Source organism: Sminthopsis crassicaudata, chromosome 2 (assembly GCF_048593235.1).
Source record: "Sminthopsis crassicaudata isolate SCR6 chromosome 2, ASM4859323v1, whole genome shotgun sequence".
Lineage (NCBI taxonomy): Eukaryota > Metazoa > Chordata > Mammalia > Dasyuromorphia > Dasyuridae > Sminthopsis > Sminthopsis crassicaudata.
The window spans coordinates 171449233-171501732 of record NC_133618.1 but is presented as its reverse complement, the minus strand read 5'-3'; the positions used below and the strand labels follow the sequence as shown (position 1 = coordinate 171501732).

Below are 52500 nucleotides of genomic sequence, written 5' to 3'. Positions count from 1 at the left end.
ATAGGATAATTTCAATATATCAGTATAATGAACTATATCAATAACAAAATCAACTAAAATCATATGATTATCTTAATAGATATAGAAAAAGCTTTTGACAAAATGCAATATCCATACCTATTAAAATACTAGATTTCACAAGAAAAAATGGTGAATTATGAGTTGTATCTATTTTATGAGATATCTAAATTATGAGTGATATCTATTTTAAACCATCAGTAAGAATTATTACCCTTTTCAATAAGATCAGAGGTAAAACAAGATATTATTATTCAATTATACTGTTAAAAACTAGCTATAGCAGTAAAAGAAGAAAACAAAATTGAAGAAATTAGAATAGGCAATGAGGACACAAAATTATCAAATAATTTATTTGATATTATCAAACATCTATATCTATCTCTTATTTATAAATGATATGATAGTACATACAGAGAATCCTAGAGAATCAAATTAAAAAGTAGTTGACATAATTAATAACTTCAGCAAAGTTGCAAGCTATAAAATAAAGCAATATCAATCATTAGCATTTTAAAATATTACTAACAAAGTATAGCAGTAAGAGATAGAAAGAGAAATTTCATTTAAAATAATGCTATACCTTGGAGCACACTAGCAAGACAAATCCAGGAACTATAATGTACACAATTACAGAGCACTTTTTCACACAAATAAAGTCAGATCTAAATAACTGGGAAAATATTAATTGTTCATAACTAGCCCAAACTAATATAATAAAAATCACAATTCTACCTAAATTAATTTATTTAATTAATGCCATATCAATCAAATAACCAAATTTTTATAGAACTAGAAAAAATAATAAAATTTATCTGGAAGAATAAAACATGAATAATATGAGGGAAATTAATGAAAAATATGTGAAGGAAAGAGGTTCACTATAAAGCAGTAATCATCAAAACAACCTGGTATTAACTAGGAAATAGAGTGGAAGATCAATAGAATAGATTAGGTACACAATACACAATAGTAAATTACCATAGTTACATAGGGTTTGATAAACTCAAAGATCCAAGCTTTGGGGACAAAATGTCACTATTTGATTTTTAAAAAATTGTTGGAAAAACTAGAAAACAGTTTGGCAGAAACTAGGTTTAGATTAATATCTCACATTGTTTACCAAAACAAGTTAAAATGGATGCATTATTTAGACATAAAGGGGTATATTACGGGCAAATTAGGGGAGCACGACATAGTTTATATCCAGATTATAAACAATTTCTGCATATTAATTATCCCTCAACTGAAGCAAATTTATAAGAGTACAAGTCATTCATCAATTGATAAATAGTCAAAGGATATGAACCAATTTTTAGATGAAGAAATTTTAGATGAACCAATTTAGATGAAGTTATGAAAAAATGCCCTAAACTACTGACTAGAGATATGTAAATTAAAATAATTCTGAGGTACTACTTTATACCTTTCAGATTGGCTAAGATGATAGGAAAAGATAATGATAAATACTGGAAGGGTTTTGGGAAAATCAGGGCACTAATAATTGTTAGTGGAATTGATAAATGATTTGAACATTCTGGAGAGCAATTTGGAACTGTGCCCACAGAACTAGCAGACTGTGCATACCTTTGATCCAGCAGAGACTCTACTGGATCTGTATCCCAAGGGGATCATAAAAGAGGGAAAAAAGACTTGCATGTGCAAAAATGTTTACTGCACCTTTTTTGGTGATGACAAAGAATTGGAAAATGAGTAGATACCCATATATTGGGAAATGGCTGAATAAGTTATGGTATAAGAAAGTAATGGAATATTATTGTTCTATAAAAATGATGAGCATGTTGATTTTATAAAAGTCTGGAAAAAATTACATGAACTGATGCTGAGTGAAGCAAGCAGAACCAGGAAAACATTGTGCACAGGAACAAGATTGATGATCAACTATGACAGATTTGGTTCTTCTCAATGGTTCAGTGATACAAGGCAATAGAGACTGAATGTAGATCAATGCATACTATTTTCATCTTTTTTTTTCTGTTTCTCTGTTTTCATCTGTTTTTTCCTATTGTTCTGATTGTTCTCTCCCAACATGATTCACATAGAAATATGTTAAAAAAAATTAATGTACACATATAATCAAATAATACTTTTATTTTATATGTAACTGGGGAAAATTAAATTTTAAAGGAAAAAAATCCCTCATCACACCTAAACCAGACTATTAGAGTGATTTCTAAGTATTTTTTCCTGATTTCCATGTACTATTTCTAATCCATTCTCTAAATCACTGCTGTCATTCAAAGAGAAAGTGAATGTGAATTCATCCCATAGAGACTGAATGAATAGAAAAATTGATTTCTGTGAGCAGAATTTGACTTATAAACCCACAAATTAACATTATCGATGGTGTATATCTCTTTTTGTTAAACCTTCCCCAATTACATTTTAATCTCGTTTGGCTGAACTGAGAGTTAGCTGCATTTTTGACATCTCTATTCTATACCAATACCTGAAAAGTCTTCCCAGTGTACCACAAAAATCATATTATATCTCTACTCAAAGTCTTCTGTGGCTCCCCATTGCTTAGAAGACAAAATATAAATATCTGATTCTGACACTCAAGATGATCCATGATCTGGTTCCAAATCACACATCTAGTCTTCCATGCACTAAGATTCCTTTCAACTCTTGAGGTTCCATAATCCATCCTGCCACATCATGGATCATTTTGAAGAAATCTTTCCTGAAGTCTCCTCAACCCTAGATTTAAGTATTTCCTTTTTCCTCAAATTTGTCATATTCTATTAACTTTGTACTTCTCATGTTCTCCCTTATAGCTAATCAATGTATACACCTATTTATTTTTCCCATTATGCTATAAGCTTTTTAGCTTTCAGTTTGACAACAGCCCATAAACATGTCTATTTAGCTTTAGCTTAATCTACATTTAGTAAAGACACACTACATTCCTAAATTATTACTTGATTTCTTTTGGGACCCTAGCACATGGATAAGGGCTTATTTTCAAGTAGACCACACTGGCTATTGGCAGAGCAGAAGGGTTCAATTTAAATGTGTTTTATCTATATCAAAGTGTTTTTTAAAAATTAAAAGCTCTTCATAGACCTACAGCACACTACACTCTCTTGTCTCTTGACCTTGGTTCTTGCATACTTCTCCCTACCACAATCTTTATTCCTTTGCCTCTGCAAATACTGACTATCCTTCAAGACCTAGAACAAGTAGCGTGATCTATACCAAATATTGTGCCAATTACATTTATCATTTCATCACAAAACTCACAACTTGCAAATTTTAGAAGAGACTTTATGGTTTACAAACCCTTTTCTTTATGATAAAACCTGAGAAGTAGTAGATAGCATAAATATTATTATACCTATTTTACAGAAAAGGAAACTAGATCTCAGAAAAGTGAAGGGATTTGCCTATGGTATTACAACAAATAGCAATCAGGACTAGAATCCAAATCATCCAAATCTTCCAAATCCATACTCAGGATTTTTTTCCATGGTATAATGGAAAGAGCAATGCATTTAAAATCAGACGAGTGATATGGTTTTGCTATATGATTTTGGGTAATTTCTCTCTGGGTTTCAATTTCCCAATCTATAAAATGTGACTGGACTAGATAATGTCTATGTCTCTTTAAGTTATATTAAATGCTTCCTCTACCTACCAACTGTCTTATACTGTTATATAAACATTCTGTGTGGGTATGGGTGCCACCATGCAGCCCAAATCAGATTCTGAGCTCCCTAACGGCAAGGACCAGATTTAATACTTCTTTTAGTCTTCCTTTTCTTCTTACAATTTAATGTTTAATATAAAGCGCACTAAAACTATATTTAATTGAATGTCATTATCAGCATATGTAAAGTATTGTGCTACAGGCTAGAAATATAAAAGCATAACCACAATTTTTCCTGCCTTCAAGAATATTACAAATTCTACTAATAGAATTCCATAGAATTTTTGCATAATCTTGGTCAAAATTTTTTAACTTAAAATATATGCTGTCAGTAATGTCTACTGAAAATAAATGGGTATTTTAAGAGTCAAACCTACTATATATTTCTGTGCCTTTGAGATCTGTTTTTATAAAGGTTTCTATCAGGCCCCTATTTCAAATTTTATTTTCATTAAAGAAATAGAGTTAACAGTGGTTATATTGCTACTTACCTCAAACTGTTTGGCTGTGAGAATCATGTCCCTCATGAATTTCTTTTCATACAGTTCTGGTCTTGAATTACAATGGATAATCAAATTCTAAATGCCCAGCTTCCAAATTATTAGCCTGTACCTTCTATAGAAAAATACAAGCCTTATTAAGTAAGTGGGTCAAAAAACTGTTAACCTAAAAGTCACATTTACTAGTACTGAATCTTGTAAACAGATGAGAAAATAAAATAATATTCTAAAGGGAACAAAGATATAAGGTTATCTGGAGCAAAAGTATGGAACATATATATATCATCTTTTTATTCTACTCCTGGTAGACATAATCTCATCAACCTGCCCTAAACATTTTATGAAATGGGATAGCAAAACAACAATGATAGTAATATAATAATAAAATTTAAGTTATGACATTCTCTTCAGGATGTAGTATTGGGTGCAATGCACAAATCCTCTGTATTAATAGTTAGCAGAACTTATGATTCCATTTAAAGAGCATGGAAGACTTTTGCAATAGCCCCAGACAACACAGCTCTCTATATCTTTACAATAAAACCCCAAAACCATGAATCCCAGATCTAATTATATGTCTCACAAACTTCCTTCCTCTCTTTACCCTATTACCTCCACATTCAATATCTGAAAAGCAGCACCATAAAAGTGATTGTTTGGACTGTTCCTAAGAGAGTGATGGAATTGGATTTTGAGGTGCACATTGTTCTTATTTCCCTTCCATTTACTACTTCTGAAATTTGCTTTAGAGACTTGGCTGACAGTAGAGTCATTGGATAGCCTGATTGGCAAAGATTGCCAAAAATATGTAGAAGGGAAGTTGTAACTTGCCCCTGGGGCAAATTCAATTGAACTAGTTGTGGTGGAGATGGGAGGAAGGCTTGGAGGAAATGTCAGCCAAAGCATATGATATTTCAGAAGAAAGTTAGGTTTCAGCAAACACCAGAAAGAATCTGAACGGGTACATTTGAAGATTAAAGGATCATAGAATTGCAGATTTTGGGGTGGAAAGAACCTTAGAGTCATCTACTTCATCTAGAGGAGGAAAATGACTCTGAGAGATTAAGTAATTTTTCCAAGGTCATACAATTCCAGAGATTTCAATCTATGCTGCTTCAACTTCAGAGATCTTTTTGTTACTTCAAGAGAGAGAAAGAGTCTCTGGTCACAGGAAAAGGGGAAGGCAGAAATGAGAGAGATAGGGCTATGTTTACCATGGGGGGAGAGTGACCACCCCTTCTTGATATAACCAGTGACAAACCATAGTTCTGCTCTACCAACTATCTTTACCCTGATTCCACTTGCCTTGGCTACTGTTGGCGCTGGACAACTGCACAAGGCAACGTTTTAATCATCCCTAGTAGCTCCTTCCCAAGGTTCCAGGTATGGAATATCCAAAGTTATGCATTAGATTGGACTTTACCAGGTAAGAGCTTTCAAAACCTGAATTGTTCCTCTTACCCACATGAATTCACTACACTGTGTGGTTCAGATAAATAAGCAAGCCCAGCAAAAGACCTTGCCATTGTACCAAATGTGTGAGCTAGTTCTTTCCAAGGCAATACTGGTTTTATTTTTCCTGCACTGTCCACCTCTATAAAACAAGAGGAAAATGGGGTCACATAACTCTCCATCTTTTAATCTAGACTGCTAACTATTTTGGAACCCATATAACTAAAACATGGGAGAGAGGTGGGTACTGAAGATGGGAATAGGCCCCACAGAAGAAATATATGTATATAGAAATACAGGATGTATTGTACATGTATATGTAAAGGTATATAGAAAACATAGAAAGACTAAAAAAAAGGAACAGATGGTGTAATATAGATAAAGTTCCAAACTTATTAGTATTGCGATCTTGAGCAAATCGGGATGGTCCTCAGTTTTCTGTTTAATGTGAACTAAGGGGGGACATTGCCCTCCAAAGCGATCTATAAATATAAGCTACTCTAAGAGATGGGGAAGAAGTGGAGACAGCAAAAATGTAAAACAGTTAACTGTAGTCAAAATAGAAAAACAATAATAAAAGAAGCTGCGCTGCCTCTTGGCGGGCTCTCTGTGCACCTCCACCACTCTCCCTGCCCACTCGCAGCCTCTCTGCCCAGACAGAACTCGCTCTACTCCCACGGCTTGCAGTTCTTTGCCCGCTTCCCCACACCCACACAGTTTTACCCTCCTAAAGGAAAGCTCCAAGCTAGCTCCGCCCTTCTCTCATTCCGTTATCCTTACCTTTCCCCCGACCCCCAACCCAGACCCCAGCTAAAGCCCAGCTTTCCAGGTGAGCCACTTTTAGTGCTTCAAAGCCCCGGGCTTGCGCTGAGCCCGAGCGACTCCTAAGAGGCCACCAGGCCTAGAGTTTAACGTCAAGGTAGATGAGGTGCAGAGTATTTTTTGGGTGCGTGTGTGATCGGCCAAAACCTGCCAGAGCACGGTTCTGTCTCTTTGTTTAAGCTAAATGCCGGGAGTTTTCTCCGCCTACTACTTTGTATGGCAGCATCCCAACTCTTCATCTCAGGGCGCCGAGCCCGGCTCCAAACCGTCTCCGAAGGCCTTGCTGATCCCCTCCTCAGATGGGCCGAGTCCATTCTCGCCGGGTCAGGCTGCCCTCTGGGTCCCTGCCGGCTGGGGGGGAGTTACAGTGGGAAACGAGTGGGAGTTACATTCACAAACAAAGCCGTGTGGTCTGCAGTGGGTGGGCGTCCGGGCCCTTCCGGCCACAATCACGATCCTAGGAAATCCGCTTTACTGGAATCCCTTCAGGTGAATATTTTGGACGTGCCTCTGGAAAACGGGACGGTACCAGACGCGAGCTGCAGGCCATTCACCGGTCGTCCAATCTTCCAAAGGACACTAGAACTGACTACAGAGCCTAACCGCTCTGAGCCGTGAAAGACCCGAAAGTTGGCTAATGGAAGGGATCATCCATCCCGGTCTAGAAGCATCTGTGACAGAGATTGAAAGCAAAGAAGAAAAATACCTCAAAACGTTGCTTTTCATCTAATTGGCTTGTGCGTGACTGGACGGACGAGAGGTGGAGGAGCAAAATTCTATTGTTCCTCTTTATTAGTTATTCATACCCCTTCCCCTATTCCCCCATTCTTAACCTAAAAAAAAAAAAAAGGCCCTAAAGCTCCATCCCTCTCAAGATCACAGTTCAGGGGCAGCTTTGGGCTCCCCCAGGACTCTCTTCCTCTTTTCCCCTCCTCTTTTCCCCTCCTCTTTTCCCCTCCTCCCTTCCGCCTCCCCCGCTGGCTTGGGTTCTCCCGGGCCATTCCCGCATACCTGCAGCTTGTGGGCGGTTCCAGCCCATCAAGCAGGGAAATGAGACGATCCATCAGTGTCAGGACGCTTGCCGAAGAGAACAGGTCCAGGAGGCCTGCCCGGGACCGCCCGTTTGGGTCCAAGTGTGAGGTTCATTCAAAAGAGGCTAGCTAGCGGTACTTATCCATCTGTGAACCTCAAAAAAAAAAATTTAATCTGGGAGAGAACACATGCTCACATTGCAGGGGTAATTAAGTGCCCAGGACAGAGGAGGAAAATGAGAAGGGGGAGGGGGAAAGACATCAACCGAGGACCATAAAAAAAGGGTTTTCTGGCTGTAATCTCAGCTGTTGGGGAGCCTGGAGCCAGGCCTCCAGAATTTGGGCTGCCTTTCCTCCCAGGACTTTGGCGTTTGGATAGACATATTTTTGTTGATTATTGCTTTGTTTACTACTTCTGAGGAGGTTCCTGTTAACCTATTCTAGACTGCAGGGGAAACTCAAATAAGGACTGCTTTCTAGATTTCTTTGGATCTGTTAATGGCATAGTCTCTACAACAATTGAGGATAAACAAGTCTGAAAAGGTCTCTTAATTAAGAAACACAAAGAAAATCAAGATTTTATAACCTCTGGGGGACTTAGGGATGGAGGAGAAGAAAATAACTGGCAATTTGTGGAGAGGGTGATGACTGATTAGTCTCCTTTCTACAACCCTGCCTTTCCCTTCTTTTCCCCACCTACTCCTCCCCCTCTCCCCCAGCCTTTTGTCTATCCTGGATTACAGGCTCATGGTTTTGTGTCTCCAGGATAAGTATGGCGAAGACAGTACCCTGACAGGCTGGAGCTTCAGAGTAGTTTGAACCTTAAGCAGAGTGTGGGAAAAATAAATTATCGGGTCCACTAGCATGAACAAAGCCTCAGAATTGGCTGGAGTTACATTTGTGTGCTCCGCTGATGGGATAGTAATACTAAAGCTAGTTATTCTGTTTCTGGCTAGGATCTCCTATGAGTCTTTTTACTAGGGGATCATCACCTCAGCACCTCATCAGACTGAAGGAAAAATCCCAAATCAAAGCTCAGAAACTTTTTTTTTACACTAAGGTAGCAGTGGGATGAAACTGCAAGAGAAATTGTCTCATCCTGGGTTTCCTCCAGATTTCAGGAGCAGATTTAAAGGTCAAAGAAAACATAGTGAGTAAGAACATTACTTTTTACAGAGCTTTGTAACTTATGAAGAACTTCTGTATTCATCTCATTTAGCCTTCACTATATCTCCACCTGCCCCCACCCTTTTTTTAACTGAGAAGGAAACAGACCTAGATAGAACAAAATATTGTTGTAAGCTAGATGTGGACCCAAATACTCTTGCCTTCTAGACCAATGCTATGTTTCCTAATTCATGCTAGCAGTCCATTTTGTGTCATCCACCTCCTACCCCCACTTCTTTCACCCTCTGAAATACCAGTTCATTCCAATCCTGTGTCTGAGCCACAAAACTTGGATTTTTCAAAGTGGGTTTTATAGGCTCTCAATAGGCCCTTTCCCATGTCTCTTGTATGGTTCTTAAGAACAATGTCTAGCAGATAATCAAGTGGTTAAGGCAAATCCTAAAGTAAGACAAATTTCCGCCTTTGCTTTCTGGAGAGGGCAAAGAAAGGATAGAGGGAAGAAAAAAGAGAGAAGGGAGAAAGTCATGGAAGAGAATAAAAGAAATAGAAATACAAAAAAATACAGATAGGTACACAGAAATAGATTCACAAAGACAGAGAGAAACTAGAAGCCCGCTTCAGCACTATATCAGGGCAATTTCCACAGCCAGATTTTTCTGGTATTTCTTTTCACTTACCCAAGAATTCCTGCAGGAACTTTTTAAGCAAAGTTTTCCCTCTCTTTAGTGAGGGAAAAGAGGCATGTCAAGGGAAGATATTAAAATGAGATTTGTCTATGTCTGGTCTTAGTCCCAAGTCCAGTTCTGGTACTCCTAGCTGGCTTCTCCTTGTCTTTTCCAATTAAAGCTTCTCCCTCCTTATCTTTTCCCATGTCCCATAACACCATTCCATCCCAGGCTGTTCAAGTTTAAATTCCATTCTCTCTTCTGGCTTTGATTTTTATAAATCAGAAAGGAGGTTGTCTTTTGTAAGCCCAAAAATATACTTCATAGTATAAATGGACTCTAGATCTACCAAGAGATTTTACTGATGGAAGTCTCACTTCTTCACCCTATTTCTTACTAAATGCAGTTAAAACCATACTGACACTTTGGGGATTTTTCTTTGATTGTGTCAGTTTGCTACATGAATAATCTATTTATTCATCTGTTTTGTCAAAAAAAAAAAAAAGGAAAAGAAAAAGAAGAAAGAAAAAAGGGACATTTCTAATAATCTCCCTTACATCCTTTTAAAACACAATCCTTCTCCTTCCCCCCACCTCATTACCGTTTCACCATTCTTCCTGGTTTGACAAAAGGAACTTGAAAGGAGGAGGGGAAGGCAAATAAAAGAGGAACTTTGTGGGGTAGAGAAATAATTTCCAATTCATTGCTTAAACATTTAGCTGTAATATCTTGTTTCCTTCTTGAGCTTCAAAAATGAAAATACCTGGAGCCCTCATTGATAAACACATAGGTAATTAATACTTTAATTTTTCAAGCCCTAACTATGACATTAAGAAATAAAAAAAAGTCTTGAGGATCTGGACTTCAATTAATTTAATTGTAACTAGAAGGAAATTTGGACAGTGTAGTCCAATGATACAAGATGTACAGCAAATTGTTGGCAGAAATTATATATACAAAAACTCATTCTCAAAATCCCCAGTTCCACACTGGATCAACTGCTCTTGTTGATTTGTTAATATTTGGTTTATCCTAAAATAGCTTTTTGCTGTCATCTAATTTTGAACATCTGATCAGCTCATGAACATATTTTTATCTTCACCTGGACAAAAGCTCTTGAATCTTAGTAGAGAACTTATATTAGCCTCTTCCCTAAACTTGCTAGAGCAATTGAGGAAATTTTAAGACCAATATGCGTCCCTGTGAACAAAAAAAACCAATTTGCATGCAAAAAATTTCCAAAGGGGAAGAGATATTAATTTGCTTTTTGTTGGTAAGAAATGGTAAGAGAAATAGGATTGGAAGTCCCAGAAGGTTGGACTAGATCATCTTTAAAATCTCTTCCAAACTTGGTGTCTATGAAATTTGCAAAGTATTAATTTTACAGCATTGGGAATCTAGACTTCTGAGTCTCAATTTGAACCAGAAGATGGATGAAAAGACGAATATAAACAAATCTGAAAGCCAAATTCCTTATTCTTTCTTCCAAATGGTTTCAAGATTATTGGGAGTTATAGAAATGATTAGATCCAAGTGGTTCTTTAAGTAAAATTCTTTTAACAAACAGGGGAAATAAGACCAAGTAAAGATTTGTCTATTTCTCTTTGATCAAGAGGCCCTCAGCAAAGTGAAGAATAAAAAAGTCAACCATGTCCTGAACTTATGGGTGATTGGAGCCTTTTAAAAAATGCAATTCTATTTAATCAACTTGCTATAAAACTTGTCATCCCTGTCAAGAAGCCAGAGACTTTTGTATTATTAAATATCAGACTCTTCTTTTACATGTTTTCATATGTAACTTCAGAAGTCAGATTTTTAGAATGATTATTTTATTATAATTAACTGTCCTTGTGGCTTTCCAAGCTGTATAAAAAAAAACATCAAAATAAACATTTATACATTCATGCATTCATTTTCATTAGTTTAGTGCATTCCTGAGAGATACCTTCAGTATGTTTGAGGTTTAAATATTGAAATATTGCCAAATTTTATAGGGAGAGAGAGTTAGAATCCCTTTCCTACATGGAACTTCCACATTCATTATTCTCAATTTTTAAAAAAATCCTTCTATAATCATATACTGTTAGAAAGGAAGACTCCTTCAGCCTAAGGACTTCATTTTCAAAGGGACAAAACTGAGATCTGTGAAGGTTGTGACATGCCAACAGTGATGTTGGTATAGTCTAGAAGGCTAGAACCAAGGTTCTCTTAACTCTCTCATTCAGTGTCACTGCCATGACTCCAAACTTCTTTTAATTACTAGCATATTTATGGGAATTATCCTAACAGAATTAGATTGCTATTGTTCAAAAGAGGAAACATTGGAGGGGGGAGTCAATGAAGTTGTATGTATTCCTTTTTCAAACATTACTAATCTTGTTCTCTTAGGTAGATATAAAAATGTATTTGGTTTCCCATCTTTCACCCTTAAAAAGAGTAAACTACAGTGCAAAACACTAAAAGCTTTTAAAATAATAACCTGGTTGGCAAGATAATTTATGACAGCTATGGCCACATAAGAGATTTTAAGTAAAAAACAAAACACTTTTTTCTCATAAAGTATTAAAGTCATAAAGCAATTTCAAGTAGCTAACAATATGTATAATTTCCTTCTTGTTCTTTCTTTATGGCAGTTAATTTTTCTTTTTTAGAGAGAAGACTTCGCTGAAGGTTTAAAAAAAATCCAATCAAGGTTATGTTGATAGAATCCATTTTTCAGGAATGTTTTTTCTGACATTTCAAGTTTTCACTTATCATTAAGAAAGCTAAGCAGATTGTGTTCTATTACTGAGATTTGTTTTTATATCCTTCATAGTCCCCAAAATGAATTTTGCGACTATTTGATTGATGATACAAACATCATGAAACTAGTTAGAATTGGTAACATTTTACTCACAGAATCGCATATTTCATATTACATTTTTGATTGCTGACTGCATCAAGAATATTATTCCTGCTTCACAGCTTCCAGTTATGCAAAAATATTTGCCACAATAAAATTATCACATGCATCTCACTCAATCTATGGATACCGTATGAAAGCACTTGTACTAAATGAATTCATAAGATGAAATCACTTCAACATTTATCATGAGTTTACTCTCTGCCAACTAGAGCAATCTAATATATAATTTTAATGGTTTCTCTTTTCTTCTTCTTAGGGCCATTCAAGAAAAAAGTACTTCTTTCTTTAAAGTAGGTACCAGAGAAATAAATTTAAAAGCAGGCTGAAGGAAGTGATACCAAAGATATTTGAGATGGATCTACATGATACACAACATATAAATGAAAACTAAGAATTTCAATTATCATATTTTCAAACGCCTAAACATTTGGCATTGTGCAAATAAAGCATCTAGATAGTTGACAGAGAGTTGGCTTTCATCTAGATATTGAGACACAACCTCACATTCTAGGTTTTAAAATACATTAAAAATAACCCTATTATAACCAGCATGGTTATTTAAAATCTGCTTTATGACATAATAAGAAATAAGTATTGTTGCTCAATCCCAGCATAATCTGTAAAGGAAATAACATATCAGCTAGACATTTTAAAAATTGTGACCCTCAAAGTAGGTAGAATTTTTAAATAAAATGAAAATAAAAGTAAGTATCATATCTGAAATCAAACATACCCTGGGTTTGAAACTTTTTTGAAGATTAAAAAATGAATTTTTTCCTGGTTATATTTTGTTCCTATTTTCAGTTTTCTTTATTTCTTGATTCTCTCTGCAAAGTATATTATCTTAATCCCTTGAAAATAATTGAAGTATTGTGTCACAAGAATTTTACAAGAAAGCACAGTACCTTAAGGTATAATTTTCCAGTAATTAGAAGTCTAACTAGCAGGTAGATTTGAGCTTTGTCATTTAGAAGTATCAATATTTTTACACATTATACACTTTCATGTAGAGAAACTCATCTAAAAATTGAAATAATTGATTCTTGTTTGGTACTTTTGAATATCAAATACAAATAGCAATTTTAAAAAAATGAACCAAGTAGGGATTGTAAGATCATAAATTTATATTGGATTTAATTATCTCTTATTGTAGATGAAATTAATATGTCTTAGGCATTAAAGGAAGGATAGACTACTATTAACTTTTTACCTCAATTCAATCCTTAACCATAGTTTGTGTTGTTATTTGCATCTGGGAGATATTTACATATTATGAACATCATTTCATATTCATCACTTCATTCAAATTTTTACTTAAAACCACCTTCTTTGAAAAATATTCACTAATTCTATCACCTGATTACTATATGTTACTTTATATTCCCTCTATTTTCATTGATACTACTCTACCACATGCTACCTAATATATCACATATAATCTGTTAGTCAATAAATATTTATTATTTACTGTTCCAAGCAATGTATTAAGTACTAAGGATATTAAAAATTGTTAAAAATAATCCTTGATATTTAAGTATTCACATTCTAATTGAAGGGACATTGCATAAATACCAAAATATGTACCAAATATATAAAAACAGATACATGAATATGCATACACATACATAAATACATGTATGTATACATACATATATAAATGTGTGTGCACTTATATGTACACAAAGGGGAGATATTTCAGAGGTGAAGGCACTCGCAAATGCTAAACAGGTAGAGGACCAGAAAAAGCCTCCTCTAGAGCATGGGGTTTGAGATGAGTTTTAAAAAATTAGGGAATGTAAGAGGCAGAGATGAGAAAGGAGACTATTTTCAGCATTGTCATATAGTCAGTGTAAAGGGAATTATGAATACCAATATCCATAAGTAGCTATTGTAAGTAGCTCATAAAGTAAGTGAAGAGTAAAGTGTAAGAAGATTGGAAAGGTGTGAATGGTCAATGTGTAGAGCTTTGAAAATCAAAGAGAGAATTTTATATTTGACCTTGAAGGTAATATCATATATGTTTCTTTTTTCTTCAACATCAACAAAAATAAGTTCTTTGGCGGAAGGAGCCTTGTTTTATACTTCTGTATCCTACCCTTCCCTTTCAATCCACTGGCAAAATGACCAGACTGAGTACACAAAAAGAGTTAAGTAAGTTTCTAGAGAAAAAAAAAAACAAAAAAAAAAAACACAAATGCATGAAGAATGATCTTTAGAAAAACATAAAGAAACCTCATTCAAAATAGCACTCTTTTATGTTGTATTTTCCAGTATAATTAAAAAATAACTGCTGAATGTAATGAATTTTTTTTACTATATAGAGTGCAGAAGAATGTGCATTTATTTCTAGCTATTCCCATGAAAATGTTTCTGTTGTTGTCCACATGTATGTATTTACCCCTACCTAAATAAAGATAAGATCACCTTTTAAAATAATTTCACTTAAATATGTATTGACATGCTTATTGAAGGCTACTAAGATGTGCTATCTTTTTAGTCATTATAACAGATGTCAAAAATAATTTTAGGATAATTCCTAACTGGTGTGGATAACTGATATGGTCATCTTATGGAAGTGTTCTAGAGTGTATAGATTCAATAAAAGGATCTTAGACATCAGCAATTCTAACTTCTATATTTTATGAATAAAAAAGCCAAACATCAAAGAGGTTAAATCATTTGCCCTAAGTCACAAAATAAATAACAAGACAGATTTTTTGACTTCTACTACTACAGAAACATTACTATTTGAAGGATAATAAAACAAATGAAGTACAGAAAATATCAATGAGCTGTCGTCAGAAATAAATACAAAGATCTAAATTATTCTATTCTGAAAAACAAAACTAAATTGTATGTAAAGGACTTAGGTATTTAAAAAGTGATTAGTAGAGAAATATATAAAGGGATGTATACATATATATTTGTGTTTTTGAATGGGGTAGTATTATTTTAGATGCTGTTATCCAATTTAAGTTAGTTATAATTAGTAAGATGCTATCTACAGATGAAAAGTTCTGAAAACTGTGCAGAGTAAATATTTTAGGAATACAGTGATGAAGAAAACAGAAATAAACACATTTCAAAATTTTATCTTTTTTTTTTAATGAAGATGCCTTATTTTACCTGGGCAATAATTTCTCACTGATGGTATTTTCCTTTTTAAAAAATAATAGTCAATAATAACTATTGATGCATTATATAATAAAATGAAGGTGATTTCCTGTAAAGAAATTCTCTAGTTATTATTACACTAAATTGATAGATTAATTAATTATTAATTTCTTAATAACATTATGGAAAATAATAGCTTCTGGAGAGTTTTGAATAAAAGACAATTCCTATTAAATTTAAATTTTAAGATTTAGAATTATAAATGCCAAGACGCATTTATTTTGTTTGAAAGTAAATTTTCTTTTGCAACTAAAACATTTATAATAATTCTTTGTTGATCAAGATAAGGAGAAATTTTATATTCCTTAAAGACTTGTATTATTCTGTCTAACTCCTGCTGCACCATAAGAAAAACTGCATATATCTTCATTAAGTTTGCAACATTAACCTTTGTAGAGGAATTGAATCCTGTCTATTATTCTATTCACCTTTGATATTTTTACATGATGATCCCCTTTTAAAAGATATACTAAGAAGAGAGCTGATGAATCAGATAACTTTTTGTTACTCTGTGAATCACTGATAGAATGACTTGGTTCAACATAATATATAAACAGTAGCTATTTAAAATTAAGATGACATAAGAGAATCCTGAGAACTTCTAAGAGACCTTAACTTTCTATTCATACAATGGGGAAGAAGGGTAGAGTTTAACCTCCTTTAACTGAAGTACTGCAGAGCCTGAAAGCTACATGAGGGGCAGAGGGGAATCAATGTAACATTGAACCCATCGTCTCATTCAGAACACATGCACTGAAGAAGCCATTTCCCAAATCCTGAAAATAGTTGCCATAGCATTTTCTTCTCTATTCTTTCTCTCTCCTCCCACTCCCGCCCCAGGATAATTCAGGGCTACAGTTTCCTTCAAGAGCAAGGGGCATTTTAAGATTTCAAGACAATAAAACAGTAATATAATATTTAAACCATGTAAAAATTAGGGGATTTCCTACAGACACTGGAGAAGATTGGATTGCTATTAAGTTATTTGAGATATACTGATCCTCTCATATGCAGTTGCAACATATGTGATAGAAGGGTGAAAAGAATAGGAATAACACTTAACAGCGGAAAATGTACGTTTCCCTGCAACGCAAGTCACCCTAGTTCCACGTCTAGAAAAACAAGACAAGAGCTAGTACCACAACTGGATTCCTTTCAGCACTGGCTACCGTGGACAGCTCTCATCCTCGCTTGCCTCTCCCTCTGCAGTGAGTAGAGTTCCTCTTAAGCTTGCGTCTGCGCTGCACCACAGAACAAGTACTTAGTATTGAGCGCTCTCTCTCTCTCTCTCTCTCTCTCTCTCTCTCTCTCTCTCTCTCTCTCTCTCTCTCTCTCTCTCTCTCTCTCTCTCTCTCTCTCTCTCTTTTCCTCCCTCTTTCCCTCCCCCTCCCTCTCTCTCTGTCTCTCTCTTTTCTCTCCTCTTTCCCCTTCTCTCACTCCTACTGCCCCTTTCTCTCTCTGCTTCTCTCTCTCTCTCTCTCTCTCTCTCTCTCTCTCTCTCTCTCTCTCTCTCTCTCTCTCTCTCTCTCTCTCTCTCTCTCTCTCTCTCTCTCTCTCTCTCTCTCTCCTCTGGAGGAGTTTTTCTGGGATCTCCCCATCGGACAGCAGAACATCTGGATCCAGTCACCAGAAGAAGCATGGACCATAGGAGGAGAACCTCTCCGGGAATCTTGCGTCTTCAAGTCCTGTTCTTGCTTTTCCGTGAGTAAGGCTCTGGCATCCACCGTTCGGGTTGAACTTCTTAAAAAGAATAGCACTAGCACCTTTTAATCCGCCAGCTACCTTTCAGTTCAAATGTACTCGTTTTAATTTGCCTGTGCTTTCATCTCTACCAGGGATTCACACATGGCTTATGGTATTTGCAGACAGAACTGAGGGAGAGGAGTTTAAGACGTGCATGGGTTGGAGCTTTTGAAACAAAGTCATGGTTTAGAAAAGAGGAGTTTTCCCTGTTCCAGGCTTGTAAGGGTTTTAAAGACATGTTAAAGTTGAATCGATCGTGTCTTTTCATAGGGTTGTGATGCTCATTATTGAATTGCATATCCAGTGCACTGCAAAATCGGCAACTTTTGAGACTGTAACCTAACGTACCAGCTGAACACTGACTGCATCTTTACCATTGTGCCTAACTGTGACTCAGAAGCCTTGGATTGTTAAGCACAGAACCGATATTATATTTTTGTTTCACAGATACAGTTGCTCAGATCATGGCAGAACAAGAAGTTGAAAATCTCTCAGGTCTTTCCACTAACCCTGAAAAAGATATATTTGTGGTGCGGGAAAATGGGACAACGTGTCTAATGGCAGAATTTGCAGCAAAATTTATTGTACCTTATGATGTGTGGGCCAGCAATTATGTCGATGTAAGGAACCGTTTCAACCCAGCTTGTTCTCAAGATTAGCTCACAGAGGGATGTGAAGTCCCTTTAATCCAGAGTGCTGACTGAAGCTTGGAATGAATGCAGGCAAAGGGCCCCCGTCTTTCAGGCCCCATGAAGACTTTAGCTATTCCTATGGAATGCTGCATGGTGTTCACTTTGGAAATGCAAACTGATCCTCTCGCATCTTCCCTTTGCTCTACCCGCTTCATTGCACCTTGCTCCCCTAATGTACCCAACTACTGCCCATTCCGCATGGCCCTGGGATTGGGAGAGAGGGTTTGAAAGATAAACTGCGAAAACAGCGCCCGAGTATCTTTCCGAGTTTTGTGTGGATATAATTTCATTTCCATCTCCTCCGAGCCCCCGCATCCACAGCCACTTTCGCCGGTTCTGCGGGGTTGCACCTTTGAATTCATTCTCAGGTCCCATGAAGGCCGCAAGGCTTTGGCGCCGAACCCTTTACATTCCCCTGAATGCGCTTCTCCTGGGCCCAGCTGCTGGGTGTGGGGCTGAGTCCCCGTCAGCTTTTGAGCCTGGTCCCTGTGTTTTTGCCTCTAGCTGATCACGGAACAAGCCGATATTCCACTTTCCCGGGGTGCAGAAATGAAGGGCCGATGTGGGCACAATGAATCCGAGTTGCAAGTTTTCTGGGTGGACAAAGCTTACGCCCTCAAAATGCTCTTCGTGAAGGTAACCCCGGGGCCGGGACGCGCCAGAGGGAGGGTTTTTTATTTCCCATTCACAATGGCCTGTGGGTGGCTCAAGCGACCCCTTTCAAGGGTTCCACGGGGTCAATGAAATATATAGATGCACATCAACTTATTCAATTTCTATAATTTCCATAGTGTGTATTTAGGAGGTGGTAAATGGTGCAAGCGTTAAAATAAAGCTAAGGTCAGAAAACCCTCTGGATCCGCATTCGGTTTCCCCCGATAAAGTGCTATCTACTGGGCTAAATGGTCACTTCGGGCTCCAAGGCCCTTTCCTCCTGACGGTTCTTTTACTCTTCCAGGAAAGCCATAACACCTCTAAGGGCGTGGAAGCTTCCTGGAGGCTGAGCAAAGTTCAATTTGTTTACGATACTTCCGAGAGAACGTACTTTAAAGACGCTGTAAACCGTAAGTAAGGATGAGGGAGTTTGAGGGCTGGGATGGGGCTGGGAAGTTGCATCTTTTGCTTCCCCAGTTCCCCAAACTCCAGAATCGGCCTAGGAGGAAATCTCTCCGTTCACAACCTCTTCTGCTTGGTGAGCGGAGCTCAGGTTATGTTCTTCCTTCTATGGCCCGGCCTCCAGCCCGGTGAGACAGAAGTCTGAAGGAACCGAGCTGCCCCCTGCACCCTCCGATACGCCGGGCGAAGCTGCCCCAGTTCCCAGGAGATTTGTGATCACCAGATGTTCCCACTGCAGGGCAGAGACAAATCATCCACAACCCATCTGGCCACCTTGGCCCAGGGTCCACCCCAGTTTCAGACACTCAGCACTGCAGAAAAAGACCTGAGGCTAGTCTCCCTTTTCCACTTGCCTAAGCAGCTGATGTAGCCAGTTTCCACTAGAGAGGTTCTCTTCCTCTCTCCTTTTGCATCCATTTGAACCCATTCTTCAGGGGGTGATGAGGAGGTTGGGGAAAGATGATTCTTTTCTCTTTTTCTCTCTTCTCTCTCTCCCTGTCTCTCTCTCTTTGTCTATCTCTATTTCTTTTCTCTCTTTTATTTCTTTTGTGTGTTTGTCTCTCTTTTACTCTGATTTTTCTGCCTTGAAACTGCTTTGTAATGGTGATGCAATTTCCGCTCATTCATGTAAAGCCTAGCAAATTTTCCATTTTCACATTTTTTCTGGGAACCTTTTCTTTCTACACCATATTGGCCCTTGGGCCTTAATTACCTAAATGCATTCACAAACTAAGGCCTGTTTTTTTGTTAAATTATCCCCATTCACACCCACCCTTAATTCATCTATCCAGCAGTTTACACTAATAGAAAAAGCTCTAATTTTCTCATAAGATTTCAATGAAAATTCCCCTAAATTTCTAAGTACCTGGCTTTATATTTTAAATATAGTCAGGGAAATCATCTATTTTGTTACATTCTGTTTAACAGTTTTAAATATTGGTAATTTCTTTTTTTTTTCAATTTTATCCCTTGGTCTGGTGGCAGGTAGGGTTTATACTTTATATTTCTGTTACCTTGATACACTGATTTCAATGATCAATTATATATTCCCTACCCACAAAATGTGTTTTCCTTTGGTTCCTTTCCTTTGTGTGAAGTTCCCTTTATTTTTATTATAGAAGGCAGGAAAATGTTGAGGAAAAAAAGAATATAAAAAGGAAAAATATCAGCTTTGCAAGTCGTTGTAGGCCCAGGCATTGCCACTTCTTAGCTTTGTAACCTTGGATCACAATTTAATCTGAGTTTCAGTTTTCAGAACAAAAAGAGGATTGACAATTTTCACAGAATTGTTGTGAAAATCACATGAGAGAATGTGTCTAAATGCTTTGCAAAATGGCATACAATTTATGACCTATTATTATTATTACATTTATCCAGAGTAATTCAAACCATACATTTCTTCAGAAAAAAAAATAGTATGATCCTTCAGGGGAAGACTTGAACAAAAGTATTTGTTCATATTTATATTTTCAAATCATTTTTATCACTAGAGAGAAATTTGGATTTCAAATTATTACCCCCAACTAAAAACACAAATGACTAAATTCAAAAGCTGGATAAATCAGAAGTCCTAATAAAGGCTGGTAATTTTATTTTTTATTGGTTGAGTGGGGAGTCAATTAAAGTTTAAATTAAATATCAAGTACAGAGTTCAAGTTTCAGACTGTTCAGGGATGGCCAGCTATTCTCCCTCCATTATGTTTTTTGATTTATTAGAGATTAGAAATGTAGAAGTGGATTAGTTACATTTAGGATCAGGAAATTATTGTTGTTGTTTCTTACTTTTCATGATTTTTCTTGGCAAAGATACTGGAGTGGTTTGCCATTACCTTCCCCAGTTCATTTTATAGATGAGAAACTGAGGTAAATAAGGTTAAGTAACTTGCCCAGGTGTTATACAGCTAGTAAGTGTCTGAAGTCAAATTTGAACTCATGAAAATGAGTCTTCCTGGAATCAAGCCCAATGTTTTCCACTGTAACATCTGTCTGCCCAGAGTCAGGAAAACTTGAGTTCAAATTCAGTCTTACCACTTGTGTGACTAGTCATTTATTTTCTTACTGTTTCAGTTTCTTCATCTTTAAAATGGGAATGATAATAACATCCTCCAAGGGTTGTTGTGAAGAAAAAAATGAAATTTTAAAAGGGTTATATAAATGCTAATTATGATTATTATAGGATTAATTTTATTGTTGTCTCTGCCACCTCTGTAGCTAAGAAGTACACAGCCAGTTCTCATCGCCTATCTGCCTTAGTCACTCCAGCTGGGAAATCCTATGAGTGCCAAGCTCAACAGACAATCTCTCTTACTTCCACTGATCATCAGAAAACCGTTGCTATGCTCCTCTCATCGGTCCACATCCAGCCTTTTGATATTATCTCTGATTTTGTTTTCAGTGAAGGTAAGGGGAGAAAGTGAATTATTGACTCTCAGTCTTTTACAAAGTGGTTACTTTTTCTTGAAGGATAGTTCAAAGTCCCAGTTGCATCTTCAGTTGTGCTGGGATGATGTGGTTTTTACTAGTGTCACTCTATACATTTTACAGAGAAAAAACAACAAATTGGAATTTATGCTAACTCAATTTTAATCGGTGGGACTTTGCAAAAACCTTGATAGAGAAATAGACAAGAAATATTCATTATAAGATATTCTGTTATCTAAAGCCCTCTTTCAGCATTTCTTTGTGGTGTGGAGTAAATAACCTTCCAAGGCTATGCTGGAGAAGTTATGAGCAGTTCTCAGGAAAGCAGAAAAGTTTCACCTCATCAACCCTATTTGATATGTATTGTCTGAATGATATCCTGGCTAGGTTGAGAGAAGCTCATCAGCAGAGATGATAAAAGATTTTGGCCACAGCAATTTATGAAGACCACTTATTGACGTTTAGGTGCATTTGGTGAGTCAAAAAATGATAATTATAGAACGTTAGTATCTTCATTATACATGTTAGTCATCAATAAAACAGATTTCATTTATGAATTTCTTACTGGACAAATTATTACTATAGAAAGAACATGTGACCAAGGAGGATATTTAATAAAATCTCTTCAATTTATAGATAAAGAAACTGGAGTCCAGAAACCTAGCCATGGTTACATAAGTAATTAGTAGTAGAGGTTGAGATTCCAACCCAGGTCCACTGGTTCTGTCTCCAATGTTTATTTCATTTCACAGATCTACATTTATCTGGTGTCTTTGGGGAATAATTTATTACAGAATCACATAGGATCACAGAATGATAGTGTTACAAGGGGTCTTATCTGATTTAACCCCTCTTTTTCCAGGTGAGAAAATGAAGGATATCAGGGAGACTGTGAATTATGGTGACATAGGTAAAATTATTGGAAGAACTAGGACCCAGGTATCTTAATTCACAGTTTATTCTGTTCTTTGACATCTACTTTTCATTCTGAAAACCATTATTGATCACTTCCAAGTTTGGAACTATATCCTGCTAGAGGAGGTCATCATATAAGTGATGTCTGGATAAATGAGCTGTTACTATATTTCCAGGTTTTGTAAGTTTGTGGAGCATCTATCTTACGTTGAGCCTAAGCACATTATAGTCAAGAGTAAACTACTTACCCAGTTCACTTACATAAAGACCTCTAGCATAATAACTACAGTCATCTCCTTAGTCATAGTTTGATTTTCTGAAATTATATAAACTTCAATTGAGGGAGCAGATAACTGTAGGGAGTTATTTTACTCACTCTAAATTATTCACCAGATCAAAACTATTAATGTCAGAACCAAGTTTGTTATATTACTCTAGTATCTAACCACACAGTCTGTCTTGAGAGATCATCTATTTTTATTTGTTAGAACCAGAGAAGAAACCCAATAGAAAAATTTAAAGAAAAATTTCCATTTCATTTTTCTTTTTCCTCAGACTCTTAGATTTAAACTGATTCCACTTAATTAACTTGTGAATTGAGGAAGTATTGGATTTCAAATTTGTACCTATATTCTATTTTTAGCTCTACTATTAACTTTCTAGGTAATGTTGAGAAAATCATTTAAACTCTGAATATACAAAATAAGAGAATTAAGTTTATCTTAATCTTAAATGTATCTTTCAGCTCCAAATCTGGCATCTTATGACCCAGAAATGGCTAATAAAGTGTTTTTGTATGTACTTTAGCAAAACTGATAGTAGCCCTAAATCAGGGTTATCACTATTCTTCACTCATCTTAAAGCATTAGGTTTGACTAGACGTGAAAACTGCTTAAAATATATCTGATGACATCATAATATAACCATACATACATATACATATATGGTATTCATAATATATATTATTATGCATACACACATAGTGTATAATATCTACAGGTATGAGTTATACTTGAGTGAATTGTTAAGAAATTTCTTGAGATTTACATTTTTACAATTAATTCATAACCTTGATTTTTACTATGTGAACTCTATAACATTGCCAGCTATGATGAAATAGGGTAAATGTCTCCTGAAGATTGCTTGTACACTTAGTGACATTAGAATAATTTTGACTAAGATAGAAATATATAGTATGCATATAGACTTCCTTATTCTAAAATTACAGTTTGACTAAGAAGGGGAAGATGTATGGTTGAGTCCTACTAGTCTTCCCAGCTACATAAATTTGGGTACGTCACAACCTTAGTTTTTTTCATCTTTAGAATGAGGAAAATAATAGCTATCCTACCTTATAGGATTATCATAACTTTCAAATGAACCAATATGTGTGAAAAAACTTTGGAAATCAATAAGCAATAGCAGAATGTATTGTTGTTGTTACTATTATTGTTACAACTACCCATTTTTAATTTTTTAAGTTATATGGGATTTTCTTTATATAACTCATGGAATATTTTTTCTATAGGCTTTTAATTGTTTGGTAGGATATAGTATGATTCAGACTGATATAAATAACATATAATATTGCAGCTGTCAACTACTGAACCTTCTAATTTCTTCCAATTCTTCAGAACATCGTGGATACAAATTTTAGAAAAAATAATTACAGTAGATTCAAAGTAAAGAGATCAAAGAGGTTGGATTCAGAAATCTCTTGGTCACATGGTCTCCAGTTAACATTAACCTTTGGGACACACTTTCATTTCCCCTAACTTAGAAGATGTTTATATTTTACATCATCAACTTTTCCTTTCATCGTTGCCAACAACTGTCCAAAATCTCCAGACAATCTACAGTCCCCTGGAGAAATACCAGCAATGGTGTCTAATCTCATATCTTAAATTATGAAACACCATTAACTTGAAGTAAATCATCCAGCCAAAAACAAACATGAAATGAGGATAAAGCTCAAAGCTGCCTCTTTGATAGAAAAGTGAGTGACCAGATAAAGCCAAAAGGATAAGAGTTTACTCCTGGGCAGAGCAGTAGATAGAGCACCAGCCCTGAAGTCAAGAAGACCTGAGTTCAAATATGGTCTTAGACATTTAACACATCCTGGCTGTGTGACTTTGGGCAAGTCACAACCCAAACAGGGTAGACAGCAACTCAATAAGCTAGAGAGTGCAAACGCTTGACAATTTTTTTTTACCAATTTCCTGACTAAAAATTTGAGTCAATTCAATTCACTTTTATTTAAGAAAAATAGGAGTGGGGGCAGGAAGAGTTTTGCCTCTGGAGTAAGAGAACCTAGGTTTGAAGTCAAGTTATGATAATTATAGCTATGTGATCTTGGTATTTGACCATTATAAGTCTCACAGAATTATAGAATTTAAGAACTGGAAGAAACCACAGCAGTCATCTAGTTTAATCTCTATGTGAAAGGAAGCCTCCCTATTTGGGAAACTCCCCCAAAAGTGCTCTTCCATCCTTTTCTGGATACCACCAAGGAAGAGAAACCTAGCAATCTATTACACTTCTGGACAACTGATCGTCAAGAATTTTTTTGTGACATGACTAAATTTACATCTGTAATTTCTACCCATTTCCCCTGGATTTGATCCCTGAAAATACTTTAAAAAATATTCTCTTTTTGTCCTTTACCCTTTACAAAGATTATTTTTTTCCAGGCTAAAAGGGCCCAGTTTTTTTCAACTAATAGTCATATAACATAGATTCATAAGGGATGTTTTACCTCTTTTAGATACTCTAGCTTATCAAAGTCTTACATAAACTATGGTTTCCAAACCTTAACATAATAATCCAGGTGATGACTAATGAGGGGACAGAGTAAAGTGGGATCATTACTTCCTTTTTCTATGCTTTGCTTAATGTAACCCAAAATCACATTAGCCTTTTTGACTACCATCTAACACTATTGATTTATATTGAACTTGCTGTTCATTATAATCTCCTTTTCCCCACAAACAATTGCCATCTCACTTTGCCTGCCCCATCTTGTATTTATGAAGTTAAATTTTATACATACATATACGGCTTAAATTATTCTGTAGAGAATTTTACTTCCTTGAATTCATCCCAGTGCCCTAGCCAGTTGAGATTTTTCTGGATTCTGTCATCCAGTGGGTTGGGTCAAATTTCTAACCTCTAATCTCTTAATTTGTTGAGCACTGGCATACTATGCTTTTATCCAAGCCTTTGTTCAAAATACAAAGTTGTATAGAGCCAAGACAGATCCCTGGGTGCTCCACTAAAGACCCTCACCAGATTTTTTAATCCATTTGATTACATTACCATCCTTTTTTTCTGAGACAATTGGGGTTAAATGACTTGTCCAGGGTCACACAGCTAGGAAGTATTAAGTGTCTAAGCCCAGCTTCAGAGCTGGTGCTCTATTCACTGCATCACCTCACTGCCCCTATACTACCATCTTATCAGTATTTCTCCATCTTTTCTATAGTAATGTATTTGCATATTCCTATATATAGAAACTTCATAAATATATATAAGGGTATATGTAATGTAATATTACATATGTGATATATATATATAATATAATAATATATAGGAACTTTATTAAAAGCTTTGTGCAAATCTAGGGGAACAGAGATCCTTTCATCTACTAGTTTAGTCATTTGTCAGAAAAGAAAATGAGATGAATCTGGCATGATTTGCACTTAAAGTCACATTGGCTCTCTTTCTCAATATTTGTCAATCATTTATTTAGTAAATAGTTGTGGAATTTATACAGAAATTAAGACAAACTTGCTGGCATACAGTCTGCAGATTTTGCTTTTTTTAAGTTATGAATTTTTTCCTTCTCCATTTTTGTGACGCCTCTCTTCTCTCCTCACTGGTTCAGGAAATACAATCCAGGTTTGTTGGGTTTGTATCTGAGTAAATCTGATGAAGTTATCAGAGTGAAGCATATACTTTTCCATAATATCTTTTTCCATATTTTGGGTACCAACTTCACATCAGTCATTTTTGTTTTGCTATTTCCAGAACAAAAGTTATTTTCATTGTCAAAGAGAAGCAAAATTAAATTTTAGTATCTCTGCCTTTTTTTCTGTTGTCAGTTGTTGTCTCATCCACCCCAATTAAAGGTTGCATTGGTTATTTTGTCTTCTTTTAGTCCCATTCCATCCCCATTTTGTTGCCTTTACCTTCCTGTTCCAGCCTCAGCTCATTGTGAACTTTAGCTCTTCTGACATTATTTTTATGGGACTATATGCTGATTCATGTTCTCCCTCAGTTGCCTGGCCTTGTTATCATTGTGTGAACATTACTATTAAAAATCTATATTGATGGAAGAGATTCCTTTGCATGCACATGGGTCTCTTCAAACAAATGCTTTCTTTTCTCATCAAAATAGTTTTATTTTGAATGTTCAGAATTTCACTTGTATTTCTTGTTTCTTTGGGGATGTCTTCTATAGTAAGCTTTTTAATCTATAGAGTCATATCTTTCCCTTAAACCCTCCCAAACTGTAAATTACATGTCAGAATAGCCTAGGATTTTCTCTCCTCTATCTGAAACTTCAAGGTTTTCATCATTTTTACAGCAGCAACTGGTTCTCTTAGATAGATAGTGAATAGAATCTTGCCTTGGTGGTCCTCTGTATTTTGAAGGATGAAATTAGCACAAAGACAAATAATCAAGTTATTAACTGCTTTGCTTATGCAGAAATAGAACTTTAGAAGCTATCTGTATAATTGAAGTCCCTCATTGTTCCAGTGTTATATCTCTGTGCCAGAATTCTGATCTGCTTTATAAGCTCCTCATATGTTTTCTTTTTCTGTTCAGGTGATCTTAATGCCTTACAATAAGAAGTCATTTCTTATCTTCCTTCTGCTGACCTTCATTCAAATATTCTCCATCATGTTTCTCCCCCTTCCCAGGATTTCCTCATAAACATATTAATATGCTGTGTTAGCCCTCTCCCCACTTTTACCTCTCCCATTTCTTTTTAAATAGGGTATACTTATCTAGAACCATGGTTTTGTCATTATTTTCATCCCAACAAATCTCAATGACACCTACAAGCTAAAATTTGCTTCTTTGTGTTAAAATCTCCAGTTCCTCTTTGTGTTTAAACTCTGAAATTTCGAGTAGGTATTTGGTGACATAATTTTTAACTACTAGCTCCTATTTGGGACTTTATCTCATTTCTGGTTATCTCAGCCATTATTCTCTTCCTTATTTGCTAATTATTTTCTCTGACATGTAAATTGAAGGATATATATAAGCATGCTTCTTCTTCCCCCATTATTTTTAATTTAAAGAATTTTCAACTAGATTTGCAAGACATTCTGCAAATAGATTCCTATCAGCCTTTGTTTGGTGAAGAACTTTTGCCAAGAATTTTTTATGATTGTATTCTAAACCATAGTCTAGAGGTACAAATCCCATTCTCAGGCACCATTTCCTAAATTACCTATTCCCAGATTATTTTTTATTTTATTCATCTCCTGCCTTCATTGAACTACAGTCAGAAAAATACAGTCTGTGCCCTCATGATTTCCAATCTCTGGCCCAAAAATTCATAATCATTAGAAATACTTTTTTTCGATTTATTCCAGTTTTACCCACATGAATCACCAGAAGTTTGATAAGCCTTCAGAAAGGTCTTGCTTTATTTCAAAAGACAAAAGACTATTATTGCTATCAGTTCAACAAATATGTGCCTCAGTACTCCTATCCAAGAATTCACAACCATCACAACTCTTCTCTTTTTCCTTTGGATGAACCTAATAGTTTCACTGTAGCAATTTTTGAAGGACAAGAGCTTTCTCACCAGAATATCTAGCTCTCAAATCTTTTAAAAGAGCCTTAAATCTCTTTTTAATCTCTAATTACACGACATTGTTTTCTTTTCCCTCTTCTATGTAATACTTTTCTATTCTCATCATCTTAACAAGTGTCAAGGTTACAAACAACATACATTTAATACAAATCATTGTACAAGTTTCCCTTACTTTTCATATTTCATGCTTTCCCCTGCTTCTTCATGTTTCAGATTTTCAGTCTTGACTTTTAAAAATATCACTTATAGGCATTAACAATTGGCTAAGACATTGACAGGGAATTATCACCTCTTATAATTTGACAATCTAAACCAATTTACTTCCTTTAGTCTTAAGTAATTCCACAACTACACTTTGGTTGTTATTCAAGTCATGTCTACTCTTTGTAACCTCATTTGGAATTTTCTTGGCAAAGGTATTGGAGTTTTTGACTTTCACTTCTTCAGTTCATTTTACAGATGAAAAAACCAGCATAGTCACCATTAGTATCTGAGACTGGATTTGAATTTAGATCTTCCTGACTCCAGACCTAGCCTCCAGCTCTGTCCACTGTGCCACTTAGTTGCCATACCTACCTGGCCTTCAATTATTCACCAAATTTGCCCCATCTACTAATCTAGTCTATCAATTTTCTTTACTCTCTAATTGTTCCTGTGTCCTTATCTTAGAGACCCCCTTTTTTATTCCTCAATTTGCTTTAAGTTCTACTTTAAATCTTCCTTAAATCCTTTAAGAACTCCCTTAGTTGTCTTAGATTATTCTCAACCCAGAAGTAGAATTCGAAGCAAGATCTGGGCACAGGGATTGTTCTTTGAATTATATTAAATTTATTACAAATTTCTCTTCCCAAAAACTCAACCTCTGTTCTACCTTACCAGACCAAACTATTTCAAGGTACTACAAAATTGACTTATTTGGTTTAAAACATTTTTTCTTCCTACTTCTCATGTAGAATCCCACAGAAGTCAGAAATAGAAGCCTCAGTATCCCTTTCTTTAAATTTATTACCCTACCTCACAAAGTTGTTTCAAGAATCAAATGTAATAATCAGGAATAATAGTTGTCATTTATACGTAGTTCTTAGAGGTTTAAAATCTGCTTCTCAAACAAATTAATTCTCAAAACAGTATTGGAAAGTAAATGCTATTGCCTTCTCAGAGAAATTGAAAGGCTTACCCTGGGTCACTAATATTAGATTAGAGGTAGGAGTTCACCAAAGATCTACTGACCCTAGGTCTGGCACTCTTAACTACATTATTCCATAGAGTCCCATATAAAGATACATTCATAAGAAATTTATTTAACTTAGAATGAAAATATCTCAAAATTACTAGCTTCTTTTAAATAAAACCTTTAAATGATCTTAAACTAAGACCTCAATGTCTAGGACTTTAAAGAAAATAAAATCTTTTAGAAGTCTCATATATAATTTAACCAAATAAAATCGAAATTAAGTGTTTTCTTTTTCAAGAGCCATAAAATATAATTACAAAAGTTGGTGTTAAATAACCTCTTCAGATTTTTATCAGTTACTTTTGTCTTTCTTTGTTCACTCTATTTGATGTGGACATTTTAGTTATGCTATACTAAGATTATATTAATATGACAGAGATAAAGAATGTATGGTAACATAGATATTGTTTTTGTTTTTGTTTTTGTTTTTGTTGTTTTTTACCAGAGACATATAATAAGCAAAAAATGCCCTTTTGATAAAAAATGTTTCACCAAAAGCAGATTTTGGGATTGAGTTAAAGTTGGAATGTCACATCATTTTCCATATATCCCCAAAGTTTTTAAACAGATGAAATCAAGTAGCGGGATGGCACAATGAGTAGAATGCTGGGCCTCAAATCAGGGAAACTTGAGTTCCAATTTGGCATCAGTAACTTCCTAGCTGTGTGACCTTTAATAAGCATTCGCTCTCAGTTTCCACAACTGTAAAATAGAGATAATAAAAGCAATAGAACTTTTCTTAAAAATCAAATGAGATACTACTTACAAATCACTTAGCACAGTGTTTGGCACAAAGTAGCAGCTACTCTATAAGTAATAGCGATTATTGTTTTAAAAGGGACTATTTAAAGAGTCAATTAAATAACAATCACAGAATCCCCAGGTTAGTAAAGAATCAATAGGCCATATGTTGCATTTAATACCTGAACAATAATCCCTTTCCTCAGAATCCCCAAAAAGTAGTCATTCAATCAATAAACATTTAAGTACCTACCAAATGTTAGAAAGTGTTCTCATTATCCTGAGCAAAATCATTTATCATTTAATACTTTTTGAATGCAATTAAGTTAAAAAAATATACTGTTCTTAGTACTTGGCACTGCAGTGGATACAAAAATTAACAAGTTCTTAGTTTTTACCATGAAAAAGCTTGCTAAAGAAGAGAGGATAAGTACACAAATAACTTGTAAGATTTACAATCTGAGAATGTTATGTATATTGAAACATTTAGCAAGTGAGGGAAAAAATGGTGGATTTATGTTGGTTTTGGTTTGGGGTGATTTTGTATATATATTCATGTGTATACATACATATATGTATGTGAATGATTCAGTAATTATTATTACTTTAGGCAATAGCTGGCAGAGTTATATCCTCCCCCATTATCTTTCTGTACTCCTACTTAGCCATTGTAGCATCTAGGTACTTCCCAAAGTGCAGGTTTAGGACTGTTAACCTGAATTGCCATAACCTAGGCATGGCTGAGTTAGCAATGTTGAACTTCCTTATTTCAAAATGTAAATGATCTCAGGTCCCATCTATGCACTCCTTCCAAAGGTTTAAATTGCAAGTTATTCACACCTTCTCATCCTATAAATTCTTTTCCATATCCTTTCATAAACCCATCAAAGAAAACTTGTCCAAAATTGTAGAGGTCTTCCTCTTTATGTTTTTTTTGTTGTTCATTTTTTACATTCTCTGGGTACCAGGAATAACCATTTATTATCCTTTATTTTTTGATGGACTACCAGGTCATTAACTTATACTAAAAATACATTTCTTGGATGAATTATTTGATATCTACATCATCACTGATGATATGCTTTAAACTCTCTGTGCCCACTATATTGTCTTTCAAATGCCCTTTAATTTATGTGCAATTTTAATTCATGGAAAATTATGATGCCCCAGGATTCATAATAATGAAACATTACTAACAAAAAAAGATAGGCTTTTGGGGCAGAGAGCAGCATAAATCCAATTTGACTTCTTTCTATTGAATTCTTGATCAAGATTATCATCCATCCAGAGTGTCTGGTCAAAATATATTAGTGGAGCAATTCACTGGTCCATGTTTTAGTCTGGCAAAAGTTAGTTTTCATTCATTTGGCATTTTCTGGAGGTGGTTATTAGTCTTTTTTTAGAGGTGGATTGTAGCGTTGTAGTCTACTTGACCTTTAGAATATAGTCTTATAGGAATCCTTGTTCTATTTGTATTCATATTCAAATCTGTGGTGACCAACATGCTTAGTTAACATATACCTTCCTTTTTAGATTATCTTGGTGGTTGTATATTTCAAAGAATCATGTATTTTATGAACAAATATTTAGGATAGTCATTGTTGGAAGACAGCCATTAAAGAGGCATTATTCTACAAAGTCAAAGTTGCCTTCTTGTTTAGTTTTTTAAATAACCTCTCCCCCAAAAAACAGAGATATTGCATTTATCAAAACTTTATCATATCTGTAATTGTAAAGATGTGGTTTAAATAGAAAGTCCTCCTTTTTCATATTTTCAATGGGAATTCCCTCAATAAATATGTAGATTTTTCTCATAAAAATATACAAATAAAGACGTAGGACAACAGATCATTAGCTATTGCCTCTTTGATTGCTTTTGGGGAAAGTTAAGAGTTTCGGAGGTCATCAGATTCACCCCCTAATTTTACAGATGAGGAAATTAAGGCTAAGTGATTTGCCAGAGGTCACCCAAGGAGTGCTAAGGGTGGTTTGGAAGCAGGTCCTCTGACATTAGGTTCAGGGAGCTTCCTGTTAATTATAACACACTCTGTCTGATTCCACCACCACCCCACCTTCCGCAGGAGTTCAATATTTTTATCCTGTCCCCTTTTATTTATCCTGAAAACTGATCTCTCAATGCTTTCCAAATGTTTGGGATTCCATCAGGGTTTTCTTCTGGGTGAGCTTGTTTTATTCCAGCTTCTCCCCCCTGGTTATCTTTCTTTTTTCCTCCCTCCCATAGAAACCTGCCCTGAAGGTTAGATATGAGCTACTTAAGGGGAGGGACCCTTCAGATTTAGCAGTTTCCCAAGTGCCTCACATAGAGTTGAGAATTGAATAATATCTGTTGACTCAAAAGCCAAATATAGTGACTCCATTGTCAGTAGTGATGAATGTAGCTTGTAATAGAACTACTCAAGGATTTGTTCAATTTATGCATTTTTTATTGTCTTGTGCTGGGGGCCTAGCTTCATCTGTAAAGGCTTTTGGGATGATCTCATTTGGTTGAGTCTCCGGCCAAGTTTTCTGTTGACTTATTTTTTCCATTAGGATTCCATAAGGTGATACTACTTGATCTTCCACCATTCTCATCTGTAGTTTTTTACAAATGGATTTAAATCATAAAAATAATGATTTCCTCAACTACCAAATTTCTTTTCTTAGTGATGAATTGTCTGCTAATGGAACTGATTCATGCTATAAATGCTATAGTAAAGGATGATAGAATTTGTGTTGATATCTTTTCCTTTGTTTCCCACTTTTAATATCAATATCTTATTTGAACGTGTTAAATTGGAACTAGTCTAATTGCTAATATTTTTGAAATTTTTATTCTGCTATTCTGATATTTTGACTTTTGTGTTAACAGCTTGATTGGCTGATGGTCATATAGCAAAATTTAAAATATTCCTACTTTAGTAACTAGACTTTTCCTGTCTATTGTGATATCTTCAATTACATTTTTACATGTGTGTTACTGTTCAGTGCTTGATATAGCCAATTCCTTTCATCTTTTTGAAGAAGGAATTCATGATTTGTAGGTTATCTGCCTTCTATATGGCTTTGTCATTTTTCATATTTTACTTTTTTCTTATTCAACTTTACTATTTTTTAAATGATATTGAGATATTTATGTCTATTAAATACTTGCTTAGCTATTCTCTTGTCAAAAGGAAATCCATTATACTTTAGAGAGTTTTTATCTGATCTAAGGGAGTTAATGCACATCCTACTAAATATAATAGTTATCTATATGTTGGGGAGACTATTATGTATTAATAATAATTAGCATTTATATGGTTCTTTAAGGTTTGTAAAGTGCTTTACAAGTATTACCTCATTTGATCCTCACAACAGCCCTGGGAGTTAACTGTTATTTTTATCCCCATTGATATGAAATTGAGGCAGACATGGGTGAAATTACTTGTCCAGAGTCACTCAGCCTTGTAAGGATCTAAGGCTAGGTATAATTCATATTTTCCTGACTCTAAGTTTAGAGCTCTATTCACTGTACAACCATAATTTCTCAAGATTCACTTAGAATAGTTATTTTATTTTTTATTTTTGTGCTGTGGGTGGGTGGAATGACAATAGAGAAAGTTAAATTGTTTTTAATTTTTAAGATGAAAAATGAAATTATATTCTTCACAAGCAAAAGTAAATAGATCTTCATCCTGTGAATTGTGGTACTTCTTATAAAATATCCATCATAAGCAGATATTCTTTCCGGAGTGACCACTATTTTCTATAATATGATGGCTTCTTCTATAGGACTGTAGTATTTGCTGCACTAAAAGTATGTGAACAGAGTATTCTGTTGGCAACAGATACCAGTGGCAACATCCCTATGGATTATAAGTTCAGGCCTGAACTACTAAGTACTATTTCCTGGGTTCGTTATAATTAGTACCATTTTGCATTCTACATTTAGAGGCACACACTACTCTAAATGAATGATTTTTGTGGTAAATCTTCATCTATGCTGGGAAAGGAAAAAGTAAGATCGAACATAAAACTTACATCTACAAATTATATATGGAAGGATATTAGTGTTAAATAACTGATGTCACAGGATGGCTGGAGACAGACATAATAAAAAATGTTTTGGACCATATGATCATATAGCAAAATTTAAAATATTCCTACTTTAGTAACTAGACATTTCCTGTCTATTGTGTTATCTTCAATTACAGTTTTACATGTGTGTTACTGTTCAGTGCTTGATATAGCCAATTCCTTTCATCTTTTTGAAGAAGGAATTCATGATTTGTAGGTTATCTGCCTTCTAAGTATTCTATATGGCTTTGTCATTTTTCATATTTTACTTTTTTCTTATTCAACTTTACTATTTTAAAAATGACATGTGATCTTTAAGCTTCCTTCCAGCTCAAAATCCTATAATGAAAATAATTGTCCTTTGTTCCACCAGTCACCTATGAGGGCTAATATTCTAAATTCTACAATTCGTTTGCTAATTTTAGAGTCTCTTCAATAAAGTGTGTACAATGGTAAGGGTGGCTATATCACAATGTATAGTAAATTGGATTCATGGTTTGTCCCCTAGCACCAAAGGACTGGAAGCAGTGTGTAAGCTATGGACCGAGCATCGGCCAGGGGATCAGGAGACTTGGGTTGCCATCTTGGTTTTGACACTTAGCACTTGGTCGGTGACCCCAGTTCTGACACTCTCCCCCAGCCCCTTTGCTGCTTTAGGTTTCCATTTTTTAACTAGCAAAATTATGTTGGATTTGATGACCTGAAGTCCTTTTGTTTCACCTGTGCTTCTTGAAACTGCGCGTGTCGTGTAGGTATTTGACGTTTATTGCTGATATCTTGTTGTCTTTTCCTTTTCAGAGCACAAGTGCCCAGTTGATGAGAGGGAGCAACTGGAAGAAACTTTGCCTCTGATTTTGGGGCTGATTTTGGGCCTGGTCATTGTGATAACGCTCACAATTTACCACATACATCACAAACTGACAGCCAATCAGGTGCAGATTCCAAGGGACAGATCTCAGTACAAGCACATGGGATAGGGGGAGGCAGCTAGCTGGGCTCTGGCCTTTGTCAGGTAGAGAAAGCTCAAGCACCTCCCGTGAATGCCCTCCTCCTTCATCCCCCTAGGACACACCAATAGAACTGCTGCATACCAGCCAACACCAATCGGAAGCTCAGCATATCTCCACGCTTAATCCCAGTGGGTGAAAACTCTTCTCTCAGATTTCAAGGGTGACTACCAGCCCTTTCCCCGTCCCCTCTCCAGGCAGGGAATTTCCTGGGGAAGTCAGTCAATGTTTGCGTTTTCCTGGCATTGCTTTGATTTACCTGGGCTAGCGCAGGGGAGCCAAGGAACAACCTATCAGACTGAGAGGAGAGTTTAGCCTTTCAGATTAAAGGCAGGAAACTTTTTTTTAATCCTTCTTGAAAGGCATGGATAAGGAGAATTGTTATTCTTTTGGACTTTGTTGGATTACCCTGCAAAGTTGTTGATATGCAAAATATATAGCACCCCATGCTACTGCGAGTTAATTTGAAAGCAATACATGCTTTTGGCTGGGCATTCTGCATGTACAATGATTGTCATTGAAGTGTTACATTTGCTACTTGCAACTGATGATTTCACAGCAAAAGGAAATGTTAAATTTACTATGCAGACTATTTCAGGCATTATAAAAATTATAACAGGTATAAATATGGAAACTTCATATAAATTCATGTAAGTTTGTTTTTAAAATATGGATTAAAATACATACTATATAGCACTTGACTTCATTTCTTGTGGAAAAATAAACAAACCTAGCAAACCTTTATGGCATGATGAAATCATCAGAGATAAAAAAGAATTGTTACTGTTTGCTATCCTTCAGAAGAACTGGTGGGATGGAGGGAAGAGGAGCTGCTTTTCATTTTGATGGTGGAGAGGCAAGCAGGTGGAAAGAGTAGGTAAGTGGCTGAGGCTAAGAAAATGATCCTTGCTGATGGATATTAAAACTCTTGACTAATTCCGGTAAAAAATAGTTTCAGTAATTGAATCCATAAGCCCCAAATTTAACATTCGTTACATTATTATATATGAACATACGTAAATGACTCTAGGTCTTGGGCTCAGTATATTAGTTTGGATTAAAATAAATTTTAAGAGAACTGTGATTATGCCTTTGAAGCTAGTCTGAAACCCCCATTGTTTTCTAAACTTTATTTTCCACTTGATTCTGACGATCAAAGAAAACAATCACAGAATCTGAGTTGGAAGACACTGGCCCAACCCCAACTGAACAAGAATTCCTTCTAACATGTTTTATGCATTTTAATCTATCCTTCTAAATCCCTTCTAGAAGCACCCTGCATCACTCTTAGAATTGCTCATTGTTAGGAAATAATTTTCTTACATTAAGTCTGTGTTTTTCTCTTTGTAGTTCTCATCTTGTGATCCTACTTTTGTCTTCTAGGGATGAGTAAAATACAACCAATCCCTCTTCCACATCACTACCCTCTAGTACTTGAATTAAACTATCCTATTTCCCCCCAAATGTTTCTTTTCCAAGTTAAAATGTCTGGTTGCTTTAAGATCCTTAAGGATGTTTCATCATTCTTGTTTTCTTCCTCCTTGAAGACACTGTTGGGGAAGAAATTTAAGCCTATGTTATCCATTAGTCCTTTTGCTTTTAAGAAACATGAAAAATTCCTAAATCTGATTTCTGACTCACATTTTCCAAGAAATGTTCAGCTTTTATTGCAATCTCACATGTAAGCTCTCTGACCCTTCTCTGATACTTTCTTCCAGTATTCTGCTTTGCTTTATTGTGGATACTTTTAATCCTTGTTTTCCCAGAGCCTCATCAGTGAGGTTTAGCTGTTTCCAATCTTTTTGATAGATTAGGGCAGAATCTCCTTTCACCTTTTAGAACCCAGGCACATGAATATTAAGAAAGTAGAAATCTAAATATTTTTGCCTTTTTCTTTTTCCTTCTCCAATTGATCAGGCTATGAGTTTCTACCCTATGCTTTTAGGTCTCATACAAGTATATGAGCAAAAGCAAGAAAGTGAGTAGTTTGAAATAGACTCCTTTCTCCCTCAAATAATCATTGGTAAAATAGGGAAAAAATTATTGGTGAAAATGTCAAGTAAATTAACATCCATAGATGGAAGATCAGACTTTGGATAGCTTTTGAGATTGTTCTTTTAATGGAAGTCACCATAACAAGAATTCATCCCCAAATGTTCATTATATGGTCTAGCCTTAAAGGTGAGAAGTTATACATTAATTATACAGAAACTACAGAAGATATTAAGTCAGAGATAGGTTGCCATCAGCAAGAGTGAAGGCCCTGTCCATGACAACCAAATCGTGTTATTTTGAAGTACTGAAATAAGTACAGCCTCTACAATATTTCAATTTCTCTGATACTTTTGGAAGGAATCTTGTAAGGGGAATATATGAATAAGGGATTGTCTAGTGATTACATGAGCTCATTTCTCAAAGTTATCCAAATGGAGTACTTTCCCTTCCATGATTTATAGAATCTTTAAAGCCTATGTTTATTGTATGTTTTATTATTTATCATCTACTTTGCAAAAATATTTCTTACTCATAACTTGATTACTTTTAGGCCTTTTACTCCAGTTAGTCTTCTGTATTTTGACTTTATGAATTATACAATAAGCTAAAGCATAAAGTTATAGCATGAGGATCTTCAGCTAAATATCATGAAGGATTTTATTGATAAAGGTTAGTTGTATGAGTGGGACACCAAGAGACATGTGTGGGAATCCAGAATTGAACTTTCTCAAGGATCTTCAGAAAGTGTATTTTCTCATCTATCCGAAATGGTTTAGGAATGGGCTCTAACTTTTGTGTTTAAGACAAGGATTTATTCTCCTTCATGAAAAAATTACCCTTATGACAATAATACAAGCAAATTAAATAAAGGATGATAAAGTGAAGTGAGGGGTAGCTGATGTTGGGAACAAATATAAGAACTGTGGCAGAGTTATTCAGTTATGTCTGACTCTTTGTGACCCCATTATAGAGTTTTCTTGGCAAAGATAACTCAAGTGATTTTCCTTCTCCAGGGGATTAGAAAAGTGAGGTGAAGTGGCTTCCTATTATTTCTATTTTACAGATGAGGAAACTGAGGTTAAATGTCACACAGGATCACAGCCAGTAAGTGCAGCTAGATATGGAGTCAAATATTCTAGACTCTAGGCTTGACACTATCTACTGCACCACTTAGCTGCCCCAAAATATAAGAAAAACACTAAATATGGTTAGATGAATCATAATAGCACTGCAAATTTTGGATTTAAAACCCAAGTTCAGGTTCTAGTCTCAATTGTATTTGCTTACTGCTGTAATTTTTTTTGGGGGGGAAGAAACCATGATTTTAGCAGTGTAGGAAGTTCCCAGTGAAAGGTTCCTTCTATAATCTTATTTGACATCTCTGCAATTTAGCCTTTGAAATTTGCCCAGAAAATAGTGAGATTGATTGACTTTCCTAGGATCACCCAGCTTGTTTATTTCAAAAGTGTGATTTCAACTTGTTTTTCTGACTGGCGCCTTTTTACTCACTTCCTATGGAGACCACATCAGAATTCAAAATCTGAAATCTCAAATGCTGGATTTTATGGTTTTTTTTGTTTTTTTTTTGCAGGCACATTAACTAACCTTGGGATAGTCACCAAGTCTGATCCTATTTCCCATTTTCCATTTTCCTTAAGTTCAGTCACTGAAGATCAGGCTGCTTCTTCATAGATGACTTTGAGCATTAAAGGCAGAACATAAAAGATGAGCTTTCTAATAATTAGAATAATGAACTACTTAGTAAAGCAGCAAGCTTCCTGTCACTGGACACATTCAGTCAAAGGAAGCTCTCAGGACTCAGGCAACTTTAGAAGAAATGAGAATTGGGTGCAAGGCTCTGAGGGGTGGTTCTCCTGCCTTTTGGAGTTGAGATTGTTTAGAAGCCTCGTTCAAAGGAATGCAAAGCTCTTTTCCAGAATTGTTTCCTTATTGGTGCTGTCCGCATTATTGTCATTTTCAGAGCTGCAGGGACGCCCTTATCCATCTGACTCTCCTTACATACAAGTAGTATAGCATCATTTATATGGCACTTTAAATGTCTAAACACACTTTGCACGTGTCATTTAACTTGATCCTCACAACTTTAGGAAGAGTTATCCCCATTTTACCGTTGAGAAAATTCAGGCAGGGGAAGATTTAAATGACGTGTTCAGGGCGCCTCAAAGCTGGCAATGGTTTACACATGAGAAAAGTGAAGCAAGAGGAGTTTAAATGACTCGTCCAGGGCTTAATCCACATAGGCATTATCTGAGGTGGGATTTGAACTCAGGTCTTCCTGAATGTCACTTAGTTGCTTAGACTTCCCCTTTGCATTTTCCCCTACTTTAGATTTTTATGACTTAAGACTCTCATGTTGAAAGGAATGACAAGATAATCTAAGAAAGCCTACAATTTCTTTTTTATCCATTTAATTTTATTTCCTTTACCATTTTGCCATCGCTCCTCTGAATAGAAACAACCAGGATCATTTATCCAGTTGTTCCATTCTCCAACTCAGAAAGGAAAAAGAAAATGAACAAACTGCAGATGCTCAATTACCTCTTTAACAGTCATTTTATAACTCACTATGTCCCTAAACATCAGTGCCTGCAGGCACAAAAGTATCCTTATTGCCTGTTCCATTTATTGTATGGAGAACCCCTGCCAGATGACATAAACCAGGTCTGGGAGACAAATTTGTTTTGAATTCTGACCATGTTCCTATGCAGAAGTTTCCCACTAGTAAGTAGTTGCAGCACAAAAGGGACTCAAGAGGTGAGAACTCATTTCCTTTCAGGGAATATCCCCTGCAGTTCTCTGTTGCCACTCTTGATTTTTCCTCCAACTTATTTGAAGTTATTCACATTTATCAAGAATTCCTTAATTCCTGAAGCACCTACTATATGCAAGGTAAGATAAAAAACACAAAAATGAGCTACAAATATCCTGCTGGGGAAGGGGATCCAATGAGCCCATAAGTATAGAACACAAAGTAAATACAAAATAATTCTTGTGGGTGGGCCTGGGGAGAGTTTTAACTAGAACTACCAAAATACGCCTTATATAGGTGTTTAGGCTGGGTCTTGAGGGAAGTTGGATCTTTGAACAAGCTTAGAGGAGGGAAAACATGCTAGGAAAAGGGCCTGAAATGGAATTGATGGAAGGCGAAGGAGAGTGCAAAGGCATGGATGCAGCTCATCATGATCAAGCATTTATTAACATGGTGCTAAATACAAAGACAGACCCTCATGAAGCATTTATTCTAATGGATGAAGGGACATCGGTGGCAAAAAGTCATTTTGGAAGGCATAGAAACCAGTTTCCAAGATGACTGGCAAAAATACTTACTTGATGGGAGAGAAAGGCCAATATAAGTATAAGACCTTGGACAATATCATCTCTCATGATAGATAAGATGGAGGGATATGGAATCTGTGATAAGACAGATATATTCTGTACAGTTTGAAGGACTGGACCAAAATAATATTAATATCTACATGTCAACCTGGAGAAAAATCTGCAGTCAAAATACACGGGATGCAGTCCTTGGTTGACATTTATATCAATGATGATAGAAATGTATACTTATCAAATTTACAGATGACATGAATCTGACAATAATAGATGGTAGGACTGGGATCCAAATGAAATCTCTCTTGGCTAAAATATTGTTCCAAATTCAATAGCCCTTAATAGGTAGAAATGTAAGGGTTTTATTTAATTTTTTAAAAAATCAAATGAAAAAGTACAAGCTGTGCATAGAAAGCTATACGTGCTCAAAATTTTGCATACTCTTGCAGACCCAGGAAAGCCTGTTATAGCACTACTTATCCCACTGGAAAGGAGCTGGGGATCCCATAACAGCTGCTTGCAAGCCCACCCACCTCATGCAGCAGATCTCAGGAGTTCTCTTCAGCTACTTTCCAGGCCCCCTCTAAGTGATATTTTCTTCCCTTAGAACATAAGATCCTCGAGGGTAGACACTGTTTTGTTTACTTTGTATCTCCAGCACTTTGCTCAGAGCCTGGAACATAGTAAGCACTTAAATTATCTATCTATCTGTCCTTCCATCCATCCATCATCTATTTATCTATTTAGTCAGAATTATGATTTAAAAGGACATCAAGAAAAGTTAAAGGAAATTGAAATATTTGTGCTGGATGGGGGAAGCCAGTGTAGACATAGTTGCTAAATATTAAGAAGGACTATCCCATGGAAAGTATTTGACTCTTTTGCTTGGTCCTAGAGTTTAGTATTAGAAGCAAAAGTTATATAGGTATTGAGGCATTTTTGGTTGCACTTAAGGACATTTTCCCAATAATTAAAAGATATTTAAAATTGGTATATGCTGCCTCTTGAGTTCATAAATTTCCCTTAATTACAAGTACAATTCAAGTAGAGGTCCTAGTTCTATATAGAACCATATCAATATATATATAGTCTTGTATAGAAGTACTTGTCCAAAAAGTTAGAAGATTCTTATTGAAGGATGACTTGGACAATATGATATTCTATGAATGAAAAATAATGGAACAATGGGAACAAAATATAAGCTTAACAGTGGTCCAAAGAAAAAAAATTGGGAGGCTCTTAAATATATGTGAAATTCTGAATAATGTCTTCCAGAGTGGTCACTATAAATAGTTTAAAAATGTCACTCAGAATTCTAATTTTTTTTGGTGCAACAAAAATCCCCCCTCCTTTTCCAAATTCAACAAGCCCAACTAAGTACCTACCCTGTGCAAACCATTGTATTGAGTGCTGAGTTTACAATCCAGGCTGAAGGTTAAGGTATTTAGGCAACTATAATGCACAGTATACTATGAAAAACTATATTATAGAGATACAAATTAAAGTTGTATTAGAGATGTTTGAGGTCCAATAGGAGATAATATGAGGGAAAGCTTCAAAGAAAAGATGTTTGGTTATGGAGATTGAAAAGGACACTCTAAGTAAAATAATTAGTATTACAAAATACAAAGGAAATTTAAGTAGGAAGGATTTTTCAGGAGCAAAGAAGAGTCTAGTTTGGTTGTTAACAGAGCAGGTGGAAGGAAGGATCATAAGATTGGAAAGATAAGGGGATCCCATTTTATGAAAGGCCTGGAATGCCAGATAAAGGAGACTGAATTTAAAGTAGTAGGAAATAGGTTACCACTGAACATATTTGAGCAGAGGAGTAATGATCAGATTAAAAGATGAGATTGGTTTGACAGTGGGCTTGACATAAGAAGATAGTGGAGGTGGAAAAACTGGTAGGAGGCTATTTGCAGTATCCATTTGCAGATAATAAAGGTCTTTTGGGGGATGCTGGCAATGAAAAGAGAAGAAAGGAAAAATGTGAGAAGTTCTAGAGGTGAAATCTAAGGGACTTAGTGCCTAGATATGAGAGTCAAATGAGAGATAAGAGTCATAGAATAAGGTTTGGAATATGGGAGACTGGTATGAATTGGCTAGGTTTCTTATATGTTGTCTGATGTGTCCATTGAGATATCCGGTAGGTAGCTTGTTGTAGAGAAAATGTGTGATAACCAACAAATGCTGAGGATTAAGGAAGATAGAGCTGAAAGTGAGGTAGGAATGTATCTGGTCTGGAAAATGGGAACTGGAGTTATGGCTGAAACATTGAGAAGAAAGTAAAAATTTTGGAGCAGTTAACTATGGGAAATGAAATAGGGGGTGAATAAGAAAAGAGCTAACACATCATGAAGCAGTGGTCAAGTCCAGAAGTTAAGTGCTACAAATCTTAAAAACGTAAAATTATCCTTATGGAGAAATTACATTCTTTTCCTTTATTTATATACTGCTTTGCTATTTTAAAAAGACAATATATATAAAAGACAATAAATAAACCAAAGCTAAAGCAATGATATGGTTAAGTACTGACTTTTCTTCTACCTCACAATAGCTGTTTTAGAACAAACAAAATTTTCCATGAAAGTACTGGGTAAAATTATAATACACTAGGCCACAACTAAGACAATTTCTACTGATGTAAGTGGACTCGACAAATATAAATGACTGATTTATAAGCTCTTTGAGGGTAACTCAAGGCATTATATTTTTTTTGCCATTTTATCCCTAGACTTTAGCATTATTTCTTGGCAAACCAGAAACACATTGTTAGAGTGAATTCGCATCAGTCAAGTGGTCTGTCTGGGGAAAACCCAGCCTCATTAGGAAAAATTGAACCCTTATGTAATTCCAGGTTTCCTAGTTTCTTGTCCTAGTTACCATGGCTTAAGCAGTACTGTCTTCTCTCAAGGTGGGTTTTTGGGAGAGATTGAGAACAGCAACTATTTGACATATCAGTCAAACTTTAATCCCTATTTAGCTTTTGTAACTTTTCACTCCTTTACATTAATCACTACTTGTCCGCCATGTGAGGGCTTCCCTCCTCCCCCCCCAATTTATCACTTTTTCTTAAGATTTTTTTTCAATTCAACAACATTTCTTAAGTGGATTTTATATGCAAGACACCAGTATTCCTCCTGCTAGGGATAATGGACAAAAAGCCCTCATGGACTTTTCATTCTATTGAAATGATATGAACTTATATGTAGTACACACACTTTCTGGCACTCAATAGGGCTTCTATTTTTTATTTCAACTTTTTTTTTCTTTTTTTGAGGAGGGGGAAGATTTACTGGACCAGAAATAATATACTCTATTGGCAAAATAACATTCTCTCATTCACTTTTAGATTTACTTTCCTTCTTGTGTTGTATCACTTAGATCAATGATTTGTACCCAATATTTAAGAGTTTTGACTGTCTCTTCTTACTTGGTTTAGAAATTCCAGCCTCCCTAATTTTAATAGAACTCCCAAAATCTAAGTGGTTTATGATCATTTCAACTCCCTGAAGAAAAACTGATTGCATTACAATTATGTTGTAATCGTGATTAAAATAAATGAGCATCCCAAGCCAACATTCATTGCTATTTCTCTTAGGTTATTGAACATTCTTGGCCTACTTCTTGCTCCCATCACTTTCCATCAGTCATAGGCACATTTATGTATTGGCAAACCCAGGAGACATACTTCTTTTAGCCCTTCAGTAAAGGAAAGGATATGGGCCAGTGGGAATATTTATCTATGGAGAACTAGCTCACCTAATCAACATTTTATGGAGAATATACTCCTAACACATTGCTATCTTGGAGAATTCAGCTTACCTGTCATTGGAATTAAGTTAACTTATTTGTAAATGGTCAATTATTCTAGGGCCTTTGACCTGTTTGAGAATTAATAATATGGGATCAAATTACTATACTTAATACCTGCTGGATATAAAATACTGAGCTAGTTTGAGGAGAAATTCAGAATCCTCAAAATATTTTATTCTTATTCACACACAATTATCAAGCATTGTCTACAGGGCCCATTCAAATGAGCACATTGTATCAAACTCCTTTTGTGAAGGAAACATTCTAGTAAGTCCTCTGGGTACTCTAATGGATGAGTTAGATGAGGCTGAGCTAATTGTCTATCTAAACTAGATTGGAACATTTACTTGAGTTAACTTGGGAGTTCAATTTAGCAGAGTAAGTATTTTTGGCATAGCTTGGTGGAAAGAAAATTTCACTAAGAGGAATAAGTTCTGGTTCTTTTCTAGCTCTGTGACTTTGAGTGAGTTATTTCCTTGAAATTAAATTTTTGTGCCTTCAAAATGAAGATGATACCATAATAATATCAATAATGTGTATATTACTGAAGCTTGTACATTGTCTTATTTGATTTTTTTTAGAAAAAAATCTGAATTAGATAATAATAATGCCTGACACCACCTAAGATTTATATATTAGTTTAAGGTTTGCAAAATGTTTTATTCATATTATCTAATTTGGTCTTCACTACAAGTATGCCCTTGAGATCTGTTTTTTGTTTTTCTTTGTATCACCAGTATTTGGTACAATGCCTGGTGCACAGCAGACAATAAGTGCTTACCAATTAATGAAGTAGATGCTATTATTATCCCTATTTTATCTATTAAAAAATTGAGGCAGAGAGATTTAAGTGACTTGTCCAACAATGCACAATTAGTAAGTATGTGAGATTAGATTTGAATTTAGGTTTTCCTGATCCAAAGCTCTGGATTCTAACTCTTACAACCAAGTTGCCTTTCATTATGGGCATTTTTATGCTCATATTGCAGATGAAGAAATTGGTGGTCAGAAAGATTAGGTGACAGAGTTAGTAAATATAAAGATTGGAATTTCAAACTAGGTCTCCCCACAAGAGGCTACATATAATGTCAGAAGGAGGGGGAGTAGGCCAGATGATCTCTAGACTTCATACTTCAAGATCTGATTCATAGGATGTGAACTGATTCCTAGGAACACAATTTTTACCACATAAAACTTAAACATAGCATTACTCAGGATATCACTTTAGATGATGATTTTGTAATTCTTGTCTAGGAAGCATCCATGTATCAGTTTAAATAAGTAAACTTTTACAGGTAAGAGAGGTCATATCTCTCTCTGTCTTTGGACCAGTCTTTACTGTTTAGAACCAATGCTTATGTTTTGGTAATCTTTCATAATAATAAATCATTTGTCTTTGAAACATAGGATCACAGATTTTGAGCAAGAAGTGATCTTTAAGGTCCCTAGTCCACCTCCCACATTTTACCAGCCTCAGAGAGGTTAATTTACTTGTTCCTGGCCACACAGTTTATATTAGAGGCAACAAATCTTCTTAAATCTCATATAATACATATAAACCATGTATTTGATTTAAAAATCAAACAACGAAAAGCCACTCTTAGTTTCCCATAGTTTCTAAGTAGGCTTACCTTTTGTAATTGATTAGATTTATAGAATTCTTTTCACAAAAGAAACATGACAGATGTAGATATGCAACAACATAAACAACCTAATTTACTTTTCTGTGATGATTTTTCTAATGTGCTCCCCTGAGAAAATTCTCCTTCCTAATGATTCCATGGTAGTTGAGTAAGATAGAGACTGTATGGATCTCTATTTTAAACCAAAATATTACATATTCCCTTTTCTTGTTGACATGGTAGCTAGTAATTACAAGTGGTAATATGTATTCTTTCATGAGTTACCCATTACTATTAATGTTCACTTTCTTTCTCTAAGATCATGAATGGATATGTTCTCCTTGTTCAAAGATCTTCTATTTTAGGAAAGTAGTACAAGCTCCAAAACCATAATGGGGAAAATGCAAACATTTATTTTTATTTGCAAATGCAGTTTTCTGCCAATAGTTGGTGCCCACAAAACCGCTTAAGCTACAATAACTTTCAGTAAACTCAATGAATACTTTAAAAAAATATCTAGTGATAAGAAAATTACAGAAAATTTTTCATTACACTGTTGAAAATGTCTTGAATCCAAAATTTACTATCTTATGCAAAGGTCATTAGCAGTTATTCTAGTTATTAAAAAGATTTTTTAAACATGTATATATTCCTGGTTTGATTAAGACAATTCACTTGAAACTCCAGGCCTTAGTTTTCTAGTATTTATGCTTTGGATTTTAAAATCTCACATACTTATTATATAAATATGTGTACATTTGCATAAATACATTTTTGCTTATTTTTATGAAATGAAATTTTTAATCCTATTTACCACCGAAAATCTCCTTCTGCTTGCAAAAACAAACAACAAACACAAACAAAAATACCTCAGGGAAATCCAAAGAGCAGCAGGTCGTCTTAATTATTTTTTTCTTTAAATATAAACAAACAATTAGAAACTTATTAATTACAAAAAATTCTTAATGATACCTAGAGCAACCAGAGATAGTTGTTTTTTTGTTTTTCCAAATCTAAATTCATATGTGTAATAGTACTTGAAGTGATTAAGAAAAGTTCTGGTTGTTCTATTTGGTAAAGAATGGCTTCTGTTTGATATATAATGAAGAAGAACTAATAATGATGATGTAGCACTTCCAAAATTTTAAAGGCATACCTACATAGGCCTACAGTTAACATGCAAGGTATCCAACAGGCAACACAAAATTTATTGTAGTAGTCATTCAATTATCAACAATCAAGAAGGTCTAGACAGCAGCACAACTTTTCTATGTCAGAAACACATTATAACATGATAACAGGAAAAGTCGGATTATAACTGGGAAAATACCCCCTGTGGTAAATTGACCTTTAGAGTCAATTCAGACTTCCATCATGTGAAGAATCAATTCAGACTTCCATCTATGTAAACAATAGAGATTAATACTGTGGTACAAGGTCAACAGAGACTTGAAATGAGGGATCTGCCTTATTGCTTAGTAGACACCAATCAGTCCTTACATCTCTCCTTTAACAAATCAAAGTAGAGTGTGAAAGCAAAGGTCTTAAAGCAAGTGATAAAAATGGAATTGTAGAGCTTCTACCTTTATTATTTTTCTTTTTCCTTTCTAAAATTGAAATAATCTCATTAGCTTATTTGTAGTAGCTCAGTTTTTAGAAGCTATGAGCCTGATTTTCCCTAATATAGAAACACCTCCTAAGTAGTTAAGCTGGTCACTTGGGAAAGCCATTTTTCAGAATACTAGGGGATCACATAGCAAATTCCTGCTTCTGTGCACTGAGGGGTTCACGCCTCATATTCTGGAAGAATGAACATGTTGTCCCCAAATGTAAGACTAGCTCCTAAGAAGAAGTTTTTACTGGGAAAACAGGTCTCAATTTTTTTTCCAGTGAGAAAACATAAAATGTGTGCTATTATCTCCACCCCCACCCACCCACCTTTCTCTACCACATTAAATTAAGAAGGATAGTCTACTAAAGCTGAAGGTGATAGGTATTCTTCCAGGATTCTAAAGAACTCTCTGTCCTCTGAAAGGGATAAAAAACGTAGGAAAGACTTTGTTCAAACTCCTGTTAAGTTACACATATTACTTCAACTAAGACAATGGCTACTTGACATCAAAGAACTATAAATTATCAAAAGTATAGTACAGAAAATTACAAATTCATTGCAAAATACATTACACTGCTACAATTCAGGAAAAAAAGTGCTTTTTTTTTCTTTTGCCAGAAAAGTATTGTTCCAAAATAGAAATAGAGGGTAGTTTTCCTCTTGGAGCAAACTCCTGTGGGTTAGCCTACATGTGCTATGTATTATTACCTTTTCCAAAAAATGCCTGTACAGAGTCTTTCAGTTTTGCTGGCTGAAGGGCTCAAAAAAATTAAGGATGAATACGAACACTGTGCTCCAAAGGATCACAACAGATGTCAGTAGATGGATGCCTGTTTTAGTAGTAGTGACAAAAAAAGGCTCCTATTGAGCTTCTGACCTCCAGGGAGTATCTCCTTGGATTGAATCCCTAGGATCATTTCTTAAGTATTGGTTTGGAAAGGACAGGTGGTTTGTCCTTCCCCATGGCTCCCATCCTCTCTCCCAAATCACTTGTGAGAAGTCCTCCTTCAGATCTCTACCACGGCCCCTCCATTCAGCGGTGTCTGTATTGTCTCATGAGCGGTACAATGCAAGAAGGTGGGCCTGCCAATTTCAAGAATGGATGTCTGATGAGTTCTTGTGCTGTCGCTCTCTGGGAGGGCTCCCTCACCAGCATCAAATCCAGGAACCCCCGAAGCACCGAGGAAATCTGTAATGTCATAGACATCATAAATATGTAAATCATCACCCCCACAATTGATTTTTACAAAGTCCTTCTTAGCTTAAAAAAAAAAATCCACCCAGTGGTCCTCAAACTTTTTAAATAGGGGCCAGTTCCCTGTCCCTCAGACTGTGGGAGGGCCGGACTATAGTAAAAACAAAAGCTCACTCTCTGTCTCCGCCCCTCAGCCCATTTGCCATAACCCGGCAGACCACATAAATGTCCTCAGTGGGCCGCATGTGGCATGCAGGCCGTAGTTTGAGAACCCCGAGCCCTACATTATCTAATGGGATTCACACAACTACCTGGTGAAGTAGGTAATCGAATTATTACTCTCTCTGTTTTATGAATAAAGAAACTGAGGTTGAAAAGGAATTATTCATCAGACCAAAACCATATCATTAGTAATTTCCAGATCCAAAATTTTAATCTAAGACTTTCTTTTCCTTATTTATACTATGACTCTAGTCAGAGACTTACCAGAGTTCAGTAAATTGGTTTCTCAAGTATATCATCAAAAAGTTAACTTATTTAATTTTAGGAAATAACCCTGATGGAAAAATATAAGCAAAAGGGCACTTCTTTCCATAACTAGAAATAATTTATTCTGATTCAGTCAATTAGGGAAAAAAGGTTATGTGATAATAATGACATACAAAAATGAATTTTAAAAAATATTCATACTTCAGGTAGAGATTAAACTACAAGATTTCTGAGCCTCCTGAGATGCTAGAATTTTATACTAAGTAATAGATCAATCACAAGTTAAAATAAGTAAGGTAGTTGATAAGTGCTTACAAGCACTATCTATGTCTCAGAATGCCAAAGTTGCATCTAATTATCAACTTTTTGAACTTTAATAAAACAGACAAATCCTTACCTTATGTAAGTCCTTCACTCTTGGAGGTAAGTTATCACGAATCCTACGCATTGCCTGAAGTGGAGGTTCATTGAAGTAAGGAGGCTCTCCATCTATCATTTCTATAACCATAATGCCAAGTGACCAGATATCCACCTGTTTTATGGAGTTCATAGGTTAATATTGAAGGGGAAATGGTCATTGTGAAGTACATACTGTACCTAAGAAACCAAGTAATTCATAAATGATTCATGAATTATTTTATTCAATAATAACCTAAAAGGGAGTTTTTTTAAAAGCATAAATCTCTAGACAGATGGTTCATTTAAGTTACTAGTTTATCAAAAGGAAAAATCTAATTTCTCATTGAGTATTCTAGTTGGCCTGGTAAGGAAGCCGAGCTCATCAATGTTTTACAAATGCAATTGTATGTATTATCATTCTAAAGTTTGTTCATTAGAATCTTTTTACTACCTGTAGGTGGATGAATGATCCACATAGTAAATCTTTAAAAAAAAGAAAAAAAAGAGATTGTCTTTAACAATCTGTGAAGGTCTGGGCTAGCTCCTCTGAAGGGCTCAGAATAAGTCCTAGCCCCACATTGGGCGCCAAAATGTAAAGGTCCGGTGGTCTCTAAGTTATCCTTTCAGACTGCCATCTCAACTCATTCTCCCAGCCTAGACTCTCTCCAGACCCAATGCTGCCTTCTTTTATCCTTGCAAAGAAAGGACATGTGAGAACTCAGGGGCTTGTGGGAAAATACTTCAACCAATGAATTTGCTCCTCTTAAAGGTGCAAACTCCTTTAAACATGTAAACTCTCCCCCAGAAGTCCAAAGGTACAAACTCCTTTCAAAGGCCTGAACCAAAGGTGTGAATTCTGATCTAGAGAACTGTTTAGACAACCTGAGTTATCACTTTGTAATCCTAACAACAACCTACTTAGATCTCTCTAAAACTGTATTTGAAATATTTTATGTAAATATATTATTATAAGATACTTATGCTTCCATTACTATTAGTAGATTAAAGAAAATTTTAAATTCTGTCACATTTTTATTATTAATTTTTTTCTGGTTATATATGTATATTAACTTTTAAAAATATACATTTATGAGTCATGTTGGGAGAGAAAAATCAAAACAAGAGGGAAAAACACTGGACATAAAAAGATACAGAAAAAAGAAGTGAATATAGCATGTATTGATTTACATTCAATCTCAATAGTTCTTTTTTTTAGATGCAAATGGTATTTTCTATCCAAAGTTTATTGGGATTGCCTTGGATCACTGAACCACTGAGAAGAACCAAGTCTTTCATAGTTGATCATTGACCATTTTTGCTGTTATTGTGTACAATGTATTCTTGGATATGTTTATTTCTCTCAGCATCAGTTCATGAAGATCTTTCCAAGTCTTTCTAAAATCAGCTTGTTCATTATTTTTTATAGAACAATAATTTTCCATTACCGCCATATAACATAACTTATTCAGCCATTCTCTAACTGATGGTCATCTACTCATTTTCCAATTCTTTGCAACCACAAAAAGCTACTACAAACATTTTTGCACATGTGGGTCCTTTACTCTCCTTTATGATTTCCTTGGGATTCAGAGCCAGTAATGACACTGCTGGGTCAAAGGGTATACAGTTTTACAGTCTTTGGGCATAGTTCCAAATTGCTCTCCAGCATGGTATAATGTCACATTAAAGAATACATTTTTGATGCTTAACTACATTAGATTTATATGGATAATGGTCAAAAGGTATGAAAACATAATTTTCAAAAAAGAGCATACAAAATTGTGAATTATTCCTTGGAAAACCTTAGTCTATTATCAAAGAAATGTATATTAGAAACTCTGAGGAGTCACCTCATAATCAACAATTTAGCAAAAATAATTAAGAGCACCAAAACTCAATACTGGCAGGGTTGTGGAGTACTAGGTATACTCAATCATTATGGATGAAATTATAAGTTGCAGAATCATTTTAGAAAGAAATATGTCAGTATATATTTCTCATTAAAAAAAGTAATCATAGCTTTTAAACTAATAATTACATGTTAGGAACAGAACCTGAAAATATTGTTGAAAAACACAATTAAAAAACGAAATTGGGCATTTACAAAAAGAACTAAAAACTGTGAAAGAAGAAAATAACTCCTTAAAAGTCAGGATGGAACAAATAGAAATGAATGATTCACAGAGAACCCAAGAATCAGTCAAACAAAACAAAAAAAATGAGAAGCTGGAGAACAACGTCAAATACTTACTGGGAAAATCTATAGACCTGGAAAATAGATCTAGGAGAGATAATCTGCGGATTATTGGACTTCCAGAAAACTATGACCAAAAAAAGAGCCTAGATTCTATTTTACAGGAAATTATCAAAGAGAACTGTCCAGAGATAATAGAAACAGAAGGGAAAGTAGATGTGGAAAGAATTCATCGAACTCCTTCTGAAATAGACCCTAAAAAAAGAACACCACGGAATATTGTGGCTAAGCTGCAGAATTACCACACAAAGGAGAAAATCCTGCAAGCAGCTAGAAAAAAACAATTTAAATACCAAGGTGCCACAATAAGGGTCACCCAAGATCTGGCTGCCTCCACATTAAAAGATAGAAGGGCCTGGAACCTGATATTCCGAAAGGCAAAAGATCAAGGACTGCAACCAAGAATGAACTACCCAGCTAAGTTTAGCATCTTTTTCCATGGAAGAAGATGGTCATTCAATGAAACAGAGGAATTCTATATGTTTCTAAGAAAAAAACCAGACTTAAACAAAAAATTTGATCTACATCCACAAGACTGAAGAGAAACAGAAAAAGGTACACAGAACCCTTGAGAACTGTAACTTTGTTGTGGGTATATAAAAAATACTCAAGGATAATTTGATTTTACTGATATAAAAGAAAAAAAGGGG

General features: G+C 35.3%; 2 protein-coding genes across 11 annotated transcripts in view; one reads left to right on the top strand and one right to left on the bottom strand.

The window, feature by feature from the left end:
- Positions 1 to 16560: 16560 nt before the first annotated feature.
- LAMP5 (lysosomal associated membrane protein family member 5) lies at positions 16561 to 35806 on the top strand. The gene is made up of 6 exons (XM_074287875.1): positions 16561 to 17066; positions 17556 to 17728; positions 18305 to 18436; positions 18759 to 18864; positions 21128 to 21316; positions 34909 to 35806. The coding sequence occupies exons 1-6, from the start codon at positions 17003 to 17005 to the stop codon at positions 35085 to 35087; spliced, it is 843 nt and encodes a 280-aa protein (XP_074143976.1). The 5' UTR covers positions 16561 to 17002; the 3' UTR covers positions 35088 to 35806.
- A 12525-nt stretch (positions 35807 to 48331) lies between these two features.
- PAK5 (p21 (RAC1) activated kinase 5) overlaps positions 48332 to 52500 on the bottom strand; it is a 436232-nt gene continuing 432063 nt past the window's right edge. For all 10 annotated transcript variants that reach the window (XM_074287868.1, XM_074287871.1, XM_074287869.1 and 7 more), the window contains 2 exons: positions 49595 to 49729; positions 48332 to 48702 (listed from right to left, as the gene is read on the bottom strand). In XM_074287868.1, the coding sequence (XP_074143969.1) occupies positions 48547 to 48702; positions 49595 to 49729 (291 nt within the window). In that variant the 3' untranslated portion in view covers positions 48332 to 48546. The remainder of the gene's footprint in view (positions 48703 to 49594; positions 49730 to 52500) is intronic.

Coding starts and splice junctions, on each gene's coding strand:
- LAMP5 (XM_074287875.1), top strand. CDS start 17,003: ATGGACCATAGGAGGAGAACCTCTCCGGGAATCTTGCGTCTTCAAGTC. Junction 17,729..18,304: donor GGGCCAGCAATTATGTCGAT/GTAAGGAACCGT, acceptor TTTTGCCTCTAG/CTGATCACGGAACAAGCCGA. Junction 18,437..18,758: donor TCAAAATGCTCTTCGTGAAG/GTAACCCCGGGG, acceptor TTACTCTTCCAG/GAAAGCCATAACACCTCTAA.